Genomic DNA, 71,369 nt, shown 5'->3' with positions numbered 1-71,369 from the left:
AAAGCTGTTTTTGTACTCTTGCACTGTGCCAGCTACATATCACATAACCTAAAGAGAAAAGACAGTTTGGTCAGGTGACACTTGTGTTTCAGCTCTCTCCCCTCGTATCCCCTGACCGTCCAAGGGCCTGAAGGAGTCCGGACTGTTCCTGAAGAGGTGGTCACTTACTTCCCAGCACGGATATGCCCTCCCCGCACCCTCAGTCCAAAGCAGACAGTTCACATATAAAGTAGGGGGGTAACGGTGGAGGGTGAGTCAGGCAGGGAGCATCCCTAGCCTAAAACAGCAATTGAACATTTTAAAGACAATACCTATACTTGGTTTATAAAGACATTTAACTGTGGATTACACCACACACAGACCCCTCTAGTGTGCCTGAGAAGCGTAAAGACTTTCTGGAAAGTCTAGAAACAATGCAGTAATATGAGGACAGTTTCTAGTATATAAAAGTAAGACTTTTGGGGAAGAGACTCTAGAAGGGATGTTAAGACTCTGAGCGGAGCCAGATCCTCGGCCCACAGAGAGGGCTGTGGTCGAGTCGTGAGGGTCCTGTCGCCTGTGTCTTTGAACATGGGCCCACTCACGGTAGAGTGTATTTACATGTTTTATTTTGTGACTTATTTCTTTTTATTGGCATTTCATTTGATCTTTTCTCTTGTTTCTCTGAAACAAACACTTACTGCAGTGTGTGTGAACCCAGAAGCATGATTGGCTTTGTTTTTTTTCCACTTTGTATGAATATTTGTACTTAAATGATAATTCTTCAGTTACACACTGAAACACACTGCTGTAGGTGCACTGAGTCCTGTTTATAACTTGTGAATGCAAATGTCTTTAAAAAGTCTTGTTCTGAGTTTTTGAGAATGTATTTCTTGTATTTCTGTGTATTTCTGTTGTTGACCTCACAATCTTTCCCCCAGCCAATCATGTTAGTAACTGACTAGACTTCAATTACTCACCTGTGTTGCACAGATCTTAAGCCACTGTCTTCAGAATGAAAACCATTTGGAACAGGATTTTGATCCTTTGCTGTTTTAAAAAAAATCTCATTCCTACTCTGGTTTCTAACTCTGAGATACGACGGTGAGATTTGAGCTGGTAGTGTAAAAACAGCTGTTAGGCAAAAAGCATGTTTTCCAGTCCCCTTAAAAAAGATGTAAAAGAACTGCTTCACTACAGACAACGCACAAGGCAACCAACTACATTATATGTATTTCATGATTGCATTTTTTGATGCAGCTAGTAAGAATAACATCCATTATTTTTGATGTGTTTTCTAAGCTGTTGCCACTTTGCCACTACTCTTGCTTTAATTGGATCATTTTAGTTAATGTTAAAGTTTCCTCCGTTCCTGCAGACCGAATAGATTGCGAGTTGATTCTAGTTTTCATAGTGTGACTGCCTGTTTCTTTTAAATTAGGCATGCAGATTTAAAGGTTTTACACTTCATAAATACTTTTAAAACGACAGTTGTGCTGGACTTTGGAAGTGTTGCATAACCTGTTGTGAATTGAAATCAGCGCCTGACGCTCTTCTGATTTAACTGTTTAAACACTTGCTTCTGTGTGTTTAAATGATGACTACACAAAACCAGTGCTGGGTTCTGGAGTGTACATGTCTCTTTGCCATTCACATTGTTGATCTTTAATTGTAGGAATCTGGTAATGTGTTATTCTAATAATAACTCTCCTACATGTTTTCATCTGCTTTTCCCTTAAACTCGGGGATCAAGCCAGTGTGTTTGAACTTTGGTTGATCTTGGCAGTTGCAGGATTGCTGCTTTTGTTTTTAAGTACTCACTTATTCTTAAATACACAATATTGTGTAAAGTTAGCGTTTAAAGTGATGCATTACTCGTATTCAGAAATGTTTTGGTCATTTTAGGGCGCTTGGGTGCAGTGACGTTAGATTTCTGGTATTTTTTTATACTATTACTTGATGAGAGAAAATGTGTTTTGAATCTTAAATAAGGAATAATCTCTTTGGCCAGCGTCTTCCTGGTAGTTTTATTTTCAATTGGACTATATTGGATGTAAAAAATAAAAAAAAAATGTGATTACCATATAGTCATTGAAGAAAGGCCAGCTTAAAGAATGACTGTTGACCCCTAGCTTGAGGATCAGGCAGTTAGAACAGATCTGTGGCGTTTTTAGCGGCTGTGTTTTTTCCCCCCTGGTTCACTGTGTGATGTGAGACTTGTTTCCTTTACAGCCAAACGGGGAAGAAACTGATGGCCAAGTGTCGAATGCTGATTCAGGAAAACCAGGAGTTGGGTAGGCAGCTGTCCCAGGGGCGCATCGCCCAGCTGGAGGCGGAGTTGGCCCTGCAGAAGAAGTACAGCGAGGAGCTCAAGAGCAGTCAAGACGGTGAGAGCGACCTGGCTTTCATTTCTGACAACATGTGGTTGCTTGTCATGTTTGTCATCATAACATGCTACTGCTAATTTGATGATTGACTTTCTTTCTGTTCCTGATGGTCTCCTGTAACAGAGCTGAACGACTTTATCATCCAGCTAGACGAGGAGGTAGAGGGGATGCAGAGCACCATCCTTGTCCTGCAGCAGCAGTTGAAGGACTCTCGTCAGCAGCTGTCTCAAAACCAAGGGGCCTTGGCTGGAGCAGGACCAAGCAGGACTTCACCATCAGCTTCCTGCTCGTCTGCCGACCCGTCCACCCAGCCAGAGCAGGCCAGCGCAACCCCTGATCCAATGGGCAAAGACTTCGGGAGGGTTTCCAATGGACCAAGCAATGGCAACTCATCCCAGAGGAGTGAGACCACTACACCCAGCCTGTACCGGGAGGTCAGCAGCACAGAGGAAGACTTTCCCATGTCCCCAATGGTTTCGAGCCCAGGTGAAGCTGAGACCAAACTGTCCAACCACTCTGAGGAGGCGTCAGGGAGTCAGACTGCTGCTGGGAGAGTTGGAGGACCTGTGGGTTTCGGGAGCCAGCTGAGTGCGGGGTACGAGAGCGTGGACTCTCCAACTGGCAGCGAGGCATCATTGACTCAGCACTCGAATGACACAGACTCCACAACCGACCCCCATGAGGACAAGGCTGCTGTGGTGACCAAGAGCACCAGGACTGCAGGGTCACGGCACACTCAGAACGGCCTAGACACCAGCACGAGTGACACCGCAGTTTTGTAATGTACTTTTGACATCCACTGTCTATTTTTTTTTTTTTTTTATAATATACAAACAAGGCAACAAATGCATAGTCTGTGACACAGCACTGCTGTCCAAGACGTTTTGTTTTCACCTACCATCCCTTACCCCCCCCCCCTCCCCCGTGACGCTTCAGTCACATTTGTGTTGCTAAACAGGGATATAACAGGAATGGGTTAATGTTGAATCGAGTGGATGTATGATTAAAAACTAGTACGTTTCATTCTGCTGTTAGTTTGAGCACGTCTATGCCGTTTTTGTTTGAGCTCTTGACACTGAAATCAGGCATCTGGTGTTGTAACTCATCGTCAGTCAGTATAATCACTGAATTACAGTAGCTTCGCAAAATTCAAGGGTCATTTTTAGATGTTGGCCTGTGTTTTTCTTCTTTTTTTTTTTTTTTAATGCAATTTTAATTTTTCATTGACAAAAAAATGGTGTTCAAAAGATCCAGTTGAATTGTGAGTAGTTTCTATGCGATGTTCATATTATTCTGACTTCAGTCCTTTTCATGTACTGACCAAATACCAATAAAGATTTTTAATACTACAGTGAAACTTATCCTTACTACCCAAAAATATCCATATGAACATTAAATGCTTGTTTAACCTATTTGCTCAACTGAAGGTCTTGTGATATATAATCAACCGAGTGAAGATTGAGTGGATTCTAACAAAAAAAAAACACTAAACATTTGGCCTTATTTTAAAGTGGGATTAAGTATAGTATTTAAGTTGTGAAGACCTCAGATGACATGATACATTCAAACTCATAGTATGGGGAAGTATTGCATGAAAAATAGGAAAAGGATACAGAGAAGTAGTTAACATGCATTTGTATGAATAATTTAAAAGAACAATGTTTAAAGAATATCAGTATCCCATAGTAGATGCAGTACATCTGTAATGTTTTTATTATGAAAATACATAGAATATAAAACGAACAATTTGTATTTCGAGTCAATTAGAACAACATTTCATTTAAATGTTTCAATAAACTACATATGAAGAAGTGACATCCATGTGAAAGAACACTACTCCTCCGAAACACACGACGGCGCTGTGGTGCAAACAACCACCGCTTGAACATAACTCACAGTGACGCTCTGACGAACAGGCAGTATCGACCTATCAGCCAACAGCGGAGCACAGCGCAGTGTGGACATTCAGGAACAACACTTTGAATGCAAGGACTGCAACTTGAACCGGACTATTATCCATCAAAATGAACAACGGACCTGTCGTCATCGTATCTGCTGCTCGGACTCCCATTGGTGAGCTATATAATTAAAAAAAAATCATTTGAAACAGTTTGCAGTTCCTGAAAATGTTAATTGACTATGTGTCCTCACTGTTTTGTTTATATTAACTACAATGAAAATGAATAATTATTGAAGCTGTCATTCTCTGTTTAAACATGGTATTTCACATTTGTCTTATTTAATGTTTTTTTTGGGTTTTTTTTCGTGGTTGGTGTCATTTAATCAAATTCGCGTTGTCTTGCGGGGTTCTGATTGGTTCGTTAATGTGTTCGGAGTATTCTGTGAGCAGTGATTGGCTGGCTGTAATAGTTCCACGTAGCACGAGCTCGCTGCCATTGGTTACCTACCGTGTCACAGCAAGCTGGGCGTGATTTGTAGCAAGGATACAATCTACAGTCTATGGATAAAGTACGTTTAGTGTGACTCTGTGTCTTGGTGTATTTAGAAAAGTGTACAGCAGGAATATCTTCAATATCTTATGTGAATCCTGGTGAAAGTTTACTTTGCATTGTCGACTTCCAGTATGGGGGTATTTAAATTGAAGTTTGTTTAGTTTCTGCCAATTGCCATACAAAATGTGTACTCTTGCTACAGCAGCATTAGTTGTAAGCATGCATGACATCTGCGTTTTAATCAGTGCTACAAAATCCGACAGTTTATACAATGTACAAAAATTGCACAATCTTGAATTTGCCCTCTGGGGCTCAATAAAGTTGTTATCTTGTAAAAGAAGAGATCTAAAATGAACTGAATTATCACTGACTTTGATCTCCTTATTGATCATTTTCACACAGGGTCCTTGAATGGAGCTCTGTCCACAGTGCCACTCCCTGACTTATGTTCAGTGGTGATCAAGGACGTCCTGAAGCGGGCAGCTGTGAAGCCAGAAGAGGTCTCTGAGGTTATCATGGGACATGTCCTAACAGCAGGTGAAAACTATGAACCGCTGCAATAGAAGTGTGGCAGCTGTCCTTTGTGAATGTGTGTTTGTTTGGTGTCATTCTGCTGTGATTATGTTTACTTATTTGTTTATTTCTGTTGTATTTCTTAGGTAATGGGCAGAACCCAGCACGTCAGGCAAGTGTTGCAGCTGGTATCCCCTACCCTGTCCCTTCATGGAGCTGCCAGATGGTGTGTGGCTCTGGACTGAAGGCTGTGTGTCTGGGAGCTCAGTCGATTCAGACTGGAGAGTCTGCCATAGTGGTGGCAGGGGGCATGGAGAGTATGAGCAGGGTAGGCTATATAACACAAGGAGTGACTTCAAGAGGAATATTACATTGATTTAATTTGAATTAGATTAAAGTGACAATGAAAATGAAACATTTAAAAGTTACCTGATCCTCAGTGTTAATGCTGCAGTTAGTATCTATCTGAATGTGACCAGTAGGTGTCAGTAACAAACCATTGAACTTATATACGTGTCAAAATAAAACATTTTCCCTGTAATTACATTACAGTCTGTACAAAGAAACACAATTTTCTGCGACAACTACAGATATCTTGCAAATTTACCAAAAATATTTGTTTTTATTTGGAAAAATGATCTGACAACTTTTAGGCAATTTATGCAGATTTCTCTTTAGTATCACTTTAAGCTTCCCTGATCGTGTAACATCACTGACCCTAAATTATAACATTTTCCTGCCTAATACCTTCTGACTGTCCGTTTAACCCCTTTCTGATCAGTACAGACTTCTTTGCTCAAGAAAGACTTCTTCAAGTATCCAACTGAGTGTCAGAACCCTAAATCTTAATCCTGCTACATGTGTTGTTCTGAAAAAAACAAAAGGTAGTTTCTTGGAGATGTATTGATTACCTGTTTCCCTTAAAGGCTCCTCACACACTGCAAATGAGAGCAGGAGTGAAGATGGGCGATGCCTCCCTGCAGGACTCCATGGTGGCGGACGGCCTGACAGACGCCTTCCATGGCTACCACATGGGCATCACAGGTGTGCATGGTGGAGGATATATATTTATACATGTACACATCTAAGTATTTATTTTAATTATATATATATTTGAAATCTAATTCCCAAGCTGAGAATGTGGCAAAGCAGTGGGCCGTTACTCGAGAGGAGCAGGACCTGTTTGCCGTCCAGTCCCAGAACAAAGTAGAAGCTGCGCAGAAAGCAGGACACTTTGACCAAGAGATTGTCCCGGTCGTGGTGCCGTCCAGAAAAGGTATAGAGCTTTGGAGCCAATAAATTCACAATGTAGCATCTGTTTCAGAAAAAATGGTCTCATCCAGTCTCATGTCTGACATCTTCAGGTCCAGTGGAGGTGAAGGTGGACGAGTTCCCCCGTCACGGCAGCAAGGTTGACAGCATGTCCAAACTCAGACCCTGCTTCATCAAGGACAGCAGTGGAACAGTCACTGCTGGAAACGCCTCAGGTTTGAGCCTTGAAACATTTAGAGAGTTTTTTTTTTTTTTTTCCTCATCTAATCTTATAAATATGTTTTTCTTTGTACTGTAGGTATTAATGATGGAGCAGCAGCAACCGTCCTAATGAGTCAGTCAGAGGCTGAGAGGAGAGGTATTAAACCCATGGCTAGAATTGTAGCGTGGGCTCAAGCTGGACTTGACCCGTCTATCATGGGAACCGGACCAATACCAGCCATCAAGAAAGCGGTGAGAAGTCAGAGGCACCTTGATGTTAAAAAAATAACTGTTGAATTCTTCCTTGTGTTTACTTGTGTCTTTTTTTTTGTCTTTGATAGGTTGAAAAAGCAGGTTGGAAGCTAGACCAAGTCGACCTATTTGAGATCAATGAGGCATTTGCTGCTCAGTCTATTGCTGTGGTCAAAGAGCTCGGGCTGAATGTAGACAAGGTATGAACAAGTTTTCTTTTTTTTTGGCAAAGAGATGTCTAACTTCCATCTTTTAGGCATTTAACTCCAGAATCAAACTATGTACAAACTCATGGAGTTCTTCCTTCCCCAGGTAAATGTGTGTGGCGGTGCCATTTCTCTGGGCCATCCCATCGGCATGTCCGGCTGCAGAGTGCTTGTGACCTTGCTGCACGCTTTGCAGAGGACTGGAGGCCATAAGGGAGTGGCGTCTCTCTGCATCGGAGGAGGCATGGGCATCGCCATGTGCGTGGAGAGGGACTGAGATGGGACATGAATTGCACTTAAACTATTTTTAAACGGATAAGGGATACTGAAATATGTTTACGCTGCAGGACTTGATATAAAATAGTTTACTAGGGGTCTTTAAATCACTGTACCTGAGGCAGAAATGATTGGAGTAAATGTAATTGCTTCTCACTGTGAAATTCTTAAATTAATTTTTCCTCAGGTTCTAGCTTAGTAGCATGTGACTTAATGCAGAACTATCTGGGATGTGTCGATGTATAACTTGTGTATGCTGACAGCTTTAACATAAACCAGTCGTACATATTTTACTTCTTGCAGTCAGGTATAAGTTGTGCTAAATAGTCACTTTACTAAAAGGGAGTAGTTTAACCTGCTTTCAGTTGTGCACAACTGAAGAAATTAAAACATTAAGGGCCTGATTCACTCAGAATGGATTGCTGCAGCTAATAGCTCCAAAAGTTGAGCTTCAATTGCTCCGGCTATCTTCTCCGTCTCAAGGTCTAATTCACAAAGTATCAACGCAAAATATATTCAGGCGAAAAGGCGTCCTGCTCCGTGCAGTTTGCTCTCGTTTTGCGTCTGAATTTGATTGACTATTTGTAATGGGAACATCAAAGTAATATTTACAGGCTTTAAAAACAGATCATTTACTATTTCATAGTCAAACAGGAGAAATTGTTTTCCTAACCACTGGAAAGGTTGCTTAACAGCCCTTACAAATAGTGGCGCAGATACCTTCTTACCATTTCAATATAAATGGTAGTTATTGCCCAAAAATCACCAACGCTGTTTGCCCACTTAGCGGGGTCAAGAGCTGAGCAATCCTTTAGTGAATCAGGTCCTAAATATGCAAAAGGATGGCTTCACGGGTGCCTGATATGGCAATATTTTTTTATTTTTAGAAATTGCTCAAACTCAGATTTTGGTTGTTGGTGTTGCCATTGGTTACCAACAACATTGTGAAAACTGATATACATTCCTCTTTCTCTGACCTATTGTGCAGACTAATACAGCTAAGTGCCATAAAGGTTAAGTATGCCAGCATTCTCTAACCTTGAGCTTCCTGTACAAAGCTCTATGTTTATGAAAATGTTTCCTGTAATGTCTCTGTTCAACATATCAGTAAAGAATTAGAATAAGCCATGAAGTCTTCTGAATTCATTAATCAAAGCCTGCAGAAAGAAGGACAGATAGCCAACCTGAATTAACAAATCAACGGCCATTTACAACCATTGGAGCTTTATTGAGTGTCCAAAAAAAACAAATGACTTACAGTTCCTCCGTGGGCAAGAGACAGGGAGTGAGAGAACAGTAAATAGGCAAAGTGCACAGCCTACAGTAGAGCAACAGCCATGAAGAGCTCCTAATGTATAAATACAGACAATGAACTTCTGGACCTATCACAGCCTCTTAGCCCTGCAGAGATCCCGACTGCACGGCATCCTGGTACGACTGTCCGCCCTCTTTCTGCTCTGGGAAGAGTTTGATAAGGTCGTCAATACGGAGGATGGTGATGGCCGCCTCTGTGGCGAACTTCAGGCTCTTCGTTTTTACCATAGTGGGCTCATACACCCCCGCCTGGCGGTTGTCCCTCGGCTTTCCGTTTACCAAGTCCAGACCGATCCTGCAAGACCAAATAGTATTCACATACAGCATGGTTCACATACCTCTAAACATCAAGTGTACAAGTCGCGGTGTTATGAACTTTAAGAAACGACTCAATGTACAACGAAGTCCTTCACCTGTACAGGATTTTCTTTTAACCTCTCAAGTGTTTTGCCTCAATTTTTCATATCAATAAAAGGGCAGCAAAAGGGGGCGATGTTAAAGCGGCAACAAACATTAGTGCTCATTTTCAGTAAATTTGCCTTTTCTAGAGCCCATGGTGTTTTATGTTCCAACCGAGAGTGAAGAACCCAATCATTTTCAACTTTGTAGACTCACCACTTGAGATGCTTGCGTTCAGGATTAACCTGAGCCTCGTTGTGGAAGGCCCGAAGCTTGGCCACCAGATCAGTCGAGTCCTGTGCTGCGTTCACAGCGAGGGTCTTGGGAATGACAAGGAGGGACCGAGCAAACTCTGCAATAGCCAGCTGCTCCCGAGAACCCTGCAGAACACAACAAGCGGCATGCTTCAACAAATCTTCTCTTTGGGGAGAAAGCATCCCACAGCCTAATTTTCTTTTTGCTTATTATCAAGCTCACCATGCTGGTAGCGTAATTCTCAAGGTAGATAGACAGAGCTGCCTCCACAGCGCCTCCTCCTGGCACTACAGACTTTGACTCCAGCACTCTCTTGACCACACAGAGGGCATCATGCAGCGAACGCTCCATCTCGTCACACATGAAGTCGTTGGCCCCACGCAGGACGATGGATGCTGATGTGCGTGCTTTGGTGCTGTGTCAATGCAAAAGTAATTTAATTTAGACAAACGGATCATGCAAATCACAATTCTTTCCACTGTCCTAGCTTTTCACAGCTCTTACCAGAACTACACAAGGATAAATGACTTGCACTGAAATGTTTTAACCCAAAATACAGCATTGTGTACCCAGTACAAAACTTGCAGTCCTTACTTTTTAACAAGGATGAGCTCGTCATCACAGATGCGTTCCTGCACGACCTCCTCAGCCATGCCAAGCATTGTGGCCTCAAACGTCTCCTCTCCCTCCAGATTGGTCAGAGACGGGCAGATGGTTGCTGAGAAATTACAAACATAAATAATGTCAATTATAAGTTTCAATCTCTGAACAGAAAAACTAAACCAAGTCCTTAAAAATGGAAAAGTACGCTTTCCCTTCAAGTTCTTTCAGCCTACCTCCTGTTGCCTTCGCGATGCGTTTGAGGTCCCTCTTGAGAACCCTCCTCACTGCCATTGCTCCGACATCCACAAAGTACTTCAGACACATGTCATCGATGCCACCGGTGGTCAGGATAACGTTGGCGCCTGCTGCCAAAATCTTCTGGATCCTCTCCTTGGTGATATCAGATTCTCTGTAACAACAAAAGATGATGACTCAGCATCACTGGTAATACCACAATACAATACATTATATACAATTCTTTACAAAATTGTCCAGCCCACAGTACTCATACAACAGCTCAGACAGAAGCTGCTGCCTTGACTATGGGCTACTTTTGTTTTCTCCCACGCGTATCACTGTGTAAACTATTGATTAAGCATCACAGCAAATTTAAATGGGATAGCCCTTCAGGCTGTGTACGGCGGTGCAAGAAGGTGAAAAGCAGTATCCACCTTTGTCTGATCTGGTCAAGCTTCTCTGGGTCGTTGATGATGATTTGGACTCCCATCTTCATCTTGGTCTTCTGCAGGCTGAAGTCCAGGCACGCAATCTTGGCGTTAACAACACGCTTCACCATGCCTTTGTAAATAAGACAAAACATGTTTAAAAAAAATCCAATCAATCGAGTGCACCTCAAAACCCGACTATGACATAATTCAATTTCCAGATTTTGAAACATATCCTTCTACTTAGTGATACTATACTGTCTGGATAGAGAAATGCCACAGTAAACAAACTACTGTGTCTACATTCTTCAAAGCCAGTCTACTGTTTCCCACGCGTATCACTGCTCAAGCCATCAAGTGAGGCATGGCAGCAAATTTAAATGGGAGTTCAAAAAAGGATTTATAGATGTAGGAGGGGTTTCATAAGCAAGTCACATGTTACAGTTGAAATATTGAACTTAACTAACCTTGTGAGCCAACAATGCAGTTCACTGCGTAGCCATTAACAAGGAAGCTTTCTTTCTGGCTGCGGCCGTGAGCTTTCAGCACATTGACAGAGTTGATGGGATACTTGGCCACCCCCTTGGCGTCCACAAACTTCACAGCCAAGGCAGCGTCCACCACCATGTTGGCAAAGAAGTCTGCTTCACTGAGGGATTGGGGTTAAGGCAGATACAGGCTTCATTATCGTATTAAGAATTAATTAATATGAATTGTGCCCCAAGTGTTCTTGCAAACTCCAGGCATACAAAAGCAGGAAGTTGTAAGTTGGATCTTAACACATGCAATGCACATGGAAAAAAAAGATACGTCCCAATGATTTTTGAGGACATTGAGGTCTTGGCTGCATTTATCAAGCACTCTCTGCCCAGGTCATCTGTCCCAATTGTGAGATTCTCATTAATGTAGCGAACTGCTTCCCTGGAAGATTGAAAACAGTTTCATGTCAAAAAATGGGAACACATCTGCTTGATACAGAGACGATCTCTATAAAGAGTAGTTCTCAGTGTTAGCATCTTACTTGCAAGCCAGACGATATCCACTGATGACTGATGTGGGGTGGATCTTTTGCTTCACCAGCTCATCTGCACTCTTGAGCAACTCTGCTGCAATAATTACCTGGAAGAACGACGACGAACTTAATGAGTAAAATCTGAGATGCCGTCCATATTCTAACTTTTAACAACAACATGTTGATATTCACTGTGCCATCATTTCATTAGGGGAGGCAGAAATGGTACTGCTCGACCCCTTCAGACACTGAAGGACAATTTCTCTATCCCGTTAGCATAGCCACACATCCGTTAAAGGGCAGATGCATGGTACTAAAACAGGACATCCATTTTGCATTAAATGACAGGAATACAGATAAAGAATAACCAGCAAAGTTTACAAGCCACGATCATTTTCCCTTTGAGCTACCAAATGACAATATGCCAAAGCTCTGACACCACATAGGAGCAGGCGTCTTGTCCCCCCCCACTCACCACAGAAGTGGTCCCATCTCCGACCTCCTTGTCCTGCAGGTCAGCCAGTTCACACAGCACCTTGGCAGCTGGGTGCTCCACTTCCAGCAGCTTCAGGATGGTGGCTCCATCATTGGTGATGGTCACGTCCTGTCAAAAACAAACCAAAAAAAAAGATAAGCAACTAGGGCTGGGCAATATATCGAGTTTTTAAGATATATCGATATATTTTCAAACAAGATATAGGGTAAGACAAGGTCGTTAATATCGATATAGTTTAAGCTGCATTAAAATAACGTTACAGAGGTGCCAGGTCACCTTTTTTTTCATCTCACTGATGACTGACTGACTGTCTCTCTTAACCTTGCTCCTCCTCTGTCTCTTATTGTATTTAAGGAACATTTTTATTTTATAATATTACTTTCTAAATTCACAAACAGGTAGTTTCTTTTTCCTTGTGTTTTCACTGTTAATAAAATACACATTTTTATATATATATATATATATATATATATATATATATATATATATATATCGAGTATCGCCATTCAGCTAAACAATATCGAGATGAGTTTTGGTCCAAATCGCCCCAACCTTACAAACAACTCAGGATAAACATTTTTTTTTATTAATGATACACACACTGAAATCCCTTCTTAAAACATACTTTTACAGACTTGCTTTTTATGTGGTGCCGTCTTCTTACTTTACTTACTTTTTTATAAACTATTTTTTATCTTCTTGTACTTCTTACCGTTCTTTTATTTAGGCTCTTATCTCCTATTTATGCTCATATCTTGATCTCCTCTTGTGTTTGAACTTGGTAATTTCTTACCTTACTTTGTCTATTTATGTTTCATATTTATATTTACTTTTAATTAATATTATAGTTTTGGGGTTTTTGATCCTTTAACCACTTGTTTCTATTTCTTTTACTGCTCTTACCGTCTTATTGCTGTTATCTTATTTATTTTTTTCAGCTCTTTTAGTTTCTTACATATGTTTTAAATCTTTGGTTCCTCTCAGCTCTTGTTGTTGGGTTCTTGTGTTGCCTGGGTTCTTATAATGGTTCTTGTGATGGTCGGGTTGTACATGTCTGAAGGGTATCGTGCACTTTGGGTCCTTTTCTGTTGAATTATATTTAATCATTCTTAGTATTTTGCATCTGTTATATTCTTACTGTTGTTAATGTTCTCCTGTGTTTGGTTCAGTTTGTTCTTGCTGTTTGTCAAAGCACTTTGTAAACCTGTGTTTTTTTTTAAAAAAAGGTGCTATATAAATAAAGTTATTATTATTACTGATTAAACGTGATGTAGGATGAGGAAACAGACCCCAATGTCGTCAACCAGCATCTTGTCGAGGCCAACAGGTCCGAGGGAGCTCTTGACGATGTTAGCGATGGACGATGCAGCCATGACTGCAAAAGACAAGAAGACAGCTGCTACTAACAAAAAGATATCAAGTACAACCTATCTTCACAGTCAGCTGTACAGTACTAGAATATAATAACACCGCCATACCGAACATGTCTTGTCAATTTATTTAGTGGGGCACACAAAAAGGTTAACCACACCCTCAGACCATGACTATGTTTTTCTATCCCATTAGCATAGCCTTCCATTCAACGAGACGGGAGTGGAAGGTACTATAACGGGACGTGCAATCCACACTTTAAAGCTGTTAGAGTGGGTGTAAACACAACACAACTCCACGGTGCTTTGCATACTTGCATTAGTCGTAGAAGCATAATTTAAAAATAAATAAATCAGAGTTAGCTTGTATTAGCATTAGCCACACGTGTGTGTCGCAGACTGTAAATTAAATCAGTTCTCTCGTTGATCTTACGTCACCAAAGAAAACACGCAGTGCGCGTAAGAAACAAAAAACTGTAGCAGAAACTAAACTCACCATTCTGAGTGCGAACAGATTCGCCAGTTGTTCTCTGGCCGAGCACATTTAACGGACCATCTAGTAGCGACATTTTCAGAGCACCACACGACCGAGAAGAAAGGAAGCGGCGCGGTGCATTGTGGGTAAACCGGCATTAAGCAGAAGCTTCGAGAAAGAAAATAATTTAAAAAAGAGGAATAAGGGAGTTTTTCAACTATTATACGTTTTAATAAACTGTTTTTCTATATTCATTTTCACGTGGAAATGGTCTCAAATCATTTCAGAAAATAACGTTTTGCGATATTATTTCTATACACTTCATTTCCCATCATGCCTCAGCCTCTTCTTCTTTGATAATACGTTTCTTGTCTATTGAAGGCTGCTCCCTCTTCTGTTCAGTGGAAAGATGTGCAGATAGATTTTTTTGTGGATATACATTTCCCCTTTTTATAATTAAAATGTCATTTTTGTACTTTGTGCTTATTGTGTTTAGACAAATTGTTCATATTATTATTTTTTGAGTTACATGTGAACGTAATATCTACTTTTGTCTCTTACTGCCATATTGTACGGCAAAGCAAAATTACAAATGTGAGACAAATTTACATTTTTAAAAACCTTTTTACATTTTTTGAAAACAAAATTACAAAACCAAAAACACTTACATCAAACACATTTACATCTTATAAAACAACACTCTTACAATCGCTGAGTCAAATTTACAAGAGGCAGAACACTTTTACCAATCCCCAAACAAATTTACAAACGACAGAATCTTGACAAAATGGGAATGTACCAAATGTCCGAAGTGACCCGGTATGGAAGTGATCGAGTGAGGGGTCATTTTGTTTGTTTTGTTTTGTCGCGGTACATTCCCTTTCCGTCAAGATTCTGTCGTTTGTAAATTTGACTCAGCGATTGTAAAAGTGTTTCACATCTTGTAAATTTGTTTTGTCCTCGGTAAGTGTTTTTGTTTTTGTTTCATAAAATATAAAAATGTTTTTCAAAATGTAAATTTGTGTCACATTTTGTAAAAGTGTTCAACACTTTGTAATTTTGCTTTGCACTTCCTAGCCACCGTAATATTGATGATCCAGGCGCATCACCAGGAATTCTGGGCCCAGAGAGAAGATATCACTGTGGGCTTCAAACACCACAGCCTGAGCCAACCCTGCACAATTATTATAACCACACTTCCATTACACTTCTGAACCTTTACAGCTTTAGGGAACTAAACATTTGTATTTCAACCTGAAAAGGAGAGGTTCAGTAACCACAGAGAAGAGGGATATTTTCTCAGCAACATCTGAAGTAATATTTATTTCTACAAAAAGAAAACATTTCACACAACAACATATGTACAGGAAGGTACAGAGATCTGCAAAATGACACGAGGAGGGGGTTGTGATTGATTCTAAAAGTATGAATACAATAGTGTGTTTGCAAAAAAATAGATCAGAATAATAAATTGTGCTGTTGCCTCTTTGGGTGCCTTTTGATTGTTTTTCTATGCATATTTCCAGATTTCATTGAATACTTAAAAAAAAAACTCTTTATAGAGCCCTTAACTGTCAGGCCCCAGAATGTTTGTCAGAACTTATTCACCTGAATTCACAAATCCGTTCATTAAGGTCCAACACCCTACACCTGCTGTCTGTCCCACGGACACATTTTAAGACTTGTGGTGATCAAGAAGAAGAAAAAAGAAAACTGCCGCGGATGAGTGTATGTTAATTAAGGGTGTGTGACCCTGTGAGTGTGGAGGGCTCTGTATTGCCTGACTGAGATTAAAAGACTCTAGGATGTGAATAAAATCAACAAAAAAGTGTGAGAAAAGCAACAGATATACTTGTTAAAATCACCTAAAGCAAGGATTTTTTTTTCAGATTTAGAAATTAAATGGGATAAAAACTCATAAAGCTCCCGAAAAAAATAATTGTTGGTCCAGGCAGTCATTAAATGACAAAATTTAACACATGATTCAATAAAAGAACCATAAAGCCCAAATGTTGGACTAATTTTAAACCAGGAGTGCAATTTAATTGTGGGGGGGCGGGGGGCGCTGGTTTAGCTCAGTGGTTAGCGCGTGTGCACCATTTAAACAGGCCTTATTGCAGTGCTCGCTTGTTATGGTTCACATGAACTGTACTTTCCCATACATAAATGCAGTTGAATAGCATGTTTTAAACTCAAGCAAGAGAAAGTCAGGCTACATATGGAGACGACCCTGCTGGGATTTCAACTCTCAACCTTCTCGCTGTGAGGAAGAAGTTCTTTGTTTTGGGCCTTATTGCCTTTATGAGAAGGGAAAGGTGAAGAGAGACAGGAAAGGTTGGGAGGAGAAAGCCAACCCATTGCCTGATCCTCTTGCTGTGAGTTCAAAGATCCTAACCCTAACACATCTGTCCTGCCTTGTAGTGCTCACTTGTAGTAACTTGTAAAAGGCGTGGTTAAAATTCAAGTGTGAGGAAGTCAAATCATTCAAGCTGATTTAATGATGGTTTGTTGAAAACTTTGTTGAACAAATTACATTAAATAACCGTTTAGTATAATAACAATTACAAGCTGATTTAATTGCCATTTATAAAATATCCAATAACATTGGTGCTGTAAGATGAATAACATCATCAACTGGAAATCTGGATCACAGTTTATCAAATATATAAATAATCAGAACGAAACCTGCCTATTGTGTACATCCTTTATTTTAATTCAACTGTTCCCTTACTCTCCAGTCTATTGATTCATATTTTATTTTTATGACATAGAAGAGCCAAATCAACCAATGAATATAGAGAAAGTAAGTTAGTTTGATGGCCTCTGGAAACTACAACACACTGGTGCTGTTGCTGCAATGATAAGAAACACATTATGGTATTTTGTGGCTTGAAAACAAGGCATTATTGTAAAATAAATATGTCAAATCAATCCAATGGTCGATGAAAGTTCATAAATTGGTATCAGTTAATCTTCAGCGCAGCTCATCTATTTCTTACTGCTCAAGCTGTGTGGATATTTCTAAGTTGTGATAAAAAATAAACATCTATGCTTTGAAAAAAGACGGGGATTCACTATTTGTGTCCCCAACTGAGCGTCTGCTGACTAAAACACACATTGTCTAACAAAATAAATGACATTCACTTAGTCTCCTAAATATTAAAACTGTTTTAGGAGTTGCTCGGAGTGACAACATTCTAAGAATCCTGACATTTTCAAAGCATTTCCCCTTAAAGTTAAGACTAGATCCTTGGACAGATGAAAGGTATTCACAAAGCTTTAGAGAGCTCCTACGGTGTTAAACTGTTAAGAGTAGTGAGGAGGACTTTTAACTGGCGTAAGAGTTTCACAAGCTGAGGAGAAAATGGAGAAATGTTCTCCAAACAATACATTAGGAATACTATTTTATCATAGTTGGGCTACTATCTATTTATTTAGTCTTTAAACGGATAAACAAACACAGGTTCTATGCATTAAAATGACAAAACAAACAGGTCTGAGTTTAATCGGATTTTATTACCTCCAATACATTGTTTTGTTGAGCAATGACAACTAGCCAGTTAAAAAAAATACACTTAACTTAAACATTAAAGCATTATAAAGCATACCTATGGCATACAAGAATAACTTTCCTAAAATGTACATCTTTACAAAGTGTTTACAAATCAAACGTAAAAAAAGACAGAAAAGTGCAAAACAGCGTCAACGCAGACGAACGATCCCCACCAGTGAAACAGAGGACACATTGTACAATGAAAACAGAACATACTTCATATTCCTAACTTGGGTTTGATGCAGATTTCCTGATGTCACCAGTAGGCCGTGATATTGTGCTTTTCTGTGTGTGTGTCAACCTTTCACGTGTTTTAGTGATTTGGAACTTACATTAAGCAGTGCGTGATCGAAAAACCCACTTTTGAAAATATTCACAGTATTTGATTCAAATTTTGTCTTTGCCTCTTAAACGGAATAAAACCTTCTTTAAATAAATATGTTTTACTTTATTTTACATCTCTTGTGTTGCTTTAAGTTAAAGCAATAATGGCTAAAAAAAACAAAAAAAACATTGATACTTTCAAATAAATAGGACAACTTAAGTCATTTTAGTTTTTTTTAGAAACATGTGGTGAATCCTTAATATGCACCAAAAAAAAAGTGGGGAAACAATTGTGTTTTATGAACCATACTGCAGTGACCGAAAACAACCATACCCTCTTTGTGAATGTGGATGTAGTATCAGTAGTGAGACCAGTGTCCAATAACGTAAACAAACTGTTGACAATCCACTTGGAAAAAATAAATCATATACACCAAGTACAGTACTGTAACCTTTTAACCAACTCTCCCCGATCCTCTCCGCCGTGGTCCCTCTTTAAAACTAATTAAAATTTAATTTAGCATGATTTAAAAAAAAAAACCCAGTCTTGAGATGCACATCTTACTCTACATGATGGTTTCCCCCTGACAATAATACATCATCACGTGACGGATAAACTCACAGGTTCAAAATAAAATGTGACTTCCTAATATTGCTGATAGATTACCTAAAATAGAAGCATCCTCTCCTGATTTGAAAGCGTGATGACACCCTACAAAAGGTGACGGGTAGGAGTGAAAAACAGTTATTTCAATCTAGTTATAACTTAACCTATGAGATCTCGTTGAAGCCAATATGTATTGTTTACAGTTGCATCCTTTTTTTGGTACATTTAACGTTATAAGAAGCTGTTAAAAGTGACAATCCAGCCTGTGCAGAAGACTTTTAAGATTGCAGATTTAAACTGTTGCTTGTTAAAGAGCGGCTTGATAGTGTAAGCACATTTATAAAAACTCTAGCCACTGACTGCTCCATATTAGAGGTTAAGATGAACTAGTGCTGAAAAATGCAGTTTAAACAATCTTAACAGCATATTAAAAGAAAGAGCTCAAAGAGGTGCTCCTGACACGAGGAGTCCACCGAAGATACTCCGATTTTTTAATTCTTGTTCTACTCTGGGACATTGGGCACATAAGAGAGTCTATGTCTTAAAATCAGTACCAGATATTCTGAACTACTGAATCTGTACAGTTAATTGGCACAAGTCCCCCCCTGCAGAATCAACTGCTTAAACTCAAATGATCCCTACAAGGCTTACACATGACACTATAACATAGATGGAATTGATTTCATTCAGCCGTAGAGAATGCCTCTACAAACAGCCAAGACCATTTTTAATTGGACCACTTTTGCTATCTCATCACGGCAAGATCTCTTTGATAAATACATGAGAGGAGTATTTGAACCTGGAAGTGCTAAGGCGGCTCACATGCAGACTGATGTGGCAGTTTAAATGTTAATAATACTCGTGTATTACATTTGTAAGCCCTGTAACAGAGAGTTCAGGAGTTCAAAAATAATAATTATGTCTGCGCCCAAGGAAATAGCTATTGTTCTTTGCGTAGTGATGTTTGTGTAATATTTTTAAGTGATGATAAGAGATGAAGGGCATTCAAGGTAAAGCAGCAGTGTCCCTTGTGTTGCTATGCTTTGTGTTTGTATATATTTGGCTTGTAGTTGTCCGGGGCTCAGGCGAAGCTGCTGGAGCTCAGACACTGCAACTTCTCTCTCAGAGACTGGACGATTTTAGGTTGGCTGTGCTGCGGCTCGCTCCAGAGGTACTTCTCCAGCTGCTCCCGGTCTAGAGAACTAAGCGGGTCACAGGAGCGCACAGGCGTGCAGGGCAGACTCTGGGAGTGGGCAAGACTCCGGTTCTGATTGGAAAGGACCGCAGAGCTCCCGTCTCGCTGTGCCAGCCTTTCCTGCTGCTGCTCGCCCTCGTCCTCTGAGCGGATCTCTACATAGTCATCGTCGTCTTCCCCGTTGTCCTTAAAATTAGCCAGGTAGTTCTGGGTGGCGTTGAGTATGCTCAGTGCAGAGGCTCGGTTCAGGACCACCACCTGTTGACCGTCGTGTAAAGTGAGTTCTGAGAGTCCTTTGGTGGAGCGCTCTGGGAGGCTACTCTGCCGACCAGCGCGGCCCAGACTTGGGCCACGGAGTCTGTCAGCGGATCGATCCACGGTGGGTCCGTTACATTTGAGTCCGGATTGGTTCTTCTCCTGCTGTTGGTTTCCCAAAGAGCTGACTGACTGACTGTGACCGGACGGGGAAGACTTTGTGGACGGCAAAGACGGAGCGTTAAACGAAGGATGTCTCTTTATGGTACTGTACACATGCTCTTCTTTTTCGCTTGGTGCTGATATGCACGAGCTCCATCTCTGGGTAGGTGGGGTGGTTGGAGAGGGGGGTAAGGTCTTTAGAGACGGGATGGAGGAGGAGGAGGTAAGTCTGCGATTCGGGGTAGAAGACACCCGAGCATCCTCCCCTTCACTGGACGAGGAGATGAAGCTGGCCAGCTCCCCGTTGCTGTAAGTGGAGTGGAGCCAGTCCTCCTCCAGAGAGGTCTCAGGCATGGACGGAGAATAAGGCAGCCCTGGATGGGTGTGATGTGGGGAAACAGACGCCTGACCAGCTGTACCAGGAGGGTCTTTAAACATGACCTGGTCATAGAGCTGGGAGTACTCAGCTATCCTGGCACCTGAAGAGAGAACAGAAGAATGTAAAGAAGGACATTGTCATGTATTGCTAGAATTTTGTACCTGTTTCCCCCTGCTGGTCATTTTAGAGCATTTCATTTTTGACATTTACTTCTTGCTAACATTTCTGATTGGTCACTTCAGTCATATAACACGGCTGGGTCACGGTTTAAAAATTCTAATCAAGACGGCCAGTCTGCATCTCCAGCCACCTTTTTCTTTCCCTCCTTCGTCTGTGCCTTGAGAAGCATAGCTTGTAAGTTAAGTTGCATTTACAGATCATTATATTAATACAAAAATGTTGTTTATTGTTTTGTTATGTTGCAGTAAAAAAAAAAATTATTATCAGGAGTCCACCACCTAATCTTAAAAAAAAGCAGTTTGACATCGTAGTAGTTTTATTACCTTCATGCAGTAATGCCTGTACTGTTTATATTGCTACATTTAGCTTAGTCACTTATGTTTTACATTTTTTTTCAAAGACATTTGATATTAGCGTATTTATGCCTAAACGTTGTAGCTGCCTTTGTTAAATGTATGTGTAACATGTAACGTTGTTTTAATAGGATCTAGAATTGGGTGCTCCGGGGTCTTAAGTATCATTTCAGTTGTACAAAGAAGAGAAAATATGACAACAGTGAAGAGCAAATAACTTCACTCCAGCCTCCAACTTTCACTTGAAGTCTGTTCTCTATCTGTCAATTCGTGCTCAGACACACTCATTGAATACTTAATAAATATTGATATACCATCACATCTATATTGATATGTTATCATGCAGCTATGTGTTCTCAGCAGATACAAAGAAACGTAACCATTCTTTTGTTGTGTTTATATGTTGTAAGTCACATTTTTTCTCTATTGAGCTCTGATTTGCTGTTCACAAAGTCCTGAAGGCAACCTGAGCCTCTTTCTTTCACTTGATGTTCTACAACTAGTCTTTATGTTTGTCTGCCTTTTGGTGGGGTACTGTAAAGAGGGTTAGTTAGATCTTTATGCTTAAAACAGCGACCCTCTGGGGCTCAAAGCACAGCAAGTGGTGAGAGCTAAGTGCTAGAAATGTGCCCCTCGGAATTCTAAGTCACAATTATTAACCATCATGAAGTATAATCGCTATGAGAACTTTGTTTATTTGTTACCTATAGCAGCGCCCCCTTGTTTCTTCTCTTCCAAGATGGCTGCCAGGTCTTTCTGCTTCTTCTCATTCCGTGCCCGGGTAGACGAGTCCCCAGGGTCCATGCTCCTCATGCGCAGCAGCTGGTTGGCTTTCTTAATCTTCTGGCTGTACTGACGGGCCATGAGGAACACCCGGCTCTTTGATTTGTCCATCAGTTCCAAGGACAAGTCCAGAGACTCGCCCAGCAGGAGAGAAGAGTTGCTCAGGGGGGAGTCTAGACCTGCTAACTCCCCTGGAAATAAGCCATGAAGGTCCTTCCGTGTCGGAAGCTCCACCAGGTCGTCGTCCTCTAGGCGGAAGCTGCCACTGCTCAGGCGGGCCAGTCTTTTTCTGATGTTCTTCACTGTGCCTGGGAGGGGCTCAGGGGCGACAGGGAGGGGGCGTGAGGCAGGAGGAGGGCTATGGTTTTCTTCTGCTGCAGTGGGTTCACTTTGAAGGTCAGGGAGGTGGATGACTGGGATAGTGAAAGATTGCGTAGAGGTGACAGGGGGAGGTTTAGGCTGATGTGCTGGGGGACTCTTGGTTGGAGGGTTGGCTGGTTGAGGACTATTTACAAGCGGGGTCTTGGTAGGACTGTTTTTGACTGAAGAAGCCTTCTTGGGCGACTCATTGGCGTTGACAGGGAAGGCAGCAGGCAGTTTGTCAGCCTTCTTCTCGTTGTTCTTGATGTAGTTTTCCAGATCGTTCCAGATCTCATCGACGTGTTCTGACATCTTATCTCCTTTCTGCGTGTGGTGGGAGAAAGTCTCAGAGGCGGAGGAGGAGGAATAGTCCGGCTCAGAGGAACATGTGACAGGGTGGGAGGTGTCATGTCCGTCATCCTCTCCGAAGTGGAGGCTCTCCTCGGACAAAAAAGCTCCAAGGCTTCCAGTCAGGTCTTGTTCAGATGCCATCAGACTGTCTCTCTCTTGTTTTAGCTTGTTGCCCTCACTCTTGACCTCCGTTGATGGGGGCTCCCTGAAACAGATGGTATCGTAGATACTCTCCTCTACTATCTTGAGCTCAAATGGCCTTCCATCTTGTGTCGAAGACCGGTTGCTATCTAACGAACTCTCAGGCTCAATCATAGGCTTCGTGACCACTGGAACCTCAGGCTCTTTTAGCACACCTGCTGACTTCCCCTGGAAACCCTGTACATCTACAGAAGTTTCTTTCCCCGGCTGGCTTTCCTCAGGGTCTCTTCTGACAAGGCCCATGCTCTTAAGGTCCTCGTAGCTGATGTTGTCATACACATTTTCAATATCATCTAGCGTCAGCTGCTCAGCTGAGGATGATCCTGATAAGTCATTGCTTGATGATTCAGTGTGGATCACTTCCAAGTTGCTGTGCCCGGGCTGGTCGTCGTCAGGTGTCTGTCCAGCTTCTGTAGCCTTCTCCCCTGCACTGCTTGCCCTCCGCAGGACTCTGCAGCCATTGGGTGGTGGGTCAACCTGCACAGTTGGAACCTGTTCGATGTGCCAGCTACAGGGTCGAGCAGTCTTGGGGGAAGAGGTGACCTCCGACCTCTCCGCTGTCACCTCTGGCTCTGGCGCACTCGGCTCGGTGGGGACAAACATCTGGTAGATGTCTTCATCCTCGTCATCAGGTTGCATGGTTCGCTGGCGGGTGGGGAACATGGCCCTGCGAGCACGGTGGTCTGCCCAGATGTTCCTTACAGAATTGTCACTTTCTGTCACAATCACAGAGGGAATGGGGGACTCCGGAGGTTCCTCGGTGACATTAGGTGTCCTGAGAAGTGGCGGGTGGTGACTTCCTTCTCTTACGAGGGATTCTCTGGCTCTCTGGGAAAGGGGGAAGCAAGAATTGTTGTTTTAGTTATAGTTAAGGTAGCATGAAATGATCTAGACTCCCAAGAAAAAGTTCCCTAACTATGACGTGTATCGTATAGTATTGTACAAAATCTACACAGAAGTTTTCAGGGTGTACTTGTATACCTGTATGTCTGAAGGGCTCATGTTGAAGCTTTTCCACTGTTCTATACTATCAACAGACGCCTGAGGGTTAAGCCTCTTCCTGCTGCTTTTTCCGGGGACTCGCAACCGTTTTCTTCCTCCCTGAATGAAGAGGTTGTAGAATTGATCAAATGTTTGAAGCGGTAAAAATAAAGGTTGAGTTGTACTTATTTAGGTGTTAATGTTATTTTTACACTGACTCACCAGGCCACTATCATCTTCATCATCAGCATCTTGCAGATGCAGCTCCTCCTCCCTGTCACTGTGGTCATAGTGATCCCCGGGGTCGAGGGATTCTTGTGACTGGTTGATGAGGCTGCGACTGCGACCGATTGTGCCTAAAGCCAGCTGGGACACCGGTGACAGAAGGGTCGCTCCAAGACTTGTCTGTTGGAGAGGAGAACGTTTTCAAGAGTCAAACAAATCTGTGTGTGTGCGCTTAAACATGCTTCAATATGTGACTGATTTACATGTTTTTGCTCACCTTCTCGCCATCAGTGTTGGCAGCGTTTTGCTTGGCATTTTTCAACAGTTTAGATAGAGGTTCTGAAAAGTCATACGTATGAATCATTGAAAAATGTCCAAAGTTCAGCCTTTCAAGGTGTGTCATCTTTTAGAACAGAGTAAATACCTTTTCTGCGTCCTCTGCGAGGGGTCGGACCCTCCTTTGTCTGAGAAGCATCCTTCTTGTCCCCATCAGGGCTGTAATGAAACCCGGGATGATCTGTTGGACAGGAAAGATGTACCAAGAAAGATAACATCAAATATCAATAAGAATATAGAAGAATATAACATTTCCATATATTTCCAAAAACAAGGACATTGTGATTTCCAAAGATATTTTGAACAACAAAAACTACAATGTTAATTGGTACTCACGCATTGCATCCATCTCCAAAATAGCCTGTTTAGCCTAGAATCAGAGCAATAAAAGGAGGTTAAGTCGTGGATGAACAAAAGCTTTGACACTAGATGGCGCCACTTCACAGTCCTGAGTCAACAGTACTGCTTAGTATAGCTCTTAACAAGTAGCCCCTTTATGAAATCACGCTTAACCTTTTTAAGTGACAATTACCCCTGGAGAAAAGTTTCCACATGGCCAAAAGAAGATGAAGAAACAGAAGAGTGGCAAAAAAAAAAAAAAAAAAGAACGACTTGAAGAAATTAGAGCATGTGAAAGAGGGAAAAAAGGACTGAATTTAGGATATAGATCAGGGGAAGAAAGATGGACTTAAAGGATCAACAAAGTGGGCGAGCGGGAGTGACATTTCCAAGACATCCCAATAAAGAGAGTGTGTTTTAGCCATCAGTAAACAGGGATTGAACTGTCAAGCGAAGAGCTGGTCTTACCTTGGCTGGGATTTTAGCAGGATGGTTTTCAAGTATGAGTCTCTTTAGATGTAAGATCCACATGCGCTTGTCTTGCTGGGATTTGGCCTGAAGGCACAGCACAAAACATAAAGGATTAGATCATATCCGACCTGAACTTTAAAAAAAGGCAACTTAGAGGGTCGGGATGAAGTCTTTGAAGCGTGGAACATAGCTTTCTTACGTCACATAGATTATCTTTTATATTTTAGAGCTTACACAAAACACACCGGTTAGGTAACAACAAAGGCTGTCATTAGCTTCTAAACACTCAACAAGTCTGGACACTGAGGTGAGCCTAGACCCTCTAAAAAACATCCAGACACCTGCAAATAATCGTTACACTTTCTGATCACAGTCTTGCTTAATGATGCAGGTAGCTGAACAGTTCAGGCAAAACATGGACTAACATTTACAAAGACTTTTGTTATGATGAGGGCTCTCTTGTGCTACGTGCTGTACCTGGACCGTGTGCTGAAGTTTGGGGTTTTTGTAGTGAAACACACTGAAACTCAGTGGTTCTTTAGGAATAACTTCCACCAGCATCAGGTTACAGCACTGCAAAAAACAATGAAGAAAAAAACTCTGTTAATCAAAAGACATTTTTTGTATTTAGTGTCTCTTTGGGTCGTTTCAGACTTGTGGTAGCATCACTGACCAGTATGTGGGCCTTGTATGTATAGGCTTCTTCTCGTTTCTTCGTAATGAGCAGAAGCTTGTCAAACAGGAACAGAGTTCTCTCGTTTTTGGCCCGCTGCAGACGAAACGTTCCTTCAAGAACCAACTCTCCGTAGCCAATAAGATCAGGGCCCTTCCAGTTGGTCAGCAAGCTCTGGATTTCCTGCAGGAATGCCCGGAATACAGAGAACGAGATCAACAATGTAGAACAGGAAAAACAACGGTGCAATTGCGATATAAAAGAGGGTGAGCAGGTAATTGTGTTTGGAGAATAATAATAATAAATGCAAAGGATAATAAACGTAAATGTAAAAGAAGAGGATGGATCATTTGTGTTTCCTTACTCAGATTGGGAGGAATAATAAGAAGTGAGTTAAATACTGCTTAAAGAAAGGATAAAAAGGATTTTTTTTTTTTTTTAATCAAGCCCATCCTTTCTCCAGACACCGACAGTAAACTCTTCCAAACACATTCCTGCATTCACTTGACCCTTCTGGCTCCCAGCTGATAAAAGAAACAAGCTCCCTTTTTTATGTCTCCCTTATGCAAGGCCATCATTAGCCGAGTGGAAAATGCAGTGACTTGCGTAAGACGAGGGGAGGATCAGAGCCTTGGCTGATTCAAACCTAGACTTCACATAACTTTTCTGCGGAACAATAAAAGAAATTGGCTCCTTGGAAACCTTGAAACTACTGTGGCTGTTTTAGCTATCGGCTTAATGAGCGACATGGATGTTGTGCGGAACAGGTAGATCACGATGGAGATCACACGCTTAGGATTTAAGTCAAAATTACATACCATTACAAGTCAAAAATCTATTGTCACATTTTTGCACAATTCTGTATATTTTTTCCACACATTTTTTCAACTTGTTATACCTGCAACCTAACGGCGTGTTCATGTTTCCTCTTCATGTCGTTGATGTGCCAAGCCACTCTCTGCATGGTTTCTATGGCTTCCTGCACAACCTCATACATCTCTGTGTCCTTCTCCATGTGGTTGGCTATCTCCTGCAAAGACACACACACACAGTAAGTATTTGCACATACTGTATGCACATGCACCAACACAAGATGCACATGCATGTTCATGAAGAGGAATCTCAAGGGGTACACTCATGCAGGCTAGCCATGCGTGTGTTTCTGCATACAAACGTTAATTTATGCATGCACTGTAATGCAAACAGGGATTCAGGAAGATCCATACTGGGTGCCATATGTCTAAACATTTGGCCTCTCCAGTGAAGACTGTCATTGGGAGCTGATCCAGAAATGCTGTTATTAACCATAGTGCACATCATTTGTACTGCTAAAGATAAAAACATTATTGTGTGCTTACAAGTTTGTGCCTGTTCTTGTCTTTCAGTGGGCAAAAAGTTATTGTGTGCATGCGTGCGTGTGATAGACAACACACAGACAAACGTACGTGTAGCAGTAGGTGGTACTTAAGGATCCTCTGCACTGGCTTGAGCAGGTAGGAGCCCAGGGGCAAGGAGTGCCGCAGAGATTCCTGGCGCTCGCGGAAAAACTTGGCCAACGCCTTGTTCCTCATGCATTCTGTTAGCACAGCCACCGACCTGTGGAGGCAAAATAAACAACAAAGGAATAAGATATCAGATGAGTAATAAAGTATAACCTGACAGTGATGACAAGAGGGAGTTGTAATTTATGTCCTGACAGACATTACTATCATAGGACAGAGAGCGCACAGGAAAATAAAAGATTTCATCATCTCCAGACGATCTCCATCAATCCGTCTTTGCCGAAAGTAAAACATTATTTTATGATCATGATCCAACAAATGTGCAAAACAAAACATTCACTAATATTCTCTATAGAAGCCACTGTGTTAAAACGTTTAAGTCATATTCCAGTTTTGCTGACCAAGAGCCAAATGCACTCTACTGTGCATGTCCATATACAGTAGATGGACTATTTTCAAATGTAAAATTTATCACTGAAAAATCTTGATTCAAGATTTGGATCAGATATGTTTAATTTTGTCTAAAAACAATACTCTCATGCCCATATGTACATGGATTTCTATTTGCTGATGTATGCTTTTTCTCATTTATATTCCCCATTTAAAGATTATTTGTTCACTTATTTGCTTTCACAGATTTTCTCACACACATCTTTGAAGGGCAGTATGACTGACAGGACTGACTTCTGTTCGTAGGTCTAAAAAATCTAAAAAATGTCAATTTGTTCTTTTATGGTCAATACAGTAAACTGTATTTCAATGCGTTGCAGTCTTTGCACTTGTAAAAAATACCTTTGATGTCATTGTTTATTATATATAATGCTATTGAATGCTTAACCAGAGATTTCTTAATTTATACTTCAGCATTAACTGATTATTGGTGCATATCAGACCATCTCCCCCCCCACCCCACCAAAATAAAAAGCAATATGGTTAAAGCTTGTAAGAACGATTTTTGGTTACTTGAGGTGTTTGACTGTGTGGGGAAAAAGGAGCATTTTCACCAAAAATCTAAGCTGTCTGAGTGTGTGTGTGTGTGTGTGTGTGTGTGTGTGTGTGTGTGTGTGTGTGTGTGTGTGTGTGTGTGTGTGTGTGTGTGTGTGTGTGTGTATTACAGATGCACAGGGGAAAATGACAGGAAAAGACAGTTGCCTAAAACTTGCCTTTAGTCTATTGTGTGTGTGTGTGTGTGTGTGTGTGTGTGAGAGTGTGTGTGTGTGTTTGTGTGTGTGTGTTTGTGTGTGTGAGCGCATGCATGTCTGCATGTCTAAATTCCAGTGAAGCTACACACAGGCCTCACATTGTTCTGGAGGAAACCCGACCTCAGAGCTCAGCAAGACCACGATACATCTGTAGCCTGTGTGTGTGTGTGTGTGTGTGTGTTTGTATGTGCGTGTGTGTTTGTGTCTCCCATGTGTGTGTGGGTGTGTGTCTGTCGTGTGTGACCTTGGTGGGGGTCACCAGCTGTGGTGTGGATGTGGTAGAAAGTCTATCTCAAACAGCTGACAATAGCCCCTTCAGAGACACACACATACGAACACACACATAATCAGATTTCAATAAGTGAATAGTCCGTCCCCCACGTGCCTTTCTGATCATACACTGAGGTAGCTTGAGGGAGTGGGGGGGGGGGGGGGGGTAGTTTATCTTGGTGTAAAGAAAAGCCTCACATTTCAGCCCATTTATGTACACACTGACAAACAAAAAAACTCCTAGCAAAGGGATCCACATAGGCGTCCCATGGGAGCTTTATAAAGCATTATCAGTAGTTAGCTATGATAACGTGACATCTATAATGCCCCATCTGTCAATGTGTGAGCTGTAACTCTGTCAATAGGCAACAAATAAAAGAGTGGCGGAAAAAGAAATGGGGCACCGAGGGGGAGAGAGAGGGAGGGAGTTGGACCCTGAGGCACATCTGAAGGTAGACACTTTGACTCCTGTGCTGAAGTGGCGTCTATGGAGCGCATCAGTTTATCAGGGAGAGAGAGAGAGAGAGAGAGAGAGAGAGAGAGAGAGAGAGAGAGAAAAAAAAGGTAGTGCATTGATCGGCATACACAAAGGAGCTATGTGAGACCCTGGGAAGACGGTGTGTGCAGGTGAGATGAAGATAAGATGACAAAGACAACAGGATGATGGTTTTTTTTTGTTGTACAGTAGACTGTAGACACTCTGTCTCACCGTGGGTAGTTGGTGCAGTACTGGGTATAAATGTGGAATTCTTCACTCTGAAAAAAAAACACAAGAAGGGCAAATTAGTTGATGCATTCAAGTTGTTGCTTTATGTCAATAATTTGGGCTTCCCAGAAATGTGACGGCATATACAGTCGCAGGTATCCAGAAGTATGACATAAAGCTAAAAGCTGTAGGTGTGGTATTTAATCATACTGACACATGGAGATAGACTTTGAACATTTTGAACTTTGACCTAGGAACCATAGGATAAGGACTTTCTTTGTATCAAACCAAACAGAATACTTTTGGAACACATTTTCTTGTCGTGCCGTTTATCTGATGATTTATTTGAACACTCTTTTTCTGCCTAACAGTGTTGTTCCTTTAAAAAGAAAATGCAGAATTGGCTTCAGAAAGCTGCATTACCCAACTAGAGCAAGTTTCAAGATCCCCCGAACAATTTTACACACCATGTGAAAAGTATCTGAACACAATGGACGCCTGGAACAGAAAAAAAAAAAAAAAAAAACATCCAAGGGCATCGTTTCAAAAGTCAAGCTGTATCCTCTTCATCACTGGTTGAACACTCTCCTGTATGAGCAGTGGCTCTGAACACTTCTGATGACTGCCTTGTTATTTCATGTTCATGGCTCTGCACACTCAGAGCCCACAGACAAGGCACCCACTCTCCTCCATTCATCGCTTGTAATTGAAAGTCAACCATGTAGCTTATGATTAGTCTGCACACTGGCCTTTAAGTCTCTGTTGGATTACATATCCCCTCATACTGCACTTCATCTCTACCCCTTTAATTGAGACGTTTCCCACCTTCACCATGCCTCTCCGAACATCAAAGACATCAGATGGGGCACGACTTAGGCCGAGCCAAAATGAATCTTTTCTCGTTTACCTTCATCGTCTTTCGCCGAAAGTTTCTACTTCTGGAAGGGATTTTGCAGAGTTTCAGTCATCTTTTCTGGATATTTTCCTAATTTGAATCGTTATTTTTTTTTTTTTTTTGCATTTCGTCTCTTTTTATTTAAGCTTTTCTGTCAGTCTCCAGCTCTCTGTGAGGCCTGGAGATGAACCCATCACTGTTGCATAAGTCAGTCTAATTGAACTCTTTTCGTGTCCATAAACACTCGGGGGTTGCAGGATGCGGACAACTATCAGGAAGCAGCTTCGTAAACACATAGGGCAGATGGCAGAAACTTGTCATCTATACACACACACACACACACACAGACACACACACATACATACACATACATACACACACATATACACAGGCCACTCAAACTGTGACAAGCAGAGAGTTATGAACATTCACGCACATCTTCCAGCATGTGATTCACAGTAAACTTACCATGCAGAGACAAAAAATGTGTGTAATTGTTACATTTCTTGCTGCGAGTAAATATACATTAAGCTCATCAAACTACTGCTAAACAATATAACCTACCTACAGGAACCCAAGCAGTGCATTCGTATGGAATATACTGTACACAAGAACACACACACACAGACCGTCTGATGCACTGAGACACACTCTTGTTAGCCTGAGGTGCTCCGTGGGAACCGTCCTAAATTGAAGAGCAGAGCTCTCCTCCTCCTCGTCTCCAGCAGTCTGGAGCCACAGACCAGGCCTAAACGTATCCAGATGTGCCACCATCGATTTCCAATGACACACACTCACTCTCACACACACACACACACACACACACACACACACTCCTAATACACACTCTTAATACGCCTCTGGACTTCAGAAGCGAGACCACAAGATACAGAAATGGTTCTATGGAATAGGAATTTGTGCAGATCACGAATGTCTGCACTCAGTCTTTTGAACCTCGCCATGAAACCAGTAGACCCTGAAATAGCTATAATCTGTAATACACTTCCTTTTTTTTTGGAAAAATATAAAACTACACTTTATTTTACAATCATTAGATGTCAATGCTGCAAGTGAGTTTTGAACATGATGAAAATGTCCCTTTCCTACGCACATCAAGATACAAATTATATAGAAGATTTGTACTTTTTTTTTTAAAGTTGTGGTTGCTAATGACAACACAGTGAACCAAAAGGAGACGACATATATCACCACCCAATGATCATTTCAGTTCGAAAGTCATAAAATGAGCAGTTTTGGTTGCTGTTGTGATGTGTCGAGACTGGACTGATCACAGTGAGTCATCAGGTATGGGGGGGGGGGGGGGGGGGGTAAAGTAAAGATCTCCTTGTAATTGCGCTTCAGTCAGCAAGTAGCAGCACATAAAACTCTTTAAGGCTTACTCAACGCATCGCCACATCGCACAGTTTGGATTTAGAGGAATAAAGAGGAACATGAGGATAGATAGGCAATTATCTGAGAGAGAGGAGGAGATTTACAACGAGATCGGTCTCCTCTTCAAACACTGTGTGGGATGTGATTCTTGGCTACTGAGACTCCTGAAGTATTAGTTGCGCGTGCGTGTGTGTCACAGATAGAGAAAATACATGCCTTGTGGTTTTTCAGTCTTAGCAACCATGACTAACCTGCGGCAATACAAATGATCCCTAGTTACTGTTCAGGTTACAAATCCATTTACCAGAAGTCAGCCTATGAAATTATGAAGACACACACACACACACACACGCTCACTTTTACACAGAACTTTCCGTCCACAGTGAGCTAAAGGGGGCTTCATGGTCAGTGGTGACTTTGTGTTTCCAGGCATTTGGTCTGTCTGCACTCATATAACTTCATAAAACTCACTCACTGACAATTCTATAGAAGCCAAAAGACGTAAATTCACAAATAACATAACAGCACAAGGGAGCTTTCACCATCAAGAGATTCTATCTCTTCCTCCTAACTATGTCTCATATGAGTGGATGAAGGAATTTAATGATTTTGGATGTCTGAACATGGCAGCATGTTTGGCAAAACAACTCACCACAGCTACTCTTGAGGTCTAGATTGTATCTAACAACCTTCCTGAGCAGATAAAGTATTCCCAGTTATAGCAGGATTCTTGTGTTATCTCATCTACAAACATTTTGAAAAAGATTACAACTTGCTGAAGAAATAGAGTGATAAATAATTGAGAACTCTGCAGCAACTACTTATGGAACTTGCAGTGGGACACTTTTTTTTTTACAAATTTCAGTTGTTATTGCAGGTCAGGAATGAGATGTCAATGTCAATGGAATGATTGTGTTTTCACAGTAAGTCCACCTCTGGCTGTGTGATACTGTTTTGTTTAAGTCTGTATGCTGTATGCTTACTATAATAAATGCCTGGCTGGGCTAAATTGGACTAAACAAACTGACCAAAAGATTCAATTTAGGTCATGGGGCGGATGTGGCTCAGTGTTAGAGTCGCTCTCCAACAGGCCACATGTCACAGTGTCCTTGGGCAAAAATCCCCAACCCAAACCCCAAATTGCTCCTGATGCAAAATGAGCTGCGTGCGAATATGTATAAAAGGGATCAGTTAATACTAATAATCAGTTTGCATAGCACCACGTGCCATCAGTGTGTGACTGGGTAAATGTGACATCTAGAGTAAAACCGAGAAGACGAGATAATCATGAATAAGTCCATTTCATTTACCATTACTATTTTCATAGTAAATCATGACAGTAATGTACCGAGTAAGGGTTGTTTATTGTAGATAAAGTGTGTCTATGCAAATTTACGATACCCAAATGCTGATGAGCAATGAGTCAACTTTACCTTGAAGTGGAAGGTGGAATTAAAAGGATTGAGTGCAGACAAAGATGAAAATGCTTCACAGTTGTTCACGTGTATTTGTGTGTGACTTTGATTGGAGGTCTACGCCACCTCCAGTAAAAATGAAGCATGTATTTAATTGTTTCAGTGGACATTTGTGTAATGATACCTGCTCAATGAGGGAAATGTTTGCAGGATGTGATATAAAAAAAAAAAAAAGCTTCAGCTTTAGTTGGTTTTGACCCAATTCAACCCCCAGACAAACCACAAAGTAAATACCACAAGGGTGTTTTAATACATTTTCAGTACTTGTTAGATTTTATAAACAAACAAGAAGCACTACTTTGTATCAGTATATACGTATACTAAATCATCCAAACGCAGCTTCCTGATGAGCGTAATATGAATCAGTCAATTACAGAAGTGTCATCATGCTGGTTTGTTTATGGATGGAGATAATTATGCAGAGTGCTGCTGTGGGCTGCTATAAAACTGTCGTGTTTCAACAACAGCTGCCGTATTTAGGGTGTCTGTGACGCTGACATGCCTGTGTTTTTTTTTTTTTATAAACATGGTCAGACAGTTGCTCTGTGGTATTGGGTGTAATTGCAGAGGGGTAGGGAGGGAATGTCAGGACTTTTAGAGGAAGTGCAGGAATGCAGCACATCATCATGGGACATAATCATGCTATTTTTTTTTTTTTTTCTTCAAGGCACTTACAAGAAGCAGGAGCAGAATTAATGCTGAAACACATACACACACATGGACCAGTGATACTGTGACCAGAGTTGCTGAGTCCAGTTCTTCTTGACAAAGTCCTGCCATTATCCCCCTCCAGTAAAAAAAAAAAAAAAGAAAAAAAAAAAAGGTGATTATATATCTGCACGGCTCTTTAAATTCCTTTAGACATGTCTCTCCTCCCTGCTCTACTGTTGCTCTTTAAACTCACATTCCTAGCTCCAAAATCGCGCTTCCAGCTCTTAATAAACTTCACTGACTTCCAGCTGCGTCTTCATCTGATCTTTGTTTATTTATATTTCATAATAGAGCATTGCCTGTTTCTCATTTTCTGTCCAGTGTATGTCTTTGAGTGCATGAGTCTGTGTCACTGAGGCAGCTGTTGGCTCAAGGAATGGAGGAGTGTGCATGTGGGCGGAGAGACAGACAGTGGTGGAAGTTGTACTCAGAGAGTTCACTAAAGTCGAAGTAGAAATACGACAATAGCTAGCTAAGTGTTATACTAACGGTTCTAGTTTATAATGGTGCTTGAATAAAAGACCCCTGTTCAGCTAAAACAGCAGAAAGAGAGGCGGCCATCTTTACCTTTGATACGAAGCACTCTGCGATGGCCACAGGGTCAGCGTTGCACTTCTCCAGATCATGAAGAAGGTCCCTGAAACAAATACAGAGCTCAAACAAATCAGTTTTTCATGCAAAAGTATGCACCCAAACATCACACATATGATGCGTTCTACTCTTAAAAACCTTCTCTCCCACAATGCATTGTTCTATTAAACAGTGCATTTCAGCAGTAAGAGTCACCCTGGGTACAGAAATGAGGTCTTAGGGCATTTGTCTGTGAACAAATGAGAAACTTCCATGAATTCAATCGGGCAGCTCCCGTGTGTATCTGTGTACAGAATGTGTGTGTGTGTTAGGGCACACTATGAAAAAAAAAAAAAAGACCCCTGTGGGAGTTATTGTTTCATGACTAAAGCATGAGGTCATTGTGACCACTTCAAACTGCGTTTATGCTTCCTTTACTGGGCCAGTGTGTGTGGGCGTGACAGCTGAGAAATGAATAGGTGGGAGAGAAGGGTGCGAGTCTCCAGACCACCGCGGCTGATGCTCAACTACCTATTTTGTAGGACGACACACACACACACACACACACACACACACACACACACACACACACACACACACACACACACACACACACACACACACACACACACACACACACACACACACACACACACACACACACACACACACACACACACACACACACACACACACACACACACACACACACACACACACACACACACACACACACACACACACACACACACACACACACACACACACACACACACACTCAATGCCCTTCCATCAAATCAACAGGTGGCTCGACCCAGTTTCATTATTCACAGGACATTTTTTGTTAGCTTGACCGGGACACGAGGCCGTTGGTTTATATTTAGTGTTTAATGTGGTTAATCACATTCTACACATGATAGAAATAATGCTTTATTTATTTATTTAGGTTTAATCATAGACGCAGGCATGTTTCCAGTCGACCATTGATCCCATGTGACTTGAACGCAGCATTAAATCTGACTCAGGTCTGTAGTGTGCAGCTTAGCAGTATGATGTACCTGTTAAAGTGGTAAATGTCATCGATGTTTCCGAACAGAGAGCCTTTATCCTCAGAGCTCAACGCCAGACGAGACTGGTTACTGATGCACTCCAAGTAATCCTAGAGAGAGAGAGAGAGAGAGAGAAGTTATGTTAAAGCAACATCATTCATCACTGGTGACTCCTTTTAATTTGAATGTCAATGTAGGCATATTAGTCATTATTTTTAAGGCAGCTTCAGTGACATTTCTTTTCTCTATGACTCAGAGCACTTAAGCATTAGCAATGTGACTTCTGGCAATTAAAAGTAAAAGATTTCTCTCCTGCATACTTTTGTAATCAATATTTTAAAACTTTCCCAGCAACAAAAAAAGGTGAACTTAATAATGTTATAATTGAAAAATTCCTCATTCAGTAATCCAGTTTGCTTTGATCAATCTTAATCTTCCATATGTGATATTACAACTTTCATATACACAGCTGCTGATGAGTGCAGCTTATTTACATTAACTTTCATTGCAAATAAAAAAACAACAATGCACAAAGGCATATTTTGAGATACTAAAACTCACCTGGTTGTGTAAAAAAATTTGCTTTTATGCATTTATTTCATACATCAATTAAGCTGTAGAGTAAAAGAGGGACAAAGGCAACACTGTATTAGATCATCTGTCATTGCTTTGTATAATCTAGATAAAGAAAGCCCATTTGGCCAATCCCTCTATTGTTGTTTTATGTCAACAGCTGGATAAGGAAATAAGACATGTCATCAGGTTTAGTGTAAATAAACCCCAGAGTGAGAGGAATGCTGGGGATACAGGTTTTAACATGGCTCTTAAAAATGTCAGATATAAGTCTATTAGAGCAGATTTTAGTCTGGCTCTTATCACTCCTTCTATCACTGTCGTTAGCAGGGAGTGCTGATACAGCAGAGACCTCAGGTCTCATGCAGCCCGCAGCAAGAAAGTGAAAGAGAGAGGAAGACAGGTAGACCAGTACAAAGTCACAGAGGTACTGTAAACGGCTTAAGGGTGTGTTTTCTGTAAAAGCAGCATCAACCTTTTGTTGAGTAGTTCCAGTACCGATGCCAGTTTGAGAAATACCTCCAAAACAGCCTTAAACGCAAAATGTGTCAGCTGCTAGTTTATCAGCCGACACACAATTTCAATAGGATATTTTTACACCATCCTTAAGAGTTTCTTATTCTCCAAAACTGTATCTTACAAAGTAGCATTAGCATGTTTTTGAGATGCAGAAAGAGCTGATGTCAGGCAAATACATACAGCAAAAAACAATAATTCAGTGTTAGACAAGAAGGAAATTTAAGTTAGCAAAAATGTCATCCATGCACTGTCATCAGTCTGTTTGCTTCATTTCCAGTCTGATATGCTGGTTTCTGTTCTCGGTAATGTTTTTATGTATTAACCTTCATTAACATTATAATAATGTAGCCTGAGAAGTCCAGAAAAACCGTGTTTGATTTAGGGAGGGGATGGATGTAAAAAGGGATCATGATCTCGTCTAAAGCAAAGAATGGAAGTTAAGGGTTTTAAGGTTATACAAGTGCTTCAGGCCAACATTTGTTTGTGTGTGTTTTTTTCTAGAATTTTAGTTTCACAATAAGACTGAAGGGCAGGTTGGCGGTTGTGTCAGGGGTCATGTCATGGGGTTGTAAAGATTTGTTGACTATCGGAGGTTATGTGTAATTTGATGCTGAATTAGCCACGGGTCATGGATCTGAGCCGGCCTGAAAAATACACTCATCGTACCCAACAAACAAGGAACACACACCTACACACACACACACACAGATACAAACACACACACACACACACACAGCTAAGCATCAGTCATAGCATGTACAAACTTGATACCTTCTCGTGTTAACCATTAACCTCAGCAAGTACACACTAAACACATCCCTCACTCTGAGCCTGACCGCCGCAGGAAGTAATTCCTCCAGACAAAGCCGGGCGCAAACATTCAGAACCTTCATCAAGCGACGCTCTCAGTTTATCTCCAAACTTATGGTCAACTTCAATTTGCAGTGGCCATGTGGTGCAGGTCTCCGGGCGGGGGGGGGGGGGGGAGAAGAGAGGAAGAGGTACTGAAAGATCAGAGCTTTGTGTTTTTGAGGCTGTTTGTGGATGACCGACAGGCCTACACACACACTGATTGAGCCAAGGGAGGGGTGGGGGTTGGTTGGGATGGTCACACCCAACTAACAAACAAACAAACTACTTCAACTCTGCACTAAAAATAAAAATGAACAGGTGCCAAAAAAGCTCAAACGAAAAGAAAACATGCAAACAGAGGACTTGTTAAACCAATTTGAGTTACAGAAAAAAAAAAACTTGAAAGTTTTAAGGAATACAATTAGAAATGACACAAATAGCTCAGAACAGAATGGAATTTAGTTAGGAAAAAAACAGATGTTAACATGGTGGAGACAAAAAGTGAAAATGCCATATGTAGTTTGGTTTGTTGTCTTCCTTTTGCACTTGTTTTCTTTTCCTGTTGTTCATCAGTCTTTAAATTGGTGAATACATTTTCTTAATCTGCTTCTTCTTTTCTTAAGTTGAAGAACCTTTTGTCTTTTGTTAAGTTGAAGAACCTTGAGCTCTCAGGGCCTCTGTAAAAACCCATTTCACTCACTGACAAGAAGGTGTGATATATGTACTAAAAGTCAACTTAGATCACATACAGGCAGGCACAGTATGAGTGCGAGCGATTGTGGATCACAACACCGCGCTGACAGATGAAACACAGGTGAGCCCAGGGGAGTCTGGGTAAATATTTGTGTTAGGGCTGTCACACCCTCTTCCATTGCAGGAAGCAGCATGGACTAAAAGATTATTGAAACAGGGGCTGCAGGAGCGGCTCCCACAGGACAGTGCTGATTACAGACAGGTCAGTGCTGGACTAAATGTTAAAAGCTCTATTCATACAGATACAATCAGTGCAATCCATCTTCCGTGCACTCACTGGAACTGTCATTAAAGGGGTGAGGAAAGCCTTAATGCACGTGTCTTTCCACTGCTAAAGAATAAGCTGGCCTACCCTGTGAGTGGGGTCTTCCAGGAGTGGGTGGTCTGCAGAGTATTAGAGGCAGCAGAGGGTTATTAAGTCAAGCTCCGAAGCACTGTTCAGTGTTTTTCTAACCTACTTTAGACATTGTTATCTCAGAGATAAATCCCTCAAAACTTCCTCTCCCTTTTCCTTTTTTCCTCACCTAAAGAGGGGCGGGAAGGAAGGAGGAGCAGACAAGGATGGGACATCGATCAGGAGTGACAAGCCAAAACGGCAAAACCCAAAACTCCCTCCCGACCCATCTTCTGGAGATATGAGTTTCCTGCTCTCCATTGACAACAGAATTAACCTTTTTAACCCTAAATAACAGACACATACACATACAAGCACACACATACGCACACTGACCCATAAGCCAGCAGCCTTAAGTGGGGGAGGAAGCACCGTGAAGAGGGAGGATATGGGGAAGAGTGGGAAAATCTCCAGCACATGCATGCAAACCATACACACGTGCAGAATAAAAACCATTTTCTGAACTCAAATGTGAAAACATGCATCACATGTGCGCACCACATTTGAGCACTCATGATGTGAATTTTCAGTTCAATGGAGAACAAAAAAAAAAAAATGAATAAGAAAACAAAGAGAAAGGAGCGCAACCTTTGATGTAAACCACTACACCCAATCCTTAACAAAGCAGCTAAAGCTCTGACCAGAGGCAATGTGTATCCTCTCAGTTCAAAGCCAACCTCGGAAAAAAAGGAGCGCATTTATCTGAGTGTGTGCATACAGTTTTGTGTTAAAAAAAGAAGAAGTTTTGAATGTGGGCCTGTGCCTGCAGCACAAAGGCACTGGTGTCGTGTATCTTGGCCAAACCCCGCCTGTAAGCGCAGGTGATCTTATTGTGTCGGAGGTTTCCCAGCAGGCAACGAGCAGTGTGTTGTCACGTGTGTGAAGAAAAACCACAAAGACATGATGTGTGTGTTATCTAGTGATTTAAAGCACCTGTATTCCCCCCCCTGCAAAGACCAAGGTCAAACCGGCGCTGGAATGAAGCACATTTATGACGTTCCACTTCAACTTGGATCTCAACTGGGTCATACTTTTGGTCAGACTTTTTTTTTCTTTTTTCTTTTGCTTGAGGAAGAGTTGAAACTAGAAAAAATGAGTACAGCTCTTATTCCAATTTCCGTTCCAATTGGAACAGTCGGTGTTTCCCACCCTAAGGTTATTATATTTTCAATGTGGGACTTTCATTTTGAAACTTCACTTTCAATTTGAGTAATGTTATTTCCCCCTGTTTTTAAACTAGGTGTTTCCCTGATGTTTACTTTGTCTTATTTAACGTTACAATGATTTTGATATCATAACATTGTATTGTTTTTAATTACGTGTAATTAAATACAGTTGAGTTCATGAAGGATTTTTCAGACTGCTGGATTGTTACTTTCACCTCCTTCCAGTGCCTTTAAAAGTAAACAAATCAGGATAAATAGATTCTATGGGAACCAATCGAGGTTATTCCTTATTAATCATTTTTGTTTGTAACACACTCTCTGGATGGATACAACTGATACAATCTTCAAAAGCACACATTTGTACAAGGCCTCACTCTACATTTGATGATCTGCTAAATATGCCCATATAAGTTTGAAATCCTGCAAATTTGTGATACAATTCTTCTGCTCCTACATTCTTTCACTGGTTGTGTTTGGTTAAGATAAGACTTTGGCTGAGGTTTCCTTACCTCAACAATGCTGCGCAAGTCTTGGACATAGGTTCTCTCTGTGTCCAGTATTTCCTGCACCACCCTGTCCACATATGTCTTGGGTCCCTGCACCTGCCCTGTCCTCTCTCCTCCATCTGTGCCCAGTTCTGGCTCTGAATGTTCTGTCGGTGTCTGTGCACTGCCTTGTCTCCCTTGTCCCTTCCCAGCGTCCACCCCTGTGTCATTCCTGTGATCTTCTTCCCGGCATCCCAGTTGCCGGGCGGGGACCAGTTCCAGCCGAATCGCCCCGGAGTCCCGGTCTGAGGTTACTGGGTTACAGTGAGGGGCAGAGACGAGGGTTGAGCGGCTGCCCAGTGAGCAGTGACTGTCTCGGGAGGAAGCGGAGGAAGACGTGGAGCTGTAGCTGACGGGTCTCTCTGCGCTGTCAGGAGACGAGTCCATGCTGAGGGCGGAGCAGTAGCGCGAGGAGGTGTGGAGGAAGGCTGGGTTGCGGAGGCAGCGGGCCGGGAAGTCAACGGGGCTCAGGACCGAGCCAGAGTCCGGAACCTCAGGAAGAGGAGGCAACACATCCGGCAGGTAATTATAATCATCTAGAGAAGGAAATAAGAAAAAGAGAGTCTCATTAACAAACTTTATTTGAAACATGTTGCTAGTGTTTTAATTACAATTCTTCCTTTATATAGTTCATTTGGAGGTCCTTCTTTACTTTTAGGGTCTCTGGAAAGCAAAATCGGCATAAACACATGCGCACAAGCTTTCTGATTCATTGCAATGAATCCATTGACTTAAGCTAAAATGCCGACATCAGTGCAGCAATGTAGGTTAACATTCGGTTTGGTGTCTTTATGTCATCTTTTGAGACAACTTTCAAAATGTAGGCATTTTTTTACAACCAGATGAACAGCAACCACCTTACTTTTCTGTGCTATCAATTAACGTGCATGAAACCTGAACCATGAAAACTTAACCAAGAGCAAAATTATTTTGTCTTACAAGAAAGACCCGCAGGCAGTCAGTGCCATTAATGGAAGTTAGTTTTTAAAATTCGAATCATCTGGAATATTAATTACATGTGACAGATAATGAGTTGTATTTGTTGAAATTAATAACACGACTCTTCAGATTTATGTCATTATTTACTCACGCTAGCAAGTCCAGACAGGAACTTATCCATGTCCAAATGATATTCACACATTCGACAGACCCTCTATTTTTCTCTTTTAAAAGACTCCTTGTGCGTAACTTCCAACATGTTCAATGTCACTTCTAAATTCATACAGTCTCTACCTGTTTATGGCCGCAATTCCTGACATTCCTAGCAGACCAAAGTTCAACTGACCAACCGGCATGTAAGGACTAGTAACCCTCACAGGTTGTCCTCAGTTCCACCCAAAGAAGCGTTTTATGTGCATGGACCAAGAGAGAAAAAAAAACACACAAATGTACAAGTTGTATATTTGTGTGTTAGTGTGTGAGTATTTCTACTGCAGGCTGATGAATAGATCGAGTTTAATGACAGGATTAACAGTGTAATGCAGAGAACTCTCCACTCTGAAGCAATGAATGAAAGCCCTATTTACATGGAAGAGAGACGAGTTTGTGTGTGCAACTGCAGAAGTCTGTTTGGCACAAAGCCGATGCCAAACTGGCTCTCAACCTTGTGTCTGTGGAAAGATCCGTTAAGATAAGATTACCGTCCCTCCGAAGGCCCCACAGTTAGACCAGCTAAAGTAAAACCGCATATGAAGCAAATCAGACTGAAGCTGTCCAAGTTTCCTTCAACGTTTTCCAATTTACTTCTTAGAAAGACCAAAAAAAAAAACTGTGAGTACTTAAAACACAGCAAACTAGCAAGGGAAGTACATTAGACAGCCACATACTAGCCCAGTGGGAGTTTGACACCAGTCTTTATCATCAAAGCTTGATACACCAGTGACCCCGGCAGCTCTAGTGTTGTGGCAACACAGAGACCCAGTGGCCTATAGGACAGAGCCGCGCTTGCTGCCAGCAGCACCAGCTCAGCCTGAGCCCGTTTCACTTCAAAGCTCTGAAGATCACAGACCCAGAAGTTCAAAAACATGAAACGTGATGCTGAGAACAAGCACAAAGAATCCCCGTACATACCCACTCTCTCACCTTTCAAATAGGTACCTTGGAGGTCTTTTTGCTATGGTGACACCTCTTTTCAAAATGTGTTAAAGCAGCAGGCATGCTTGTTAGGCTGGTCTCTTGTGGAAAGCTCACAGGTTTGATTCTGGCAGCCATCAGGTCCGTATTGATACTGAGCTCACAAACTGAAATGTCATGTTCCCACTTTAACTTTATGCAAAGTATTTACCACAGCTTAGATAGACTTGTGGTTTTTTAACCGCACCACAACTGCCCAATTATCACTCTATAAAATTTGTGATGGAAAAAGGGTAAACAGATGACTGCTGTTTTTTTTTTTTAAAGCCTGACAGCCATTAAACTAAATGAGCATTTATATGTTACAAACAACCAACTGAATCCTGAAGCATAGGTTTGAGAAAAAGTCATGTCTGTGTGTTGAGTGCAAAGCAGCTCTCATGTTCCCTTAGCTTAGCTTAGCATTTGTGAAGGGGAAACAACAAACCAAACAATGCTTTGCAACGCCTCCAAAGCACTTAACATGTGGAGTCTCATTTTACGTTTCAAACATAAAAAGCAAAAAACAGAAATGTCTTAGACAAAAATATGAGCTAGAACTTCTTCACTCAGCTTTAGAGGTTTAAGTTAACATATCTCGACCTTTACTCTTAGCCACGCTAGCTGTTTCTCTCCGCTTCCTGTTTATGCTAAGTTAGGCTTACCAGCTAGCAACTAACCGACTCACTAATGATTCCTCTCCTCTTATGAGAAAGCGCTAAAGTCTATCTTAAATAATTGTAGTTATAAATGATAATTCTTTAATCTATCTTTTGTTTACCAAATTCTGAGCCTATAAGAAGCCTTTATGCCAACAGCTCCGTTTTCTTTGCTGCTAGCTCACTTTGATTCGTATGACAGTGCAAATACTGATGAATTATTATTTTTTAATTGCCAATAAAAACAAGCAGACTAAAACAATTATCAATGCATGCTAAAAGAGGCTAATAAGGGAAAGAAAGGAACTGAAATGATTGGATGATTTTCTTTGTTACTTTTCTTTGTTTAATAGAGGCCCTCATAGCTGTCCTGCTTTCCTGTAGCATCATGCTCTTGTTGATGTGAGAATCAAATGTGCTGAATCGCAGCTTTCTCTCGTTTAATTTGGCTCCACTGCTGTGCCAAGGAAAACCCAAAAAGGGTTAGAGCATCCAAAAACTGAAGAGGCATGAAACCGTTTCCTCGGACAAGTTTGGAACTGATTCACTGCTTGTCCATGTGCGTGTGCATGTGAATGGTGCGTGTGTCCATTCAAATGTTTGCACTCCCAAGACTGACCTACTTTTTAATAATGACAGATCAGACAGGACGAAAACATGGAGAATGAAAATGCATAAACTTAACAGCCTTGATGTTTTAATCAGCAACACTGCTTTCAAGTTAGTTGCACAATGAGCAAAGGATTGTATTACATTTAACACCATGGCATTAATAGCTAACTGACTATTTTATCGGCTCTTTGACAAATCTGAAGTTTATTCTCCCTTATCTTTGAAGGTAATGTAACTTTATCTTCATTGTGTGTGCATGTTTCACACAAAATGCATTAAGCTTATCACACCGGCGATAACGCTAACCAAGCTAATAACCTAAAGGTCCTCACACCTGCTATTTCAACTAGATGTGGTGAAGAAGCAGAGTGTGCACACGTGCAACATGCACACACAGGCACACACACACACACACGCACATAAACATACAAGTAGAGCAAATACAAAGAAACCATGTGTTTCCGTTTGCAGGGAGATTCAAACATCACAGAGGCGAATTGCTCCATCTTGTATTTGCCCAAGCCCTCCTTCCCACCTTCCAAACGTCATGTTTTGGGCACACCCTGACCGTTTCCTGGGTGAACTGGCTCTACACGTGCACGCACACACACACACACACACACACACACACACACACACACACACACACACACACACACACACACACACACACACACACACACACACACACACACACACACACACACACACACACACACACACACACACACACACACACACACACACACACACACACACACACACACACACAACGAGCACAACCCCCTCCTCTACGCACACACTGACAGAGAGCAAAGATGGCCAAGCTTTAGTTACCTCCCGGCCACATTATGTTCAACCTGATCCTTGTAAATGATCTCTAATTATGGTCCTTAGCATGCAGGTTGGGACTGTTTCTCCTCTGTGTATGTGTGTGTGTGTGTGTGTGTGTGTGTGTGTTTGTGTATGTGTGTCACAGGTCCGTGCATGTGAGAGGATTAGTATAGTGTGTGAGAGCTGTGTTTCCTGCCAAACTAGAAAGTGACTGAACCAGCGAGTGCCTGAATAACCTGGCTTCAATATCTGGCTTTCATTTGACTTGAAAAAGACAAAAGGGAGCTGGGGCTCTTTTGCAGCCAAGTTTAATAATGTTGAACATCAGGCCTGTCTGGAAGGCAAACAGCGAGGAAGCAGACTGAGGCCTGGGCAGACAATGTACACAGAGAGAGTACAAAACACTGGCAAAACACTGAGTCACATGTGGTGTTTTTTTTTGTAACTTATGAAGCACAAATCTTGTTTTTCATTTTAAGACATGAAGCTACCTGTGTAGTTTGACTATTTTAGAATGGGTTCAAATTACAAAAAAAAAAAACACTACTAAATCAAGAAAGCAACTGATCCAGATTAAATCTACATTCTTCTCTTCACTTTTGATCATGTGTTGCATTTCCAGGACTAACGTAACAGGGATTTTTTATGTATTGCACCTTTCTAGGTTTATTGTCCTTTGCAATAAATGCTTCCCAACCGCCTCCAATTAACATTTATGGTCATAAAGATAAGACAATGTCTGCCACAAGTGAGACCTGATAACTCCTCCCCTCATTGATGAAGTCAACCTGAAGCCTCGCTACCTGTCCGGCCAAGTTTAATGACTCATACTACACTTAACCCGTCCACTTCAGTCGCACACTTTACGGCCACCTGAAGTGCTCTGGAGTGGTCAGCAAACAGCTGTGAGAACCCTCGTCTCTTTATGGCCAAATGACCCTCACATGAGTGTTTTTTCTAATAGACATGTGAACATCCTGTGTGGACATTTAAACCTAAGTGAACGATGCCGCCATATGCATATGTTGCATAGAGGACGGTAAAAAAAAAAAAAAAAGGTGTGTTGGTTCAAGTAAGACAGCCTACACATGGCTAGCAGGGATTATCCCTCAGCAACAAAACACAATGAAGGCAAGGAGGGAATCTCGTGGAGAAAAGAATCTAAATTTGGAAAATACGCACTTGGTTTGGCTAGCTCTGAAGGCTGACATTGGATTTGGCTGACTGAGTCGAGCAAGTTCAGGAGCAGTTTGGCGTAACGCATGATTACAGTGACCAGTATATGCTGAGGATTAGACCTCCAAAACCACAGACTGGAATGAAGTTCTTCTGTTGCAACATTGGATGTCTGTACTTGGGTTCATGATCCATACGCTCCTACATTTTAGGCTGCTGTGCGACACATACAATAACAACACTTACTGTACGTCATGCATGTTAACCCTCATGGCACCTTGGACTTGGAGGTTATAAATAATATATAATCCCAGGAACACTTTTTAAAAGTCTTTTATGAAATCAACTAAGAACAAAATGCAATTTAAAAAAACTGGACTACAAATGATTTGCAAAAGCCCCTATTGCAGCACATTTGTAGACTAAAATTATCATTCACTCAGATTGAAACCACCAACATCAGTGGATTTGTTTATTGGGGCAAAAAAATTGCAAAAATCTTTTATGTTTATCTTTGATTTCTGTCATGCAATTGCCCTCCTTCAATGACCAGCTGTCCTATTGGTGCTGAAACTGAAGACAGCTCTTTCTACACTGTTAAATGAGAAGCAATGACCAAAGGAGCTTTTTGCAATGAACAAATTCAGCCACACATTTTTTTGTTTCCACTTGTTCTTTCCCATTTCATTGCCCTTACATAAATTTAATCCCAACATTCCTGCCGTTTTCCTTCCCCCTTCCTGCCATTCTTCTCCTCCCTTTTCCTCTAATACATTCAGCCACAGCATATGTTTGACTGATCTTGGAGTAACTGTTTGCTGTGTGCATATGAACGCCGGGACATTCCTCTTAGCTCGGACCATCCTTCTCCAAGCATATACTTTACTATATAAAAATACACACTGACCCGCCTGTGTGTATCTATGGCTGCAGACCTCCGGGGCTTATATTTGCATTTGGTGCACATGTGTTCATAACACTCCCTATTCAAATGACTGGACCTCATCTGAGGGGAAATCACAGTGGGCGTTGTTTCTTAGTACTTGTAGAAGCTATGATTCCAACATTTTTAAATGACTGGAACACTCTCTCGGGATGCATTCTTTAGATTTTTGCATTCAAACATAACCCGACCTTTCCTAATATTTTTACTACAAAAGGATGTCCATCTTGAAAGAGGTTATGTTATTTTTCAGTATTTCCTTAATAAACATGCAAGCTTTTAAAACATGACTTGCATGTCAGGAAACACACAGAAGGACAATCCCTGCAATAATTTACATTATGGTAAAACTGAATCATCCCAATTTTACTCTCAAGAGCACAATTTGGTGTTAATTGGTAAATTGCTGGTCTCATGCAAGCAGGAGGGCATTTAATACACCACACCTACAGGTTCAAAGTTTAACTACATAGAGTAGCTTTTAAAAAGACAGCTCTAATTTTAACCAGATATGATCTATATTTAGGGGGGGGAAAGACTTCATCCCCTGTTGAGAGAACCAGACAGAATTGGACCACACATTTAGTGCAATTCATAAATCCTTTAATCAACCTTGTTTGTCCGTGTGTGTTCTGTTTATTCTGCACCAGGCCTACCAGATGGCAAAAGAGTTCAATGGCAGGCAGATAAATTGCTGACTCTGCAGTCCCAAGGAACCCATGTGCATTGAAAAGGTAACAGAATCCAGAGGGAGTTTGATGGAAACAATAACGAATTGTTTTTTATGCAAGCAAAGGTTTAAAGTGACAGCATTCAGCCTGACCGCTTTTGTCTTTCATTTGGCTGCATCTTGGTAAAACTTTAAGCCGCGGTTTATAAATGTAAAAGAAAGGGGAAACATGACGACAAGAGGACGTGCGTGTCAGTGGGAGAGTGAGAAATGAAGAGGAGATGACCCAAAGGATTGAAAGTAGGAAGAAGAGATGAGATGAAAGGCCAAAGGTCAAACACCACCCACTCCCTTCCTTTTTCTCTCTTTTCCATTCCTCCCCCCGCCCAGCTCTGCCTCATGTTGAATCCCGCCTTTAGTCGTTCTTTAACCATTCAAAACTGGACTTCTCTGTCAGAAATCTATAGGAAACAAAGCTTCTATCTTTTCCAGCATTATATACAAACTTCAGACAGTTTTAATCCGGTTTCGGCCCCGTTTCGTTCCGGCCTCACATCTTCCGCTCGAACTCTGTTTCTGATAGAGACGCAGGCTTGATCACAACTGACGCTGAGGACCTTAAAGTGTCACTCAGGATTTCACACCACAGACCAATGTGCGTGGAGGAGCAAGGGCAGAAGAAGAGAGAGGGCAGAGGTGGGAGAGAGATGGAGAGAGAGGCGCGGGATAGGATAGGATTGGAGTCAAGAGGCGGGGCTTAAACTGAGCAATTTAACATGGAAGCAACAGAGAAGCTGAGCAGGCCCACATTACAATGCAGATGTATGGGAGGATTGGATGGAGAACGAAAAGGAGATTAATAAGACAACTCAAGATAGCTTCAAACATCTGAACACATCACAACTGGTAAAGAGACAGAAGTTTAAAATTGATGTGCCACTTTATGGACTCCTGCGGCTTTCATTGCCTCGCAAAACACAGTAAATACACCAACAGCTGCAAAAGCTAAAAACCAACAAATGGCTTTTTTTTTTCCAGGTTTTTCCCTTACGACACCATTTACGGGCACATTCACACACATTGACACCTCCTTATTTTCAGATATGGCAAATTAAAGGCTTAAGTCTTGAGAAGCACACCTCTGTTTGTCACTGTGGACATCATAGAGGAATGTGCGTTGAGTTTTTTTTTTTTTTTTTGCTGACAGCACCGGTGTTTAGCCTCTGTGGGAAAGAAATGTCCAACAGCAAACTTACACCTCCCTATTTTCAGAAACACACACACACATACACTCTCACACCCACCCATGGGACACCCATGCGACCCCTCACTGCTCACACCCTTGGCCCTCCTCCTGAGTGTGACACACTAGCCTCATTCTCAGGATTTCAGCACTGAGGAAAACATCTCCACTGGACATTCCTGCATCCATTTCCTTAATATGTCATATTAGAAAAATGACTGATTTGTTTTCCCGATTGCTCCATTGGGAACTGCCCCCCTCTCTGCAAAGTGCACTCCCCTCCGCAGAGCTGCAGTTTTGTTGCACGTGAGCATGCTCAGGATGGGGGGCAGATGTCCCAGAGGACTCAGCCAGCTAGCAGGGTGGTGGGAGGAGGAGGAGGAGGACGGAGGAGGAGGAGGACGGAGGGGTCCATTGTCTCCAGCACCTCTAAACCAAAGACCTTGCTCTAAACAGTAATTACCCCCCCCCCCCCCTTCTCTCCTACCCTCTATCCCATTTGTGGCCACCCCCCAAACTGCTGCCCCGAAGGCTCTAATTTGGGTCACAGGCCGCAGAATGGCATCTTAACACCCGGTCAAACCTAACGCCAGCAAGAGGAGACTGGCACATATGCTGGACTGACGAGACATGAGGTATATAAAGAAAAAGAAAAGAAAGAAGAGTAGAGTAAGAAGTCTTTTTTTAAAGTCCCGGGGCAGATAAACACAAACACATACTTAAATACCACATGTTTTTTTCTTTAAGTTTCCTGCAGTGCCTACATCATTTGTATTATTAATTCATTAAAGTTGAACCTCTATCCAGCGGGAACCTGAAAGAATAGCGATACGTTGTGTACACATCTTCTCAGCATCATTAGGACTTTAACCCCAAATGTCTGCGAGAAAGCAAACACACTCCATTCAACACCAGGGCTGAGAAAACAACCAGAGGACGCTGTTCATACAAGCATGCTGCTGAGGGACGGACACTGCTGGGACACTTCACACAGCGCTGTCAGCTGAGGGGAAAATATCACACACAGAGCTCACAAAAGAGCCGCTAAGACAAACAGCCAAAACCATCAAAACCTTGTAAAGAGAGGTTGTATTTAAAGGTTGCTGTTTGAAGTTTGACCACTTGAAAACAGCCTCATTTTATCTTTTTTTTTTTTCCTGTGTCATTATAATGTTTCAAACTACTATTCATCACATTAAGACAACTCAAATCAGGAATGTATTCTACATGAAGTGGATGTAAGCCTCTTTGATGGGGCTTCCAGACATGTTTGACAGAGAAATCTAATCTCGCCACATCAAGAAATCACTTTTCATCTCAAAAAGTCGAGAATTCAAACAAGTTCAGAAGACAAGAAACAAAAAAAGGATGAATTGAAGAACGTATGCTTACCAGTAGGCATTGTGGCTTGGCTTTTACTCCACAATTTCAGTGAATGAAGCAGAGTTTTGGAAAAAATTGAGGTGAAACTTCAAAGAAACGCAGGGTTTCCTCAGCAGGTCACATCTCCAAAAAGATTCCAAACAGTACTCCCAGCAAAGCCTATAAGAAATTCCTTCAGATTTCCCAAATACTCCCGGTCATTGTGATTCCTTTCTGCATGCAGTCCGCTCCTCCAAAACATACACAGGAGCACACACACTCCAAGGCTTTGTTTTCCTCTACATACACACACACAAAAACACACTTCTCTGCCTGATGTTCTGTCTTCTTCCTCACACTTTACTTTGCTGAGGATCTCCTCTTCTTCTCCTCCTCCTGAATGCCTCTCTCCCTCCCTCTCTTTTGCTGCAACACATCCACAGCCTGCATGTGTGCGTCTAAAAGTGTTCATGTGTGTATTTGCATGTGTGTGTGTGTCAGAGTGAATGGCCTCTGCTCCCTCCCTGCTGGGTTTTCCCCTCCCCCTGACTCCTCCTCTCTCTCTCTCTCTCTCTCTCTCTCTCTCTCTGTCTGTCTGTCTGTCTCTCCCGCAGCAAATTACAAGGAGCTGGGAGTTCCACATTCAGAACCTCCTCTGCTTTTTCCTCTCTTTTATCTTTTCTCCACTTTTTCATCTTTCCCTCCTCTTCTCTGGTCCCCTAATCAAACTTTTAGCTTGGTTCTGTAACGCAGGGCCGGCACGTCACCTTTTGTGTGTGTGTGTGCGTCTGCTGCTCGCTCAGCAGGCAGCTGAACTGCTGGTGTTGGTGCACAGACTCCAGAGATCACACACACAGACACTTTACAAGGACGGTGGTGGTGTGTGGTTGTGTGTGTGTGTGTGTGTGTGTGTGTGTGTGTGTGTGTGTGTGTGTGTGTGTGTGTGTGTGTGTGTGTGTGTGTGTGTGTGTGTGTGTGTGTGTGTGTGTGTGTGTGTGTGTGTGTGTGTGTGTGTGTGTGTGTGTGTTGGTCGGTCGCGGCTGATCAATAGGCCGGGAGCCAGCTCAAACAAAAGCTCCTCGTCCACTGCGAGACACTGCAGCGCTCATTGTGTCCCAGATCAGAGTGAGAGAGGGAGGCCGGGCAGAATGAGCGCACAGAATGTCAGAAGTGGGATTCAAGATGTAAATGAGCAGCAGGGGAAACTGACACAGACAGCAGTGTCTCAGAGTGCAGTTCATCAAGTCTTTGGCCTGTGATCCTTTGCAGATCCTCCAAAAGGACAGTTATCATTATTACTTTACAGCACTCAGCGACCTGAGCGAACAAACATCCTTATTTTTTTATCACCGCAATAGTTCAACTTTTGGACTGTGCTCAAACCAATCTATACCAAGAAGGGACGGAGCTTATTACCTTTGACAACAAGAAGAAGAAAGTATTCCTTTTCCTCGAACGGCTAACCTTACGCACAAGACTATTTTTTGAAGGGTTCAATCGGTTTGATTTACAGAGCTGCTGCCAGGACATGATATGATTCATTTCCACTTTGTTTAAAGTTTTCTTTGTAAAATGTCCTTGAATAAAAGCAAATATCAGGTATAGAGAGCAACTGTAAACAGACTCAGCACTGACAGAGTAAAAAAAGGCCCTCACTCTCTATATCCCTTACTTTTGAAGACCACCTGTTACAACATCTTACATCTTTCATTCATGAAAACATGCCAAACCTCTTAGTCTACAGTGCCCTTTCTTCTAATCAAGCTGAGTTTACTTGTTTGATTGACATCACCAGGGTTTTTTTGTTGTCAGCTTGAGAGACCAACATTTTTTAACAAAAAGGCCTGCCTGGTAAAATGAAGGTTTGGGGCAATGAGACGCGTCTTTAATTAAGCCCCCCTCCCCCTTTGGAATTGCTGTCTCCATTTGTGAGCGGTTTAGGTGCTTTACTTATAAAAATCAGGACTTCTTGTCCTTTGCAGCGTTTTACTGTGACACATTTTTTATTTTCAAATATCTTGTTTGTTCCCAAACTTCTCCAACTTGTTTGTGTAACCTTTGATGAGCTTATGATCATTGAGTAAAGCAAATATATATTTCTTTGTACATTGAAACCAATGTAAAACCGGCATCAAATTCCTTTCTGTGAACACACCCACGGGCGATGAAGCCGACTGATTCTGATAATGTCACTTTTTTGTTCTCCATTTTTTAAAGAAACAGCCTTAACAGAGTTTTGTTATTTTTTAACAAAACAAAAAAACGAGAAACGCGATCAAAGATGTACAACAATATCTTTCAAATGTTGGAGGTATCAGATACAATCCAATAGGTACTGAGCTTTCTGTTTGGTTCAAATACAAATTTGATACCACGCCCTATCTACTTATGACCCCTTTTAACAAGCTGCACATGGCTTCAGGTTGGGACCAGTTCAACCAAGAAGTACATTTCTTTCCCCTTTTCAAGGGAATTTATTAAATCAAAACACCTATACGGAAGATTAAAATCAAATCAGGAAAGTTTGGTAAAATAAACCAACCTGTTCTAGCAGATATAAGAGTCCTTTGATTCAATTTGTTACCCCGTTATTGTCAGTCCCAGGGGGGCAATATTTGAATTGCCCCCCTGGGACAAATAAAGTTTTTTTGAATTGAATTGAGTATCCACAGGTCAGGAACCACAGCTCTAAGGTGCACAGTGTATAATGTCAGACATCACTTATAGTTAAGGACATGTCGGGCCATGTGTTCCATACGGAGGACACACACGAGACAATGGACCCTCAGTCTCGCACACTAAAGCCAATGTGTCGACTATTTGTTGTGGCTCTTTAAAGACAGCGACTGGTCCCAGCAGCATGGGGTCCTGCTTACACCACCCCCTTCTCCTCACCAATACAATAATAAAGAACCCCTGGACTATCCTCCCTCTTTCTCTCACACACGCTATTACGAACAAGACCCCAAGAAGCACGACCCTTCTCTCTAATGGTCTGGGGGTCCGTTGACCCACGAAGCCCCTGAACCTCTGCTCCCAATCCACGCACTGTCCATGTGCCCCCCCCCCCCCCCGCCGCCACCTCCATCTCTCAAAAACACACATGGGCCGTCCATAATGAGCACCTCTGGCTCAGCAAACACACAGAGAGCGTCTCAGCTCCTCAGTTCAGTCAAGCATGACCTGTTGATGACAGAAAGCTACAGCAGCAGTCCAGCTTATCTGATGCCCCCTGTGCACTCCAAAACACAGCCTGCAGGATGACAACCACAGGAACAATATTTGTCTTCTTTTGTACTGGATATAATAATTGTTATGTGAACTGACAGGGGAGATGATTAGGCTGAAGACAGTGATACAATTAAAAATAAGTTTCATGATTTGGCTGCAGATTTTACCCAAAAGAAAACTTGCAACAGCAGATTCTCGTGATGTATTTGACACAAGAAGGACTTATTAATGATGATTGACGATAGTTTAGTCTATAAAATATCAGGGAGTCTTAATAATGACTGCAATAAGACCTGGGCCTAAGCTCATGTCTTCTTTGGTTCTGGGCTAGAAGTAAAAAAAAACAAAAAAAACAATGCGTATTTTGTGATGTACACTTATTCAGTTTCTTTTCTTTCAGAGACAGGAGGTGGATAGCAAAGCACCAGGAGTGGAAACAGGATGGAAAATGGTAGCTAACCTGTTCATGTCAAGAGGTAAAAAGTAAGTCCAACAGGACCTCTGGAGCTCACGTAGTGATTATATCTTACTTTGGTTTTGGCTTTACATGACATTATCATTATGCACAAAAATTCTTTTTTTTGCATAAAATTTCTTTACAAACTGATAAAACTGAAAACCAAAACTGACAACTTCATCAGTGGTACTTTTGGCTCAGAGAAGCTACTAAACATTCGGTAAGACAGTGAGCAAGTAACTCTATGCAAGATAACTTTAAAAAAAAAAAAAAAAAAAAAGGGAATGCAGGAGGTCAGGTTAGCTCTAAGAAGTGTTTTTTTTTTAGTTGACATACGCAGGAAATCAAAAAAGATGATCATGGGATAGGGGGAAAAGATGAGCTGTTAGTTGCTTCATACGTATACTTATGAAAGAAAGAAAAGCGAAGACAATAATTACAATGTATTAGCGTAGCATTCAAAAAGTGAACTTCACTGACCTTTGCCATTTCTGGAAACGTCGTTATACAAGTCAAAACTCGATAACTCTTGAACTTTTCTAAATTTCCACTTGAGAGGTTTTACACACCAGACGGGGGGGAAATTCTGGTTATTTTTTTTCTCATGAACACAGATTGTTTAGGTCTCTTGTTGTGGGTTAAATGAGGTATTTATCAATAGCAACTGTCCTATGAACAGTAGATAACAGTCAGCATGGTTTCTGTTAGGAGAAGCCAGCTGAAGTTTCTATACAGAAGCTAAGCTATGTACTGCTACATGTAAAACAACATATTAGTTTGAGTGTACGCTGTGTTTGTGGACATTTTCTTCCCTTCACCTTTACAGCCTTTTGCTTTGGGCATATAGGACCAAATGTTTTTCAGGACTTGATCCATATCTAGCGACCTAAAATAAAAATATCTAATCGAATTAGACAACTTGTGTTAAAATGTGTCTCTTGCAATTTCCCAGATTCTTGTGTATCCAACCCTCCACACTGAATTACTTCCTCAGTACCACAGCCCTCATTCGACTCTGCTCCCATGTCACTTCCCCTTCTAATGCCCCCCACATACACACGCACGCACACACACACACACACACACACTCAGAGAGCAGATTTCCCAACAGACCCTCACCCTTTTCACAGCTCACAACAAGCTCTGACAAGGCAGTAACACTTTAGGACTCTACACACAGACAAACACTCTTTTTTTGTTTTTGCACCCACAGTCACTCAGAAGTGATGGTTTGAGAGTTTGTGGGGGCCATAGTGCTGTGGTGGTCACTATGACGACTGGGAGGCATTCATCTCCAAGGCATTTGGAAAGACGCTGAGAGAGAGCGGAAGGGAGAAGAAGAAAGAGATGAAAATGCTTATTGTCAATAAAGCACTCCACTCCTCATAACACACGGACGGTGCAAACAAGGAATCAGGGCAAAGAGTTCATAGAAACTCTATTCAACTTTTACTGGGGCACCAATGCACACACACCATCACTTGTTTTCATGCAGCATTGTAAATACTGACTTAAAAGACCACAGCCTCTTGAAAAGGTTTAAGTGTGTGTGTGTGTGTGTGTGTGTGTGTGTGCAATCAGAAATTAAAACAGTCCTGAACCACTCGAACACGTCCTGCAGGAGAGGTGGAGAACTTACTTTATGGTTGTTATTGCAGCAGGCATTGTGTGTTTTTGCAACTGTGTGTGTGTGTGTGTGTGTGTGTGTGTGTCCGACAGCCTGACAGCCCCTTCATTTTTTCAGAGGGAAATACACTCAGACTGAGAGGGACTGTGACTAATGACAAGAGGGTTTTGTGAGTGGTGGGGGTGTGATTCATATACAGTTTCCCCCTCCCTCTGTGACTCTATCTGTCTCTGTCGCTGCTGAGATGGATCATCTGCAGACACACTCTCTTTCTGTGTCTCTCGCGCACAGATTCTTCAAGTGTCACAGACCTTTAAGCTTTTTGTTCTTGCCGACTGAGCTCTTAATCAACCACACACACACACGCACACACACACACACACACACACACACACACACACACACACACACACACACACACACACACACACACACACACACACACACACACACACACACACACACACACACACACACACACACACACACACACACACACACACACACACACACACACACACACACACACACACACACACACACACACACACACACACACACACACACACACACACACACACACCCTTAAAAGGGTCCTTGGTTCTCAAGGATGTTCAAAAAGTGTGCTGCATCCTACTGCAGCTGTCACCAATATACCAGTAAACAAATACTGAGACATGCTTTCATGACCTCAAGGGTAGCCGCCACCATCCTCAGCTACCACATGTGATGCAGAAGTGTAACGACATGGTGCTTCTTTTGTTTTCTAATGTACTGCCAGCTAAATAACAGCACTTGTTAACAACCAAACTGGGGCGTGGTCATTTTGGCGACAGGAACAGGATGTTTGGCCTGCCTCATTTATCTCCAAGTCCACAACAACATCACCTGTTCTTCTTTTTTTTTGCTCCTGTCATAACAGTTAAAGCTCCAAGAAGGCTTTGCTTGAATATCATTACAATTTGTAGGCTCTTGATTGGAGGCTTAAGCGGTTTTCACATATGCACACCTGAAAATTAAAAACAATGTTCAGAAGGACTGCCCCTCAAATCTTGGTTTTCGCCAAGATTTGAACCTCCATGTAACTTTCCTCGTCAGACGGGGGAAGGGGTCTCAGAAGGCAAGATATGCCGTAAACAGAACAACACAGAATTAGCAGACAAAGCAACAGAGTCTGCTATACAACGCTAAGTGTGAATTTTTGTCTTGATATTAATGCTACCTGTAGTTCAACACAATCACGCTATCAACTAAAGAGCAGAGAAAAACACATGGCAAACAGAAAAGAAGAAAAGCAGCGGGAAATATTCAGGAAAATTCACCACGAGCAAGTGGGACAGTAAGGTGTCGTTTATATCTTGAGACCAGCGCACAACCTTAGACTGTATGAAGGCAACTGATGCGAAGGTAGATAGCTAGCTAGCTAAGTGGGGATGAAGTTCCCTTTCTTTGTCCTGCCTGTTGAGATACTTGGTGAGTATTTATCAAATGATGTATGGGGAAAGATTGGTTATCTTGTTGGATTTCCTTGTAGGACTGAACACACAGGCATGAGAAACTGAGAAAATGAGGTGGTTCTGATATGTACTGCTACATGTAAAACAACATATTAGTTTGAGTGTACGCTGTGTTTGTGGACATTTTCTTCCCTTCACCTTTACAGCCTTTTGCTTTGGGCATATAGGACCAAATGTTTGGTTGAGGCGGTTCTGATATGTCATTGCAGGAAAAGCACTAAACAATGATATCAATGATGACTAATTCCTTTTAGCAGATGATGTTTTGCTATTCTGGTATGGTAGATGCTGACTCACTGTGACTCTATCATGGCTAACTGGGACACAGGCATATAGGACCATATTTAATGTCCCCATGAAACAGTGAAGAGCTATTTGATTCCACATATTTACTTATAATCCTGTACAATGACTGGTGATGGGTATTGATTGGAGTTTGCTGCAGCAAATAGCGCAGGAGTGATTAGCATCCCAAACCTGCCACTCCACCTCACGTCAACGTCAACCAAAACACAGCAGCAACTTTACTGGTTGCTTGTCTAATAAACGTAATGTGTTTTTCTTCATCTTAACTCTTTTCTTATCATATAGAGATGAAAATTTTTTCCATGATGGTGGCTTATCTCGAAAGAATGGAAGCTACAGAAGAAAAATCAGGGACGAGGACAGGAATACAAAAAGGATAGCAAGCCTGGGATGCTAAACCTGCTAGCTAGCTAGCTAGTCCTGTACTCCAGACAGTTAATGTCAGAAGTTATACTCATCAGGGAAGGACATATGAATGAAGGAAAGTGTTTTTATGAAAGCAAAAAAAAGCAGCTATATTTAGTTGTTAACACCTTTGAGTTCATGATGAGTCATCAACATTTTCTTTTTAGGCACAAGCATAAATAAAAAAATAAATGTGTAACAACAATAAAATCTTCTCTGATTGAATAGACAGATTGTTAATATCATTTACATCTGTGCTTTTCCTACTACACATACTAAATGAAAATCAAGTTAGCTGATTTTGAACCATGAACAACACGTCGGGGAGTTTCCAGGGGTCTGTTTCTCTCTTTGTAGGGGCACACAAATCGTAAGAAAGTGTTTTTTGTTGTCCACTTGCTGATAAAATCAAGTTAGAAGCTTTTAATAGTCTTTGGGTAGAAGCTAATTACATCTGTGTGTCTGCAATACTGATTTATTAGATAATATTCTTAATGGTTTTCCCATTCCCAGATTTATGAGTTTTCCAGTTCTCGGACAGGTTTCCCTTGAGCCGCAGCAGTCTGCTCGCAGTGCCAGGACAAGTCCAGGAATTTCTGCCTTCTGCCGGCCAGAAAACATTTGACTAAAGCACCGGTTTCAGCTTATATAAGAGTAGGATTCCCTCGAAAATTGGCTGGAGGAGCCCAAGGAATAGCATCCAGGAAAACGAGGAGCGTCTTCACCATTCCAGCAGACTAAACAACAGCGACACCGAAATAACTACAGCTGCTACGTCAACAACAATAAGGTCAACAGCCGCAGCTAATGATAGAGCAGGGTGGCAACATGGCCAGAGCAGAACCCCGGAGAAGAATTTACGATAGGAGATAATGTTAGTATTCAACTATGCAGTGAGTTAGTATCCACATGAACAGAAGAAGACAAGGAGCCAATCATCAGGAGGAAGAGAGAGGGGGCGAAGGAGCTGAAAAACAGGTGGTTTTCAGAAATAATAGCTTTCAGATCCTTAAGAGAATTTATTTTGGCAGAGACTGTAGATAGATCTTTCTTTTTCTTAAAAAAAAAAAAAAAATTAAGTAATGCTTCACACAAAGTCATATTTTGAACCGTGTCAGCACAGAAGCTCTGAAATCAGTATCAGAATGAAAACAACACAACCACACTATATTCCTTTATGGTCATTGATTGTGTGTTTCTGTATGTGTACGCAGAGTTTTTGAATGTTTAGAGGGTATGTGAGCATGTGTGGCGGACACAAGGAGGAAGCTGTGTTTGGCCTCAGATTAAAAATGCAGGACGGGGGTCTCGCTCCAGGAAAGGAGACCAGCAGAGCCAAGGGACTTTTCCCACATTAGGGATACACATGACACGTACCAAAAATCATAGCCAGTGCGGCTAGAGAATTTACAATGCTGCAAGAATACGTCATCAATGGATAATACTGATGTGCTGTATAGTCTTATAGTGCCAGAGACTTAAAATATGTATGTGATTTATTTTAAAGAAGTGTTTTTCGGAGGGCCTGAATACTACACAATAGACAGACATCAGTTAAAATATATCAGTACTGTGCAACCATCCTATAAAAGGTGTACTAAGGGGACCAGACATACAGTATATAAAGTCTTGCCTAACATACATCCAAAACAGGAATGTTAAATCAGAGTAAAGTCAGTGCTGTGTCCTTAAGAAGTCAGGTAACCGAGGATCAAGAGATAAAAAGAGTCAAGCAAAAAAAACCTTAAAGAAGCAAAGTAGCACATGACACCTAATGAGTCCATCCCAGTTTGTCCGCGAGTCTGCGTCCCCTTAGAAGCTGGGTGCTCCAGTTAAAGCTCCCAGAATGAGGACACACCACAAAGGAGAACACACAGATATGTGAGCACACACGCACGCAAACCCACACACACACACACACTTCAAATAACTTTGAAATAACTCGATTTCTGTTGTTTACAAATTTCTTGTGACCAAGGAGGGCATTCAAAATGAAAACTTCACTAATCGAGGTTGACAAAGTCCCTTAAAATTAGGGGAGAAAATGACATAACACTCACTCCAATCAACGCTGTGTTGATCATCCTCTCAGAAACACAGAGGTGAAAGAATTATTATCATTGTTGTATCCAGCAATGACTGCAAACCATGACCCCCGAACTGGCAGTCATGGTTACTAATTAGACATGTGGTCAAATATGCCCTTAGAGTCACACTTGGGACAGAGTGATTGGAGGTCAGGTTGGGTTTGGAGGGAATCGAGCTCTGCAATTATATGATTTAATAAAAGCTTTTAAAAAGGAAAATAACTTGGCACAGAGAGCAGAGCCATTTACAGCAAATTAAACCACATCAATTTGAGGCCACCGTCAGTGTCCCGGCCACCCAAAAACAACAACAACCGGCCACTCACCTCACAGAGACAATTCCCACTATTAGCCTTTTCGCAGCCGCTTGTATCCCAGAATCCTGTCACAGGTTAGATCCATGTCCAACACTCAAAAGGTGTCATGTACAGTTGAAGAAACGTTAAGTGAAAAGAGGTATGTTTGGCTCGTGTCAAGACGGCCCGGTCCGCGGTCCACCCCTCTATGAGGTCAGTTCAGAGAGAAAAAGAGAGGATAGAGAGAGAGAGAGAGAGAGAGAGAGAGAGGGAGAGGGAGAGGAGGGGACCAGATGGAAGCAACTGAACTGGAGCCCACTGGTAAGGAGGGGGGGGGGGGGGGGTGAGGAGCTTGCACATCCACTTCCTGACCAATTACTGCTGCGAGTCCAGCCTCTCTCCGTCTATCCAAACTGGGACCTCTCTCCCTCACTCCCTCTCCCTCTCTCTGTCTCTCTTTCACTCTCGAGCTCGGCAGTGGGAAATCGCCTCCAAGATCTGGAGGGCAGCCAGCGCTGCAGGCGGCACAAGTGTCAGGAATTTCACAGGATCAAAAGCAAGTAAAAGCTGTCACCTAATCTGTGACAGGAGACTGAGGAGAAGACAGTGATGAAGAAGCAATGTGAGGTAATAGTGATTGACAGGAGATGAGTGTGGGTGGGTGAGACAGAAAGAGAGGAGCTGACGCAGATGAGGAAAGAAAAAGAGGGCAGCGCAAGGACGAGCCGTCTCTTTAACCTCGAAAAAAATATGACAAGTGGGTCACTTTTATACAGCTCAACTCAAACCAATTTACTTCAGTCCTTTCATATAAACATAAGGGCCACAGTGCTACACATCAACAACACACGGCAAATAAGAATATGTGACAACAAAAGATACAATCTTGCAGGAAAAACAACAAAATGTTAGACATTAATAATTAAAATCTGTTTGTGATTGTGAGACGAAATTAACATCAGCAATGAAGATATCAAAGAACATCTAAGATTAAAGATTTGGCTTAATGTGCAGCTTCAATTAACAACCTGAGTTATATTCCACTGTCTTGATTTGAACTCTGATGTCTCTTTTTCACTCCTGGATTAGGGGAGGTCAAGTCATGACAGAGACTGAAACTACCAAAAAGAACCAGAGAGCAGAGATGACGGAGCTCAGACCTGCTGTGAGCACACACACAGAAAATATCCAAATCCACTAGCCATTGTGTGTGTGTGTGTGTGTGAGTCATATGGTCATTGTTCTGCATCCTAACAGAGCAGGATGGAGGAAAGTCCCCTCTCTCAGAGCCAGTGGCTGCTGTTCCTGCCTCCTGGTAGCAAGGCTTCCTGGGATTGATAAAGCAGCTCCCTGGCCCTGTCAGCGCACACACTTTCTCACTTCCATGTTTTCACCACAGTTAAATTTTTTCCAGGGAAAACAAAACTGCACGTGCTGGCCGACATTGACCTTTGATTAGAAGCCACTTAAGATACACTTAAGTAAAAATAAATGACCTAAATCTTCTTAAAAACAAACACCACAATAGAGCCTGCAGTGACTTTTTACTAAGTGTCAACTTGAGCTTTCTGTGACCTACTGCAGAAGTGAGCACACAAACACTTCTGATGTGGGTCAGCGACTATATCTGCTATTATAACCTGAATAAACCCACTCACAAAAGGCCGAGCCTTTGTAACCAAACACCACACCTTGCACTTAAAAACGTGCAGAGACAATGGCAGAAGAAAGCACTGTGTCTGAGGGAAAACAGGCTGCCAAACTTATCTTTTGCTGCTTCAGCGACAAGATGGGTGGAGTTTTCTAGAAGTGTCATGTTGCTTGCCAAACCAAAAAAAACATAGACTAAATTGTCTTTTCTATGGTTTCCTGTTATTGTTCGATAGTAAGACAACACTTTGTGGACGAGGTATACCCTATCTTGCGCACACTGAGACTAAATAATCTACTGTATGTTCATACAGTTAGCCAGATAAACATATGGACAGTTTTAGATGAGCACTATAGACAAGAACCCTAAGAGGTAATCTGAATTCTTCTTGAAGCCAATTTCAAATCAGTTTGTTTTTTCCATTTGAGAAAATGTGCTGTTATGATTAACAGAATAATCAACAATATCAGAGGTTCAATAATGAAGACTATTAAAATGGTCAATGGTAAATGGACTTGAGCTTGTATAGCACTTTTCTAGTGTCTTGCCCAAGGACGCATCGGACATGTGGCTACAGGAGCTGGGTATCGAACCCTCGACCTTCCAGTTGAGAGACGACGACTCTACCACCTGAGCCACACCCGCCCAATTTATTAGATACTTATGGTTGTGACAGAGTTAACACTAATCAAATTTGATAATAGAAAATTGAATAGAAGTAGAAATGTGAACTTCATAAAAATGTAGGGCATCCTAGAAAAACATCAGGAAAAGAACCTCCCCTTGCCTCACTATCATTTCCTGCCTGTCTTGAATTGCTCATTAACAAAGGAGCCAAACAGGATGTGACATCATCAGGCAGGTGAATAATTCTCATGTGACAGCCTCGTCATTCCAGCGTCACCAAACATTACAATCTTTAATCTCCTCCACCCAGTGATTTCCTGGTGGCCTCAAATTGAAATCATGGGAAATGTTAATGACTATTTCTTGTTTGTTTAGTCTCTAGAAGTGATCTTCATTTCCCTGATGTCATTAGTGTTTAAAAAGGATATTTAGGCAATAAACAAAAAAAAAAGCCAAATTCTGAATTTATTACAATAAATAGGAAAAATATTGTATGTCTCTATCTCACTCGGCTTGTGTGCATTTTACCGACTGGCTGGAGGAACAAAATGGCCATGATTGAACAACATTTTGATGCAGTCATGTGAAGTTCAAGCTAGCCACACTCAGATTATTTGGTACCACTTCAGTGGTGAAAAAAATGTAGGGAGTTTTTTTTTTGGATTGAGGAGGGACATGTTGCCAACACAGGTATTTTTTTATATATTAATAACAGTAGAAAAATAAAGTTCATGGCTTATATACTCTAACTTTTTTGTCTATTTATTGAAATATTGAAAAATGCGATTGCACAACGCATTTTTGTTGGCCTAGAATAAATACATTTAAGAACCAAACTTCACTTACAATAAAAACACAATCTAAAATCTGGCCCGATATAGAATCATGGAGGTGGGTAACTTTTTTTCTTCAAGTCATGTTTTGCCTTTATTGGATAGGACAGTTGAAGAGAGCCAGGAAATGTTGGGAGGAGAGAGCTGTGGGGGATGACATGCAGAAAAGGGCAGAGGTCGGATTCAAACCCATGACCGCTGCAACAAGGACTACAGCCTCTGTACATGGGGTACGTGACATAACCACTAGGCAATCTGGTTTCCCAGTTGGTAAGTTTTTAAAAAGGTAGAATCGCTGAGCAAAAAGACTATGACATCATCTGCATAAAGTCAAACTGTTGAACGAGTCATAACCCCTTCCACCACCAGCGCTGAAGTTTACACACTCTTGCATTAAAATAATATATCTTGGTGTGGTTTGAAGAGTGTAACTGATACTACCTCCACTGCTATAAATATGAATGGGGCATCTGAAGGGGCGCATGTGTTTGGCATTAACATTAAAAGCTTTACATTAAAGTTAGAAACAGAGACAAAGCCACAACTAAACCGCTGAGCTGCTCTCCACAGAAGCAGGAGCCAGAGCACTTTATTACTGAGACTCCGATAAAGCACACATACACAGAGCAAGCCCGTTTGTGCGAATATGCCTGCATGTACGCTTATGTGGCTTTGAGCGGGATAAAGAGCCAGGAGTGCGTGTTGGCAGGTTCCCTTTGACCTGTGGAGGCTTTATTTTCCCTCATATTCATATCAGGCTAATACTCAGTCTTTCCCATGCCAGTGAAAACCCTGGAAGCCGAGCCCTAGCCTCTCTTTAGGGAACCTAAGATGTCACTGCACACAAAAGGAGCCGTGAAAGGCTTCCAACTCAAGCAGGGGCTATTATTTACAGTACCAAAAGAAAAATCGCTCTTCTCCCAAACAGCAACCCCCCGTTTGTCTCCTTGTAATTCTTCTCATTTTGCCCTTTTTCCAATCCCTTCCATTCACTTTTTTCCTTTTTCTCTAGCTTCACTTTCCTTCAATCATGACTCTCTCTCCTTCTCTCCCTCCCCCGCTCGCCCCTTGATAATAAAGTAAATAGTGGGTTTTGTAACCAGTAAGCCTAAAATTAGGAGTAAGCCCTAAACCGAGGCTTTGCCGATCTTCATTTATCCCTTCATAACAGGCAGAGAAATCCAATCTGATCGTATAAGTCTTTGTGAGGAGAAACTGTATTTAGTGAACGTCACAAATACACAAATAAACTTTACACAACAGTTCTGAATATTTCCACCAAAGGCAGTGTACTTAAAACAATGGAAATATCAGATGCAGACATGACACATCTTAAATCTGACAGACGATTCAATATGAAACTTGATCAGGGGAAGACTAAAAGTCATCTTCTGTTTCTGAGAGTTTCTACTCAGTTATTTTGATGGTTAAGCCAAATCCTGAAAATTTGTCTTGCTTATCATAACAAATAAAGACAAATCTTGCAAAAGAAAACACTGACACAAAAAGTTTTAGCTCCAATATTAGAGTATCACATAGTTCTTTGAAGTGAATGTTTTAAACATGAAGTATTACTCATATACAGACTAATTAAACTGTGAGATTCATGTGAGGTATTAGCATAACAGGTTTTTGATGCAGTAGTTGCCAAGCAACATGATCCAAAGCCAATCATTTTATCAGAATCTGTTGTTTGATGGACATGTAGGCCACGTCATGCTGCTGCCTGTCTATAAGAAGTGTCAGTATGAACAGCAATCCAAACTGTGATCCAGCTCATGGCTATAAGTCACTGTTACATGTCTTAGTAATAACAGCCAGACATCAAGACATGAACAATGTCTCCAGACCATCTAAATAAAGTGTTTTGAGGCTCAGGAACACAAAAAAAAATCCCGGTCTGTTGTTTACAGTAAATACAGATGTTAGTGACAGGTCCTAACTTGACCCAGATGTTACCAAGAGGAAGATGAGCCCTGTAAATACTTCTGCTACCACAAACATGAAGACACAGCAGTTTCTGAAACTAGGGAGACAAAGATGATAATGGCCAATGGATTTAGAGTCTCCAGCTCAATGTTGAAGCTAAACTACAATATGACATGCTAATGGGAAACTCTCAGAGAAATATTTGATCTATTATTTTCTTTAAAAAAAAAAATGAGAGAGATAATATTTCAAAACTATTATCAAGATTGTTGTCGTCCTTAATAATTTAAGCGAGTAATTTTCGGATTAAAAGGACCCAAGAATTGAAGATAAAATGAACAGAAGGGATTATTCTGCTAAATTTGCAATTGGTGACAATCAGGTATGAATGAAGAATTTCAATCTAAAGATGCAAAATAAATGTTGAAAACCTCGTCCAGCTTTCATAGTGCTTCAGTAATAAAGACTTATGGAGGACTATATACCAGCCTGGCAATGCCAGAAGAGTTCACAGATGTGAATGAGTCCGCGATGTTAAATAAACGGTGATGATTGGCCAACCTGAATGAGATCTGATGGAAGTCTGTCTGAGCAGGAAGAGAGGGACCAGAGATTCATCTGCCAGAGCAAATAAAACATGAACTCTCAGATTCATCTGGTTCCCTAAGCCTGCATTATCCAGAGTGTTCTTAAATATGTACATATGTGATGATTCTTCAAAACCTGTAAGGCTGAAATCTAAGACATTTTTAAACTTAGACAGAGATGGAATGGATAAAAGCAGCTATCCCTTTTGGTTAAACTGTGTTCAAGCAGACACTCTTAGTTCCATAGCGTTAGAGGTATAAGAAGGTTCCACGAGGTTCAGGTTAAAACAACAACAGTTGCTGCATCATCTGAAACGTGTATGCCTATGCTGCATCATAAGCCTGTATCTGCATCACGTCACAATGTATGAAAAAACAGCTTCCACAATCATACATTTGGACTGAGATACAAGTTTTGTATCCAGATCCGTCTCCACTATTACTCTACCTCTCTTAATCCCTCCCTCTCTCTCTCTCTTCCTCTATTTTTGTTGTTTCCTGCCTTTAGGATCACTGCAGAAACTAAGCTGCGGATTGTTTTTGGTTCATCAATTAATCATCAAGTCTATTAATAGTTACAAACACACAGAAAAACATTACAAAACTGTTGTTTTGCCAGGGCCACACATAATCTGGGTGAAGCAGAGACCAGCTGATGTCAACTTGTTATTCCCTGAGAGAATAAAACTCTGATACAACCACAGTAACCACTGGTACTTGATCAGCCCTAAAAATATCTTTCAGCACCAACGGAAATAAGGCCGCTTTTATGCTTGTTTTGAATTATGTAGACAATCCAAGTGAGCATTCAATAAAAAATAAAAAAGTTTCAAGAAAAAGAAGGCTGTTTGGTCATGTTTGAGACGCAAGTTAACGTACATTTGGGCGATGGGGAGTATGCACAGCTCTGCTCTAAATATGGCCTGGATGCTGATGGCAAAGCAGAGAGAGCAAGCTGGATGAAAGCAGGAAATTGGCTCCTTTATTTTTAGCATTGTTCCCTGCACAGTGTGCACTTTTCACCGCGATGTGATATAGAGAGAAGTTTCTAACAGGGCTTCATTGCTTACACACTGACCCTATATTGACACAAGGGGTTAAAGTATTTAAAGTAGCCTACACCTTTGGACTGTTAAAAACATCATAAAAACATCAACCAAAGAAAGAAATATAAAAAAAAACAAAAAAAAAACACAATGGCTGTTAAAACAAAAGCCTATAAAATACTCCTGTGCTGAGAATATGCTACCGTTAAACACTTAAGCAAATTACACTGGTGAAATGCTAAACACAGCGTAACTATTAATTAATTCACATCGAACAGGATCTCTCTCTCACACACACACACACACACGCACAGCACAAGAACTCCACTCATGCAGACGTAAGAGGCTATTTATACACCACTTCCTTTTATTTACCCTCATTGTTCAGTCCACATCTGTTGAGGGCCACAGGCACAATGGCCAGTCCATATAGCTGACCACACACAGACACACAGACACACACAAACTAACACACACACACACACACACACAAGGTAGCAGCAAGAAGCAAGGCATCATTCAGAAATATCCACAGCTTTTGTTCTGGGTCCGAGTGACAAACCCCTTAAGCTGATACCACCTGTTACACAGACTGACATTCTTGCACTCTCATCCCTATACACACACACACACACACACACACACACACACACACACACACACACACACAGAAACTGGAGCCCACACTTTCAGACATTCAAAAAATCCTTAATGTGCACATTTAAACTTGCATTCTTTCCGGCATGCATGGATGCTGTATATGTTAGCTCGATTGGCACAGTTTAACATTTGGCTGTAGGTGCTGCAGATGACAGCTCATTTCAGCCCGTTTGCTTCATATCCACTTTAATTCAACAGGAAGTTGGTCAGGGGCTTCAAAAAGCCACCGGACCTAGAGAGGCTGTCAGCATTATAAACTCCCAAAAAATAAAACAAATCTGAATGAATCTTGTCGGCCCAAAAACACAAAAACTGCAAAACAAAGACACCTTGACATTAAACCCACAGCACTGTAAAACTATTTGTCCCTTTCATTCATTTACCCTTGAGTTATTTCCTCTGCAGTACAGGAGCTGTGGCCAAAATGGCCCCTGTGGGATAAATAGCTCGGATCATTATCTTCTCACACAGGGGCACTGCGGTGAGACAGACCTGGGGTGGCAGGAAACCAATGTGGTTAAGTATTCAGACCACAAACCCAGCCATCCCAACTCGAACATCCCTAAATCAGATCCAGGTACTAACATGCTGTACAAGCCTGCAATTTAAGGTTTACATCTTCTACAAGTTAAACATTTAAACTGCATGAAAATGTGGCTTTTACTTAAGGGTCAGTATTAGAATTGTAAATATAAAAGTTCTTGCAAATCAGCTCTAAAACAAAGCAAACTGTTTTAAAACCCTGCAATCAAAGGGGATTGCTAAAAATGTGATTTACTTTGTGGCTTTTTTTTTTTTTTTTTTTTAAATGACTGATGTTTAATTTACATTTTAGAGGTGAAAGTGAAGCAACAATTTTGGGGAAAGACATTAAAATCAAAGAAATAAATAAAATATCATTAAAAGACCTGTTAAAAGTAGCTTCAAATGAACTGTCTGAACTGATAAAGTCTGCAAAAACACTGCAAGAGAGCAATGGAGCATCCTTGCTTAAATGTACATAACATTTTCTCAGCAAACAAAACACAACAACCTGCGGCTCTTCCTGTATATTCCTGCTGATTGGTGGTTACAATGTAAACACGCATGCTTCTTGTTTTTATAAGGTTTCTGGTCCTGCAGAAATAGAGGCTGCTCCTGATTCCTTCGCTCCCTCCACATATTTCTCTCCTCTGAAACAGGAAACAGTCGTTTGTCAACACCACAAATAAATGTTGTTTGTTTCCTGTCTTTGGCTGGGGATTTTTCAGCTCATTTAGAAGCGACATGACAGATCTCTGGACTCGAGTACGGAGCTGACATGTGATACATGTTTTGGTTTTTTTTAAGTCTAGGAAAACGCAAAAACAAGGGTTGGAGGTAAAACTTTTTTCAATGAGTCAGCTTCAGCTGGATTTTTTTCCCCGACTAACACAGGAACAAACCGGACTGGGTTATAAATAGGTGTGAAAAACATCATCTTTGCATTAAAAAAATATATTTTTATTTTTAGACACAGTTAAGCAAATCAAAAGGATTTGAATCCTTATGAAAGCCCAGAGCTGTTTCAACATCTCAAACGTGTTAAAAATGAGTTCCAGTGAGTTGAGCTGAACGTAACAGCTTTGAAAACATTGTAAAGCTCATTAAGGAACCAAACGTCCAACCGTCTCTCTTAATCCTCCGCCTGTCCCGGCGTCCACATCGCTACACCCCAGCGTATGGAAGTAGTTGGACCCCTGCCCCATGCACCCCAGACGGGGGTTTCCCTGCAAAACGCTGCACAACAATAAAACAAAGCCTTCATACTGGGGCTTTTTTTTGGGGGGGGGGGGGGGGCATGCAGGGGTGCAGGGAGGGCGGAAAGTGAGAGGAACAGCTGCTGAGTGTGAGAGTAAGATGGAAGGGGGGGGGGGGGGGGGGGGCAGGATGGAGAAAAAGAAAGCTGGAGGATGGAGGGGGGAGTTCTGTCTTTTCTCTGTCAGTGAAATAAATTACTTTAATGTTTGCGGCCTGTTCAGACGATGCCATCGTTAGACTGTGCCCCCCCCTGGACCACCACCACCTCATACCCCCCTCTGGCCTCTATAGGAGTACACAAATTGATGAGTGCACAATGAAACAGCTTATGGCTATACTGTTCCTTTTAGAGCATTGGTTCCCAACCTGGGGTCTGGGGCCCCCTAAGGGACGCACCAAAGATCTCAGGCTTTGTCTAGTCTGAGGTTGTCAAAATTTAATGTACACATTTACTAAAATCCTTTAAAAGTTTATACAAAGGGTCTAGTGTGTGTAGGCCTATTCTGCTTCAAGTTTACCCATGAAAACATTCAAATTGATGTTCATTTTTGACAGCAATGTATGATTTTTTTTTTTCTTGTGTGGGTCCTGGGTGGGGCTCAGCTTTTCAGATACAAGTAGGGAGGCTGAGTGGAAAAATATTGGAAAGCCCTGTTTTATAATCTCCTGTTTGGAGAATTTAGAAACGAGCTGCACCACACATAACCATTTGTCATGATAACCTTCACAAACACTCAGTCTAAACGTCTGCCTTACAGATTCTCCCTCACTCTCTGAGGCATTCTCCTCATTAGACTCAGTGTATCCCTCCATGGTCTGACATGAAGAGTGCTGACAGATCTCTTCAACACAGGTATAGGGATGGAGAGGAGCTGATATAAAGTCAAGAGCTGGAGTCTGCCCAGGTGTGTGTACACGTGTGTGTGTGTGTGTGAGAAGAAGTTTCTACAGGTCAGACCTGTAGTTTAATGTAAAGGTACCAGGTGGAGCATTGTTTCGGTTTTTGAGAGGTTAAGATGAATAAAAATATTAACATCTGGTCAGAGATTTCAACAACATTAAAATGCCAACTTGTCCTGCCACTCTGCTGACTAGCAAACATTTAACTGCACACATGCAGTTGTTGATGAGCCACATTATTACTCATCTGCGATATAAATGGAATCACTCTCTTTTAGCTCTGTTTTGGTCTCTTCCAACTCCTAAGGGGAAATGTCTGACTCTTTAATTGCTGAATGCTCCGCGGTAATCCTTGTTACTCACTGGCCATGACAAGGTTATAGAAGATGTTTTAGATTAAAAACAATGTATTGTTGAGTCTTAATACAAGGCTATAAGAATGGTGAGAGTGAGAGTCAACAATTTAGCAATGAGCTAAATCAATCTCATAAAGCTGTGAGGGTGCTACATGTTCATGATTCTCAGTAGATTAATCATCCAAAGCATATTGTTTTGAAACGATCTTCTGACACATAATCGTCATCAAAACATCCATTACAGCTTCTTGTTAGCAGCTACATGTTTCAAAAAAGAAAACTGACCTGTAGCCTTCTGTCAGCCAACTGGAGTGACTGCCTCACTCACAAACTCTCAAATACTAACTTCAACATGTATTGACGGGATAAGCTGAAGGCCTTAACTAAAACATAACCGTGATTTAAACATGAATTATAGTTGCAGATATCAGATTGCAGATGTTCTGCTGCTATCAGAGCATTCAGACTCTGCCCTTAACGTCAGCAGACACATGTTGGTTCTGGGTAATTCTCAGGAATTGGCTTCAACACACACTAACAACATTACCATTACTGTTTTACTGCTTTGAATATGAACAAGTCATAAAACAATATATCCCCATTCCACTGATCCAATAAACCCTTACGAGTACTCTTGACAGCCTGTTGTTGGTTACAGGACTGTTCCTAGAAACACAAAGCACAGAGTATGCAAGCTAAACTGATGAAAAGTAAGACACACTTAGAACACCCCTCCTGTGTGGACAGATGGAATAACCCGAGTTGGTACGGTCTGAACACAGCTGTTCACTCCGCTCAGACGGACGCTATAAAACACCACTGAGCAAAGAACTGATTTTTGCGACAGGAAGCTCAAAATAAAATGTGTTTTGGAAATTCTTGGTCACATGAAGGCAGCTGGTTAGTCTCTATTTTAATGCAGGACCTAAAAAAAAGTTTGTTAGCTGCAACTTCCTCACCACCGTCTTTTATTTTTGTCACTGAGGAGAAGCTGCCCGCCTCTCATCTGCTTTGTCCCTCTTTCACTCCTCTTC

General features: G+C 41.6%; 4 protein-coding genes and 2 non-coding genes across 7 annotated transcripts in view; 2 read left to right on the top strand and 4 right to left on the bottom strand.

The window, feature by feature from the left end:
• wtap (WT1 associated protein) overlaps positions 1 to 3,715 on the top strand; it is a 6,810-nt gene extending 3,095 nt beyond the window's left edge. The window contains exons 7-8 of the mRNA XM_020632865.3: positions 2,212 to 2,366; positions 2,490 to 3,715. Coding sequence (XP_020488521.1) covers positions 2,212 to 2,366; positions 2,490 to 3,148 — 814 coding nt within the window. The 3' untranslated portion in view covers positions 3,149 to 3,715. The remainder of the gene's footprint in view (positions 1 to 2,211; positions 2,367 to 2,489) is intronic.
• A 565-nt stretch (positions 3,716 to 4,280) lies between these two features.
• On the top strand, positions 4,281 to 8,667 carry acat2 (acetyl-CoA acetyltransferase 2). Its single transcript, XM_020632861.3, has 9 exons — positions 4,281 to 4,439; positions 5,222 to 5,356; positions 5,479 to 5,660; positions 6,259 to 6,376; positions 6,465 to 6,608; positions 6,697 to 6,819; positions 6,903 to 7,057; positions 7,147 to 7,257; positions 7,370 to 8,667. Exons 1-9 carry the CDS (start codon positions 4,391 to 4,393, stop codon positions 7,538 to 7,540), a joined length of 1,188 nt encoding a protein of 395 aa, XP_020488517.1. The 5' UTR covers positions 4,281 to 4,390; the 3' UTR covers positions 7,541 to 8,667.
• A 57-nt stretch (positions 8,668 to 8,724) lies between these two features.
• Positions 8,725 to 14,301, bottom strand: tcp1 (t-complex 1). Its single transcript, XM_020632860.3, has 12 exons — positions 14,150 to 14,301; positions 13,573 to 13,658; positions 12,263 to 12,391; positions 11,797 to 11,894; positions 11,586 to 11,696; positions 11,243 to 11,424; positions 10,782 to 10,908; positions 10,344 to 10,519; positions 10,102 to 10,225; positions 9,730 to 9,922; positions 9,469 to 9,632; positions 8,725 to 9,148 (listed from the first exon to the last, which is right to left on the bottom strand). Exons 1-12 carry the CDS (start codon positions 14,220 to 14,222, stop codon positions 8,935 to 8,937), a joined length of 1,677 nt encoding a protein of 558 aa, XP_020488516.2. The 5' UTR covers positions 14,223 to 14,301; the 3' UTR covers positions 8,725 to 8,934.
• LOC114920256 (small nucleolar RNA SNORA29) lies at positions 11,973 to 12,113 on the bottom strand. Its single transcript, XR_003808569.1, has one exon. It is a non-coding gene; the product is annotated as a small nucleolar RNA SNORA29 (small nucleolar RNA).
• Positions 13,761 to 13,899, bottom strand: LOC114920255 (small nucleolar RNA SNORA29). The gene has a single exon (XR_003808568.2). It is a non-coding gene; the product is annotated as a small nucleolar RNA SNORA29 (small nucleolar RNA).
• Positions 14,302 to 17,625: 3,324 nt separating the features above from the next.
• On the bottom strand, positions 17,626 to 60,192 carry LOC109983252 (pleckstrin homology domain-containing family G member 1). Of its 2 annotated transcripts, none has more exons than XM_065963752.1 (17): positions 59,998 to 60,192; positions 40,395 to 40,966; positions 35,638 to 35,738; positions 34,577 to 34,646; positions 29,540 to 29,586; positions 27,302 to 27,452; positions 26,755 to 26,886; positions 25,857 to 26,039; positions 25,661 to 25,756; positions 25,181 to 25,267; positions 24,710 to 24,743; positions 24,462 to 24,554; positions 24,315 to 24,376; positions 24,035 to 24,217; positions 23,813 to 23,932; positions 21,841 to 23,659; positions 17,626 to 20,703 (listed from the first exon to the last, which is right to left on the bottom strand). In XM_065963752.1, exons 2-17 carry the CDS (start codon positions 40,815 to 40,817, stop codon positions 19,694 to 19,696), a joined length of 4,611 nt encoding a protein of 1,536 aa, XP_065819824.1. In that variant the 5' UTR covers positions 40,818 to 40,966; positions 59,998 to 60,192; the 3' UTR covers positions 17,626 to 19,693. The 2 variants fall into 2 exon arrangements, with proteins under 2 accessions (XP_065819824.1, XP_065819823.1); XM_065963751.1 differs by lacking the exon at positions 59,998 to 60,192 and adding an exon at positions 50,072 to 50,589.
• Positions 60,193 to 71,369: the final 11,177 nt, after the last annotated feature.

The sequence above is a fragment of the Labrus bergylta genome, chromosome 15, assembly GCF_963930695.1.
Source record: "Labrus bergylta chromosome 15, fLabBer1.1, whole genome shotgun sequence".
NCBI classification, from domain to species: Eukaryota; Metazoa; Chordata; class Actinopteri; order Labriformes; family Labridae; genus Labrus; species Labrus bergylta.
This window is presented reverse-complemented; position numbering and strand designations above follow the sequence as displayed.

Bases quoted from the DNA above. Each gene is read 5' to 3' on its own strand.
- acat2 (XM_020632861.3), top strand. From the start codon at position 4,391: ATGAACAACGGACCTGTCGTCATCGTATCTGCTGCTCGGACTCCCATT. The intron at 7,058-7,146 runs GTGAGAAGTCAG...TGTCTTTGATAG, and splicing joins TACCAGCCATCAAGAAAGCG to GTTGAAAAAGCAGGTTGGAA. The intron at 7,258-7,369 runs GTATGAACAAGT...TTCCTTCCCCAG, and splicing joins TCGGGCTGAATGTAGACAAG to GTAAATGTGTGTGGCGGTGC.
- LOC109983252 (XM_065963751.1), bottom strand. The intron at 27,453-29,539 runs GTGAGACAGAGT...TTGCCTCCACAG, and splicing joins TACTGCACCAACTACCCACG to GTCGGTGGCTGTGCTAACAG. The intron at 25,268-25,660 runs GTACAGCACGTA...CTGTGCCTTCAG, and splicing joins AACTTCAGCACACGGTCCAG to GCCAAATCCCAGCAAGACAA.
- tcp1 (XM_020632860.3), bottom strand. From the start codon at position 14,222: ATGTCGCTACTAGATGGTCCGTTAAATGTGCTCGGCCAGAGAACAACT. The intron at 13,659-14,149 runs GTGAGTTTAGTT...TGTCTTTTGCAG, and splicing joins ATCTGTTCGCACTCAGAATG to TCATGGCTGCATCGTCCATC. The intron at 11,895-12,262 runs GTGAGTGGGGGG...TCGTTCTTCCAG, and splicing joins GAGATGGGACCACTTCTGTG to GTAATTATTGCAGCAGAGTT.